The sequence below is a fragment of the Spea bombifrons genome, chromosome 1 (assembly GCF_027358695.1).
Source record: "Spea bombifrons isolate aSpeBom1 chromosome 1, aSpeBom1.2.pri, whole genome shotgun sequence".
NCBI classification, from domain to species: Eukaryota; Metazoa; Chordata; class Amphibia; order Anura; family Pelobatidae; genus Spea; species Spea bombifrons.
The window spans coordinates 88177173-88249261 of NC_071087.1; the positions used below are offsets into that span (position 1 = coordinate 88177173).

The 72089-nt window shown below is 38.2% G+C and overlaps 1 protein-coding gene and 1 long non-coding RNA gene across 3 annotated transcripts; one reads left to right on the top strand and one right to left on the bottom strand.

Moving 5' to 3' along the window:
• Positions 1-1860: 1860 nt before the first annotated feature.
• SUSD1 (sushi domain containing 1) lies at positions 1861-47648 on the top strand. Of its 2 annotated transcripts, XM_053465834.1 has the most exons (24): positions 1861-2288; positions 10130-10249; positions 12635-12790; positions 16765-16917; positions 17801-17953; positions 19468-19647; positions 20095-20274; positions 20984-21163; positions 21337-21516; positions 21915-22094; positions 23099-23196; positions 24247-24436; positions 25092-25186; positions 26789-26975; positions 28087-28169; positions 28928-29108; positions 29840-29925; positions 30425-30614; positions 32197-32290; positions 33425-33680; positions 37080-37119; positions 38613-38706; positions 45592-45639; positions 47174-47648. In XM_053465834.1, the coding sequence occupies exons 1-23, from the start codon at positions 2210-2212 to the stop codon at positions 45632-45634; spliced, it is 3198 nt and encodes a 1065-aa protein (XP_053321809.1). In that variant the 5' UTR covers positions 1861-2209; the 3' UTR covers positions 45635-45639; positions 47174-47648. The 2 variants fall into 2 exon arrangements, with proteins under 2 accessions (XP_053321809.1, XP_053321810.1); XM_053465835.1 differs by lacking the exon at positions 20984-21163.
• LOC128494987 (uncharacterized) lies at positions 19228-33564 on the bottom strand. The gene is made up of 3 exons (XR_008354216.1): positions 33432-33564; positions 21535-21581; positions 19228-19639 (listed from the first exon to the last, which is right to left on the bottom strand). It is a non-coding gene; the product is annotated as an uncharacterized LOC128494987 (long non-coding RNA).
• Positions 47649-72089: the final 24441 nt, after the last annotated feature.

The window sequence follows — 72089 nt, forward strand, 5'->3', positions numbered from 1 at the left end:
GTCATTTTATCTATTATTACCACAGGTGTGAGGTCGACCCATCACTGAGATTCATTTGGTTCCCATATATTCTTGCTTATGGGAACGTGAATGTTCACAATTGTGATACATGTTAGTAGACTCACTGGAAAACCATTTTTAAATATTTGGTTTGTACACACAATGAAGTATAGTAGCTATTTTTTGTTGTTTATATAGTAATTATTTCATAACATTTATCTGGACCACTTATCTGTTAAAAATATTGTTAAGGTTATGGTAAAGCGCTTCAGAGCTCTACCACAGGGGTCAATCAAGGCTAACCCAAGACTACATTTGCAAGCATAACTATCCTTTTAATTTAGTTGGCTAATTTCATAGTGTTATGCCCCCAGGCCCCTATATGGCTAATGTATTTTGCAGTTTTTAGGTAATACCAGACTATAATTTCAAGCAGGTTGGACATATTGTAAGTAATTTAGTATAAGAACTTTAACCCGGGTATTAAAAAGCTATTTGTAAATTCTTTGAAGGCTTACGGTTGCCCAATGCTGTTTTCTAGTGTTGTATCATTGTTAAGCTGACACTTTTTATAATATCATGTGAAAAAGTACTACTCTCATAATAGCTAACACAAAGGCCCTATGAGATTCTCTTGTCTCGTCAGCCGAAACACAGGCTTTATCAGACCCCACCACCTGCTCTGCGTAAGAGTGCTTAACTGACCCGGGGGCAGGAATAGTCGGGAAGCGTGAGCAAGGCACAGCATATACGCATGTCTGGGGGGGAGAGATATGTCCCAATGTGACCGCACAGATCCTGGAGACGTAGGCATAAGATTATTCAAACATATACATAAATATTGCTTCATTCCATCTGAAGAAGCGACCTCGCAGGTCCTGAATGCTTGTATAAGTTTGTACGATGACCCGGTAAAACGCATCAACTCCAGCTAAATACTCCATACTGCGAACTATGAAATGCAAAAATTGTCTTTAATACAAAACGCCGCTAATGAAACAGATCCAGTTCTGCCTTAGCAACAGTTTGATACGTCTCTCCACAGCTATGTTATGGACAGGGCACCAGTAGATTCCACAGGCCTGTGAAATATAGCATTATTAAAATAAAGCTGTTTCAATTCTTAACAAATTTTACCAAACTCTGGTATAATCTGTTACATAAAGTCTTTTCAAAGTGATTTAAACTTTTATTACGTGTGTCTTGACTTAGTATACACCATTTAGGGTCCATCTTGTATAGCATTTACTTAGTATACTAGTAAATAAATACTATCGATATTAGCGCATCTAATATACTCCTTAATTTAAACACAACATGAGTGGCTGGTCATTGTTGCTAAGTTACAAATGTTTGTAAAATTAAAAGGGGTTCTGTTGTAACACAAACTCCTGCCCCGCTCGGCAAGCTGAGGGGCTCCTTTTCGTGTATATATATATATATCGATTGAAAACACCTTATGTACATGGATGGTACCACAGACCTCATTCACAACAGGATAGGGCCCCGTTTCAAGAAGCCAAGTTCTGCACCAAAAAGCCCGGGACGCCCCCTAAGGCCTTATGGTTAAATGTTTAAATAATAATATTCCCAGCGGATTCCATGGTAGGTCTAATAAAACTCTGAAATGCATCAACATCCTAACTTTTTAAAACATTCCCTTTTTTATTTTAAGGCTAGACTTATTTTTATAGTTCGGCTGTGTTTTATATATATATATATAATATATATAGTTTTCAGATATTGCCACAGCAGGTCACGTGCTTTTTTTCACTTCTAAACAACAAACTGTTGAGCACCAAGGTTTTGAAACAAAATGCTTGTGTAAGGAGTGCTATCTCACCCCACACTAAGCTCCTCTTTGAAATGACTCGATGATAACAGGGATATCCTGCGTGTGGACGACGTTACATGTGGCTTGTTGAATTCTCTGGGTTGGAAGTGTCTGGGCCGTGCCAGCCGATGAAGTTTCACGACTGAAGGAATGATTCACATCGGCTTTCTTTCACATACTGTGTGTGCTTCATCCTGCCCTACATTTGTATGAATGAGCTGCCCACAGGAAAAGGGACGTATCGCATCTGATAAAAATAGGGGCTTTCTGCCCTCGTCTGTTCATAAAAGTGTTGAGAGGAGAAAGGTGACATTGCCGAAGAAGCCAAGGAGCCGAGTCCAGAGAGGAGCGAACAGAGGAGACATTTGAAACACAATGACAAGTTCTTGGAGAAAGCTGGTCCTTTCGCTCAACATGTCTCTGTTGTTTCTGTTCTGTGCTCAAGGTGTAGAAGGTACGTTTCAAAACATTCAGTAGAATTTATTATATTGTAATAAAAAAATGTAATGGTTCATATAGTTTCCTACAGGTTTTATATATATATATATATATATATATATATATATACATTCAGCATGGAAATAATTATACTAGGGGTACCAGCTGTGAAGCAGGGGTCAGCAAAAGCAGGTGTGCCATTCATTCTGGAAAAATAATGTTCTCTGAACTTTCTAAATATTCAGACCCACAGCAGTGTATTCACTACACCGGGAGTTTGTAACATAGTTGAACCGATTTAAGAATGCTTTACGAAGGGCAAACTCCAGCAAGTTTCCCCAACAAGAAGAGTTTAGTTGGAACTTTATATCAAGTTGATGTAGTGAGATATCTTGAAAGCAAAAGCAAAATGAGTAATTGCAGCTCAACACTTTTTATGCGAGAAACAAACATGCAGAGATTGTCCGTTTATAATGCATAATGAAGTCAGTGAGTTGAAACGTGTATAACTTCTGCAAACTCACCAGAAAATTCCAACTTCATTAAATAAATCCATTAATTAAAGATTGTATTGTGGTGATGTGCTAATGGGGGTAAATACATGGTTCTAATAGTAATACAATATCTTACGGTTAACATTACATGTCAGGAGGTAAATTGTCACCTGAATTCAAGAACAAAGTTTTACTGTGAGATAGCAGTGGGAAAAAAACAGGGTACTCAGGTAGCATTAAATCAAAATAAAGTAAGGAGTCATCCCAAGGGATCAATGATTATGACATCAGAGGTGCTCCCCCTCTTAATTTCCAATAAAAATATAAACAAATAACACAAAGAGAAATTATTCTTATATAAATATATTTATTGTTTTAAAGAGACCAGACAAGTCCCATCAACCTTTGCCAACATGATGATGAGAGTCATGAGCTTTCTAGCCCTCAAGAGCAGGCACGCCAGATGGTATTCTTGCAGACATATGTACTTTGTACTTTTATTTTGTTTCTTTAGCATAATTATGTAATTTTGCCACATAGACATAATACATTTATAAAGGAGTTGGGGGTTTTAAGAAACGACTTTGATTTTGTTACTTCTACTACCTCGTTGGTTTGTCATATATGGGTATTTTATTTGGAATTATTGGTTGGTTTTGTAATTTTTAAAATATATTTACTATTATATCATGTTGTAGGATTTGCAGTTTGCCTCAAATTAAGTACCTTCCCTACACAAAGTGTAAACTGTTTGTATGGATGTCACCCAAATCTAACAAACTAACCATCTAACAAAACTTTGTCTCAAACCTCAGCTCTCAAAGGGTTAAATAATGCACCACATATCTGTTTGTTTATATATATATATATATACTGTAAATATATATATACTATATATATATATATATATATATATACATACATATACTGTAAATATATATATATATTATGCTTGATGGCTGATCCCTCTGACATTAATTATTGACATTAGGTTAAGGAGTATTGTATTAAATAATCAGGGCCTAAACAATTGGTGCTTTTGACAAATTTCATTATTTTCTGTGGCTTTGAGAACAAGACTTAAAAAAAAATCATGTTAATGTCAGTAATTATCATTTTTTGAAATTAATGAAATTAGTGGGAATAACATAAAGAATAATAAGGAGTATTCATGCATAACAATGCAATTATTAAAAGGCAGGAAGGAAAATGTAATTACAGCAAGTAATCATAGTTTACTAATACTTGTTGAATGTGAAGCAAAAGAAGGAATTAACTCTTTTAGGGCCAGATTGCTAAACAAAATATTACTTAACTTACTGAGAGCCTAGAAGCCACCAAATAATACGCAGGTGTCATAAGGCACATAGTGGTGATGTCATGTTGAAATTTAACATGAAAAGTTGTTCTTAAAGCTACAGTACTATGCTGAATATGCTGGCAGTATATTATTACAATATTAAAATACCCAATTTGGTAGATTGAACTGTCTAGGTCTCGTTTTTTCAACGTTAATATCACATACAAGAAGGCAAGGTGATGGCCCAGGTATCAAAAGGGGTGCAAAATAAAGAAGGGAGGCACTTTCCAAGCTGTTGTGAATAGATTTCTACAGGATATAGAACATTTGCTTATTTTTTACTTGAAAGGGGACATAATCAGCGATACAATTTTTAACTTATTTCTGACTCTTTTTTCACATATAAAATAGATAGGCAATAAAGCCTCCAGCAGTTAGTGGAGCCTTTAAAGAGTCATCATAGTCCGATGATAGTACGGTACATAGAGATGCATAAGCTTTGAAGACCTCAGAGGTCCCTTGAATAGCAAACTTCTACAGTTTTGTTTTTTTCTACCACTTTAAGAATGCTGTTTCTACATTTTGTATTGTCTATACTTTTCCCATTATAGAGACCACATCCATATAAAAATAGCAAAAATTACATATCAACCAATACAGATAAAATACTTAATTCAATACCCCCTTAAAGTGAGTTAATATTTTTAGAACACACAGCTTTTATCACAATTATTCCCAAAATCACAACTTGTTCCTTGTTTTTTTTTTCTTTTCATGAATTGCTATTGTTTCACAGTGATCTAACTTCCTTTCATTATTTTGTGGGCAAAAGCTATGAAGCTTAAGAATCTTTACTCTAATTTACCCTATTTCAGTGCAAAGTATAAATAACGCATTGAATGGTGTAGAAAAAGTTATACTGGTTCTAATTTTGAATGGAGGTTTTATCACCAGGGCAATCAATGATTGATTGGTTGCTATGGTGATAAGAGCAATTTGAAACTGTACCAGAGGCATCACTTTTGTATATTAAATAAATCTGTCCTCTGTATAGTGATGAGCCTTTATATTAAGACACATCTCACTGTGGGAGGTTTACAAGTTTTATATATATATATATTTCATTAGCTGAATATTTCATACATTATTACTTTTTTACTATTGTAAGCAGTCAACTTTTTTTTCCAGTTTGTACAGATTAACAAAAGCCTAATGGTTTTCCATTTTTTTAGATAATTACAAAAAATGGCTATTTTTGTGAAAGTTAATAAAAACATGTCACATCCATGTCAGTACATGGAAGGGACACGGTGCAGTGTTATTATGTCCTTGTAATTACCGGTATGTCCTTGTACAGTGCCCATATTGGAGAACCGCTGCCTGTGACATTTCCAAAGACAGCTTTCAGTTGGGACATAAAGCCAACGGTCATTACTGCACCAGCAAATCAGGGGATGTTGGGAGCTATGGATTTCACCCCGTACTGTCATGCCCACCAGTCACTCAAAAGCCTTTCTGTGTTGCGCCAGACCACAATATAATATCAGGTTAGGTTGGGTTAAATTTGATGAGCTATATAACCCTCACAATTAATAAATATTTGAGTAAACAAAATGCCGAAATACAGATTACAGAGTCCTTGCCTTCTTTTAATCTTTTATATGTTTAAGAAATAAATGCAGAAAACTGCAGTAAAGAAAGAGACTTCTCCTACACTGTGAAACATTTTACATGTAAACCATCTTCTATATAAATATATATATACAGTATATATACTAACAATTAGCCCATAAAACAATAGATTAGAAAGGTTTATTTTACATGCCATTGACAGCTGTCACCACTCCATCAACATCTAGTGTATCTAGACTCCCATTGTCTTTGACTGTTGTAGGATGTATACATTTGCGTAAGAAGACATAATGTGTAATCTGTAAGAAAACAGATGATTTTATTTGACACGGGTTGTTGTTCCTGTAATTGTTAGAAGTGAAAATGTAGGTGTGTTCTATGCCAAAACTATTCTCATCGTATTCTTTGCTGGCCGTGTGTGCCACCATCATCTTGAGGATCCAGGGACCTGTTCAGCCCTATCCGAAAGTACTTACATCATTAAGGGGAGGTGGAGGCAGCCAGAAGGCCCAGCGTGATAGAATGGCAATATCGGGACTGTCCTGCACAAAGCAGGGCAGTTGGGAGGCATGCTCCAGCTCTTACTTTATTACAATTTTAATTTAACCCCCATTCTACTTAGTACAGGATGGAGGCGAGTGGAACATAGGTGGATTCTATACACTCAATAAGCTATTTATTACATAAGGTTTTAGATTTTCATAGCTAGAAGAGACTGACGAACTTGATGGGCCGAATGGTTCTTCTCTGCCATCAGATTTTGTTTCTATAATGTAGGTGCATGCTTCTAGTGCAAACAACATGAGGTGGATCATACTGTAGTTGATAGAGTACAAGGAGGGCCTGTAAAGACAAACTTTTTTAAATTTATGGTGAACCTGTCTATTTTTTCTTAGGTGGTGCATTTTGTATTCTGAAATAATATATATTATATAATATGTAATGATATTCTGATCTCTTTAATTTTTTGCAAAATAGTTTATATATAGGAGACAAATTCATTTTCTGTATTCAACGAGCTTGGGAACTATCATCCAGCACTGATATACCCTTAAAGCATGCAGAAATATGAGAACATTTGGCATAGTGTTTTGGGTATTTGTAGTATTGTGACGCCTATCTAGACTTTTCCCCCCGAGCTAAATATTTCCAATCCTTCAATGGTAGAACCTTTTGTAAAATGAAAGAAATCCATTGTAGTACATAGTATTAGGATGCAGGGGTCATGAAATAGTCCTATTGCTGTCATATAGAATCAGGCTCAACTGACAGGTTTTTAAGCTGTGATTCCCATCTTCTTCTGATTACATTTCTCGTTTTGACTTCCTTTTTTCTTCTTTTCACATATGTGTTCATCTGGCAGCTCTTCTCTGGTAAACAATGCCATCATCACCCTCTCTATATAATGCTCTTCCTCTTTCTTGTACTTCCTCAACTTTGATGCACTGTGTTCCCTTGGAAGAATGTTCAATGATAAAGAATTCTTATTTAATGTGCCAATGACAAGTCAACGCGTTTTAACTACCAAGTCTCAGTTGGGCTGACAGCCGCAGAGCTAGGGAAACCTTACATCCTCCTATAACATTAACAAAAAATTAGTAAGTGATGTAGAATTACGTTTCCTTTTATTTCAACCAGGTCATGATTCTGGAGTTTAAATTACCAACTTTGTCATTTGGAGGAGGTGAACGCTATATATATAGATATATATATATATATATATATATATATATTTTTTAATTATTATTTTGCTTCTGGGAAAAGTAAAGTTTAAAAATATCTAAATGATTGAAGAAACCAGCCACTTATTTGGTAGGCAATATTAATCAATTCTAGGGAAGACCTCATTTACGCCGCATTTGATCATGGTAATTCACGTTTTTATTTTTTCTATTAATATTATTAATAATAGTGAATAATAGTAAAGATTACACATGGCGGGAGGAGAGTTCTTTGCAGATACACTTTTTATATGTACAATGCTTACATACTGTATTCATATCACAAAACATTGTAAATCTGATGGATCTGATACCCTATTTATTTTTCGATTGTGTGTATATACTGCACTATTACTGTATTATTAATAATACTTTTTATTGTTGTTGCTTCTTTCCAAATGTATTACTGGGGAAAGTCCAGTAAGGTCATTAACTCATTCTCCAGGAACCGACATCCAACTGGTTTCTCATTCACATTAATCGGTGTTTTCTCGTTATCCTGGGGAGCTGAAAAGAAGACGGAAGCTTGTTAGGATATGAAAGGAAGGCCTAAATATACCAGAGATTGAATTAAAAAAAACAATGACCATCATGCTGATGTAATTACGCTAGTATTGTTACTTTATAAGGTAGCAGAGGAAGCTGAACCTAAGGTTTAATGGTCTTAGTGCTTTGTAGCCAGGTGTCTCAAGCAAAAAGCTTCATAGCAGATGTGATTTTTTTGTTTAGTCATAGTTTATAAATGGCCATGTAAATTACTCACTGATAACAATAAAACATGATGTAGAATTCATTATGAAATGAGAAGTCATGTGCTTTTTGAATGACGGCTTCATTGGCAGAAATCTATACATTCCCCAAAGCAATGTCTGTTCCCGGCTAAGTAAGTCTCGTCCTTTTGCGTATGAATAAAATATACACATTGCATTGGTGGTTTTTATACACAACGTCAAATCCGGACCCAAGGTCTTACCATACCAGTGAAAATAAAAGTCTAAATGTGTTTTGACTCTTGACTGATGCGTAACCAGATTAAGAGCAGCTATTGTAGAACTACAGCCCCCCACAATTTTAATTTAGCGTTGTCAGAAAAGGGGTCTATCAAAACTAGAGAGCTCTCTTCTGGCAACTCATGAGTTAGATGGATTGGTATATACTACTACAGATTGTTTTCTTATGCAGGAATATGTAGTTATTGTTAGTTAATAGGTACCATTATGGATAGGCCTTCTATAGCCGTTTCTCTTATTAGGAACCGATCTAAGTCTTCAGAATGCATAAAAAACTATTGTGAAAAAAGAAAGTTCATCTTCAAAAAATATGAGCAAAAATTAAGAATAAAATAATAATTTAGTAGTTTTTACAGGTTTGCAGCAGACTACTTGGAAAAAATGTTTGTATACCATAAATTGAGAAATTTTGCAGCGGCTGCATTTCGGGGCTGGGCTGGCCACAGGGCTCACCGGCAAGTGTCTGGAGGATCACAGGTCCTGGGCATGTTTTTGAAAAGCAGAAACCGTATAGTTAAATTAAGCTGTGAGTGATGTGATTTGAAAGCCAGGGCCTATGTTGAGTACTAGTCAGGAAATTGATACAGCTGCTTGGTTAAAAGACACCCATATCTTCTTGACACCTACAATACACTAAAAAACATGAGATATGGGTAGTGTTGTAAGAAATTAATTTACTGATCATCTAGAATAATGTTATTTATACTTTAATAAGCTTCTCGGGGATATCTTTGCTACACATCAGTGGCACAAAATGACTAGGCTCCCATGCAATCCATGTTGAAGGTCTCCTCTCCAAGTGCATATCATGGCCTTTTTGGAACATACCATTTGCATATATACACTTTTATTAAATTAATATTTTTTGGCAAAAGTGCCAACGTTATACTAAAACTAGCCAGTATCTGAAATTCATATCTATTGGTCAAACTGAAAATATTTTTACAATTACGAGAAAATAATTCAATAAGATAGTTCCTGAAGATTTCATTCATAGGCAAAAAATATTTAAATTAAGTAAATGCATGTTTTAAATAAATGTATATTTTACTTTTTCACACATGAGAATCTTGCGGTGTTTAGGCATTTTTGATTATTTGTGGTTCTGAACCCATCTACACTGTTTGTTGACACTACTTATCAGGAATAATTTGATGTTATGCCCCAGCAATGTTCACAAACTGATGTTTGCAATCTTGGCTTGGAGCAGATGGCTTTTCCTGTATGTAACACTGTCCCCGAAATTATAGCCATTAATAACTGATATTGTTCCCGCTGAGAACAGAAGCGTTTCCTTACAAAGGAGTCTGCTTTTCTGATTAGGTACAAGAGGAAGAGGTTGTGTTTTCAAAATAAATTACATTTTTACTGGTAAAATGCTTAACCACGTTAGGAAGAAAGCCAATGTACATATACAGAAAGACACCAAGATTTATGGATACGTACTTGCTAATTTATACGTAAGCAAAAAAGGTCTGATTTAAAATAACATTTTCTCGCCACGTGTAATTAAAAATGTGCAAATTATGCCATTTTGTGAAATATGAACACTGATTCTTTCCATTAAATTATTGTCATTATTTTCCAAAACAAATATATTTTACTCTTTTTTGTTTTCAGAACGGCTCGATTGGAGCCAATGGTGACAAATTGACAATGGTTTGTCTGATCTGTATTGTAATTATCTGTTTGTTTTATAGCTACATCAATAGAGACGTGTAAATCGTGCCACGTGAATGCTACATGTGTAGAGAAAGATAACAAATATACCTGCATGTGTAACTTTGGACTGATTGGAAATGGGAGGACGCTTTGTTTGGGTAAGTGAATTATGGTCCAATCTCTTGTACTAAAAGTAATGAATGCTTAACCAACATCTATCTCCATCTCTGTGATGCTAAACAAAATAATAAATCAGTTTAATTTAAAGTGTGTTTGTGTTTGTGTTTGTTATAAATGATGTGCAGCATAGATTGGAATAGTTTAGTATTATAAAAAGTACTATGTTTTATCACTCTCTTATTTTCTATGTGAATATTAACTAGTCGTGCAGCTTGTGTCTGCTTCCTCTTTGCCAAATATTTGGTTTCCTTTCGTGGTTTTGCTGCTATCCAGAATCAAAAGTTAGGCGATAGAATTACATATGTAACTATATAGAGGCTAGCATATAAACCAGTCATAAAATTGACATTTTTTCCTCTCTTTTGCTCAGTCTTCCATCTGTTCGTTTTCTCTCTCATCTCCCTCTTTTCATTTCTTCTCTCTACTTTACCTCTCTTTCTTCTCCCCTTTCTCCTCTCTCTCCACCTCTATCTTTTGCCTTTCTCTCCCCCTTTTCTCTATCTCTCTCTTTCTTCTCTCTCTCTTCATCTTTCTCTTTGTATCTTCCTTTTCCTCCCTTCTCTCCCACTTTTTCCCTCTCCCTTTTGTGCGGCAGTTGTAGACAGTGTATATATGATTAAGCCTACAGTTCACATATACTACTGCTGTAAAAAACACACACTTCCTTTATATTTGCAAGGCCACTCGAGTTCTTCCACACCCGACTGGTCAAATCATGTCTTTATAGACCTTGCTTTGTGCACAAGGGGCACAGTCATGCTGGAACAGGAAAGGGCCTTCCCCAAACTGGTGCCACAAAATTGAATGTCTACAATTTTCTAAAATGCCTTTGCATGCCTCAACATTACCCCTTCACTGAAACTAAAAGGCCTAAGCCAAATGCTGAAAAACAGCCCCGTGGAATTATTCCTCCTCCATCAAACTTTACAGTAGGTATTATGCATTCCAGTAGGTAGGATTCTCCTTGAAGTCTAAATTGTCCATCAGACCTCCAGATAATGACGCACAATTCATCACTCCAGAGAACATGTTCCCACTGCTCCAGAGTCCAATGTCTGTATGCTTTACACCACTCCAGTGACACTTGGCATTGTGCATAGTGATCTTAAGCCTGCATGCAGCTGTTCCACCCATTTTGTGAATCTCCTGACGCACAGTGCTTGTGGTGATGTTGCTTTCAGAGGCACTTTGTTATTCTGTAGTATGTGATGCTACCGAGGACAGGCCATTTTCACACTTCACAATCTGCAGCGCTCAACAGCCCTGCTCTGTGAGTATGCGTGGTCTACCACTTCATGGCCGAGCTGTAGTTATTCCTACAAAATTACCGCTTACAGTGGACCGGGGAAGATCTAGTAGGACAGAAATTTCATGAACTGACTTGTGGCAAAGATGGCATTGTTTAAAGTCACTGAGCTATCCAGTATGACACGTTCTACTGTCTATGGAGATGGCTGCCTATGTGCTTTATTTTATACACCTGTTAGGAATGGATATGGCTTAAACACCTTAACTCAATAATTACAAGGAATGTCGACATACTGTTGGTTATATAGTGTACATGACATTGGTTTCAAAAGAAAGCCCTACTTGACCTGAAGAAACAATATATAGTTTAGGGGGTAAAATAAGTGGAAGACAGGAAACTTACTGTTCGAGAGACAAGGAGAAAGTGCTGAAAACACTCTTGTCCTCAGTTATTAAAAAAAACAACTTTGTCCTTAAGGAACAACCAGAGTACATTAGCACCTCATACTTTGGGCTGCGTAGGCCTTTGAATCAGACCTGTAGGCCACTTCATCACTGATGGTGCTCCAAGATACATTTGGCCTCGTTTTCCTGTTACTCAAGAACATTTCATCAATTGTTAAGATTACCCTTGAACATTTACTTTCCCATACGAAAACATGTGTTTCTATAAGAAAAGGACATGTCATTGGCATTGATGAAATCGATTTCGCTGATGTGAATTTTTCGAAAACATCAAACACTTCACACATGGATATTTACTTAATTCCTTCTCTTTTCCTGGCATTGTTCCTGACTACTATTTGCTGAAGCATGTTTCCCTGCTAGATTAAAACGGAAAAAAGAAAATAAATGTATAAATTATCAAAGGCAGCAGCAGCCAATTCACTTTAATGAGCTCTAAATGTTGCTGTATGGTGCTTTTCTCTAACGAGTAACTCACATTTTTTTTTATTACTTGTGTTCTATTAAAAATAAACTATCATAAAATTATTGTTCTAGTTTTTGCACAATGTAATGTTTGCAGACATATTTCTTGGTAGTGCCATTTTATAAATATTTTCTCTCTTAATGTAGTCTTGATTCTTAAAACGTGTTTTATCTTACATGAACAGATAAAGATGAATGCCAGATTGGAGCACATAGTATATGTGGGAATCATACTGCCTGCCATAATACACACGGAAGCTTCTACTGTATATGTCTGAAAGGATATCGGCCATCCAATAACAATGAGAATTTTATACCCAACGATGGCACGTTCTGTACAGGTGAGTAACACTAGAGTCTGGTACCAGATTTAGATCCAAAAATTTGGATTCTGCTAATTTACCGTGGTTTGACAGACTGGGCCACTCAGAGTATGCAATTTTAGGTAATCTATGTTTTTTCTTTTGTTCGCTATACATATATTCACCTATATTCACATTAGGCTTGTGTGAAATATGAGTGCTAGGAGCATGTGTTTCTGATCGTATGATATGATCTTCTTCAGAATGCTAGAATTTTACATGAATGATCCAGTAGGACTAGGACTATTGAAAATTGTCCATATAGGTTAGAACCTATACCCTAACTGATAATGTAAAGGCGAAACAAGCTCATGTCATGTCTCTTTCTCCTCCATCTTTCCATCGTCTTACTACCAAATTATCACATTTTCTTTTGAAATACATAGAAGCTGCGATTTTTTTCTTAACTTTGGCCACAGATGTATTTAGTCGAAACAAACATCTAACAATGTTTGACCATGATAAACAATTTGAGCGTTCTCTCATTTTCAAGTATGTATATGTCCAATCTCGACAGTGATACATCTCCATTTATTACATTATTATTATCATCTTTTATTTATAAAGGTGGGAAATATTTCCGCAGCACTCCTTATATGTATTCAAGGGGAATGACAAAACTAGAATTGGCAGACTAAACTGAAACCCTCTTTGGGGGAAGAGGGCCCTGCTTGCAAGCTTACAATCATATAGGAAATTATAGCATTAGTGTAGCTATGTTGAAAATACATTTTATAATAAAGAGTTTTCGGGGAAATCAAGTAATAGGATAGTCCCAAAGAAGTATTTGAGAAAGAATTAAAATATATAATAAGATTTTAACATTTTTATTGTGTGTCAAAGTTACCGGACACTAAATATCCAAATATTTGAAATAAGAGATTAACGCTTACATTTAAATTGCTTATTTGCATACATCTAGAATTCTTTAACTTATAATGCTTCTTCTGAAATCTAAACTCCAGAATTATACCTTTTAGATCCTAAATTATCCATATTATCGCATTTCCCTATGCTGGCGGATGCTCTCAGTATCCGAAACAGTATCAGCAGCTTGGTTATTAAAAACAATAGGCCGTCAGCGGGATGGAACTAAATAAACATGCCCTTATTTTTATAAAGCAATTTAATATAGGCACATGCTCTGAATCCCTCACATTTTATCTCCTCCTTACCACATTATCATTTCCCCCTTTGTCAATGAGTGACAGTCCATAAACATATTCCTTAATTTCCAGGAAGGAAGACAAAGAAGACAAGCACCCCCACCATCTTTGGGAAATGCTGAGAAGTTATGCATTTTTAAAAGCTTTTCTTTTTAAAGTGAAATAATCAGTTTTTAAAATATAATTTATTGGCTATCATTTTGTGATTATTAAAACAATAATGCAGGAAGATTTTAAAGGAGCAACAATTAAAGTAGGCCTGTTAATTAAAAAAGAAATCCTGGCTTTATGTCAGGTTGAAATAATTTTTTATTATAATTTATAATTATTTATTATCAAAGAAAAGTAGGACCATGCCCTGCTCTTGCTTTAAAATGGGATGCCCATTTACTTCAAATTCAAAAACATGACAGGAGGTAGAAGAAAAAAGGTAAAACCCTCGGTCCACCTTCTAGTGCTTAATCGTGGGACCATAGGTAATCACCTAGTGGGATATTTAGAAGGCTACAAAATTACAACATTACACAAGGAACAGTGCTCCTATAAATAAACCCTTTATTCCAACAAAAACGTCACAGAACTTTATAATCGAATGTTTACAAGACATGTCTGAGCAGATACACCTAGTTTTCTGAAAGTTGACTTCTATGAGAAGCTCCCTCTCGTTTATTGCAAAAGCTTTATTTAACAAAAAATAAGATTTTATGTTTTAAAATAATGCAAATAGAAAAGATAACATTTCTGTCATTTAGTTTTAGTGTAGTAAAAAAATAAGCAGTAAAAGGATGGTTATTCCACAAAGATGATATTTTCCAGAAAAGACTCCTAAATAATGTGGATATTTCAGAGACAGTGAAAAGGGTCATTCTGTTTCAATACATTGATGTGTCTTCGTGGGTGCTACTACATCCTCAAAACTATGTACACTATTCCAGATGATCACAGGTGTTTTTGTACCCGCCTTTATAGAAGTATAAAGTTCCCTAATCGGGCTTTATTTTTCTCCTTGGGTTTGTAATAAACATGTTGAACAGGGCTTGCAAGTAAAATCATTCATTACTATCACTGTTTTAAAGCATATCCATATATATATCCAATTGACTAATATATCATGTCATGCCTTAGGCGTCAACTTAATAGCATACCAAGACATTCCATTTATTTCATTATTCAAATAAATATTCATACAGGCACGGTCCTTGCAATATTTAATCATCTGTAGAGAATAAAATAACTACTATGGAGCCGTTTCTGATTATATACTACACTGTCTGTTTCTTAGAAATAAAATCATATACTTTGTGAATTGCATATTGCTATTTTGGATACATAGATTCATAATTGTGCCAGAACATTTTCAATAACGAAGGACAATATTCTCTTCTAAATATGCAAATCCTATTTGTTTAGAAGAATGGCAATGCAGTTTTACTTTTTGTTTCATATTGACAGTTCCACACATTGATTTGTGGATCCAGTCTGGAGTCTTCTGGGTCTAATCCTGAAAGCTTCTTGAATGCCAGTTTCACATAATCTACTACTATGACCCCTGTTTTTCCCTAGGATCACTGTTGAATGACTATTCTTGTTCCTAATTAGCATAGTATTTTTGTGACCATTGAGCATTTCAGTGGAGCAATCCAAATAGCGTAATACAGTGATTTATGGAGGTTGGGAAGCTCAGAGGGCAGGCTAACAGGAACTTTCTTTCCTCTGATTTGGTTGTGTTGGAAGTATGCAAGACTAGACATGTACGAGAGCAGGTGAGAGCAGGAGAGCGACATGGTTATCTGGCTACTCCTAAAAAGCATTAATTTGGCCTGGAAATGGGAGGATACTTGGGTGGGAAGACCAGTGATAGCTAAACAATGTTCCCCTGCTCCAGAGAAAGAGAAGACCGACCTGGAGACCCAGGGAAGCAGCACTTCACCCAGAGAATCCAGGAGAAACCTGGAGAGTTGCCAGATATGATCATATCATGGCATACTGCATTAGGTCGTGAGAAAAAAGATACAGAATATATAATGAGATTCCCTACCTCAAGGTGCATGACTTTACATCGAACAACACAATGCTGATACATATCTTTGAATTAGCAGACCCTATTAGATATAGTAGACTCTAACAATAAGGTTAGATGTGAATTGCTCTCAAGTTTGGACAATAGCATTACATCTGTTTTGCAAGGTATTTCAAAGTAGTATTGAGTTAATTTTTTTCAAATCCCATTATATATTCGGTATTCATAGTGAAATGATTTCAACATCCCATATTCTCTATTTTTCTTCAATAGATATGGTAAATTGGAAGGACTCCTCTAAGTAGTAGTTTAACTGCGAGTAAAAACCCTTGATCTTGAGCTGGCTTAAATACAGGACTAGACAGATACCAGAAGCATGTAGCTGTAGTTTTGTTTCATTTTAACATTCTGCTGCTGGCACATCTTGTGCTTGGTTTAAGATGGTGGCTAGCAGAGAGCTTGTGGTGTTTCACAAACGCTACAAGAGGGGAAAGATAAATATGAATAAGAGTAAGGACATTTTTAAAGTAAAAAAAAGCGGGTGTTATGGCTGTAGGAGGCCAGAAGGTGAGGGGACCAAAAGGGAAGGAATCTGGGTTTGAAAATGTTAACATTTGACCAAAGTGAAATAACGCCTCAGCAATACATATTTAGCACTTAACACAGGAACAGAAATCATTTTTGTAGTTCAACTCCATCAGCAGTCGTTGCAACTCCATCATTAGCTTGATGTATTTTATTTCACATATCTTTATTGCCTTTTACAGATATTGATGAATGTGGTGTATCAAATGTATGTGGACATAACAGCAAGTGTAAAAATACCCCAGGAAGTTATGAGTGTTACTGTGTAGAGGGATATCGGCCAATGAACGGCATGGAACCTTTTCAAGAAAGTAATGAAAAATCCTTTTGCACAGGTGAGTGAATGGGAATATGCCTGTGTGGATAGAGCTATTATAATGAACAATATTCAATTTAGGAAATAACACAGTATCCTATTGCTGAAATAAGTTAGGGTATCCAATAACTAAAGTGCATTATATCATTTGGTTAGCGTAAAATTGTTATTTTTTTTAGTAACTACGACATTTCTATTATCAATTGGGAGGAGGATAGATTGCATACTTCCTCAAGCAGGACGTTTTTAAAATGATTGTTTACATTAGAATAAATAGAGAGATAGTCTGACAGAACGGGGAAGAAAATTCCAGAGAATAGGTACAAGACAAGTTAAAATCCGGCGATGAGTGTGAGGAGAGATGCCAGTTGTAGGCGCAATGAAGAGGGTTTTTACTAAAGTATTTGAAGAGAAAGAGAGAGATCTGTCTTGCGGTGGGGGGAATAGAGATGATAAAGCCTGTGAAAGTAAGGGTCAGGATCTTAAAAGTAATTCTAAAGGGTATGAGGAGCCAGTGACTGGCACATCGGGGCAGCAGATGAAGAATAGGATAAGATTAGTTTGGCAAAAGTGTTTAATGGAAAGACGAATATCATCTTGTTGTTTTTTCTTGATTCATAACACAGGTGATATTAATGTTAATAAATTAATTGAGGCATATCATAGATATCAAAAGAATACCAAAGACGCTGTTTAGGTTAAGAATGTAAGTTCAATACAGGTGGTTTTCTGCTAAGTAGTGATGTTTTGTTCTAACCTCAAAGTTTGGCATATCTGATAGAAGGTGACCTCTTGTGTTACTTTTCCTCTTTTATCTAAAAGCAGCTACTGCTTAAAACAAATAGAATTCTAGGTCAAATATAAAGCAACATATGTATTTTTTTTTTTTTTCCTTTTTTCAGATGTTGATGAGTGTAGTGTACCGGACATCTGTGGACACAACAGCCGTTGTAAAAATATTCCTGGGAGCTATGAGTGTTACTGTGCAGAGGGCTATAGCGTGATGAATGGCACAGAACCCTTTCAGGCAAATGGAAATACGTCTTTGTGTCTAGGTAAAAAGGATGTAATACAAAAAATTGTCATTGTGATCCATTTGCACTACCGTATTTGCTCGATTATAAGACGAGGTTTTTTTCAGAGCAAATGCTCTGAAAAATACCCCTCGTCTTCTAATCGGGGTCGTCTTCTAATCAGACCTCAAATAGACCCTATTGAGCATCTGTGGGGCATCCTCAAACGGAAGGTGGGGGAGCGCAAGGTCTCTAACATCCACCAGCTCTGTGATGTCGTCATGGAGGAGTGGAAGAGGATTCCAGTGGCAATCTGTGAAGATCTGGTGAACTCCATGCTCAAGAGGGTTAAGGGTCACCATGATTCACAAAGTTTGACTCTATCCAGCTCCATACAGGGTGGAGAAAAATGTACTCTTGCTCTTATTTTTTCCGAGATGTGAATCCCCTAAAAGTACAAATATTATGTGTATTTTTCACTTACACAACAATGGACTGTGGCATAATGCCTGTCCTCTCCCATTCTGAAATATATTTAGTTGCTGAAACACTGTTTGGAAGTCAAATACCATGCAAGTGTTTCCAGGTTTTCATGTTGATCATAGAAAGATCATTGGGATAAAAGAGCTTATAAAGTGATTAGCGATTGCCTTCTTCCTTCAGCCAGTGTGGCTGCAACACCCCCCACAAAAACCTGGAGAGCAATCACAAGCACTGTACTTCTCAAGATAATAATAAAGAAATATATAAGAAATAATAAAGACTCCAATGATGCCACCATGCCATCATAAGAGGAACTATCCAGTTCCAAGTAAATGTCAAAATAAAAGCAAATTTAAAATAAAATGTAAAAAATAATGTCAAATAGGTGCCTAAACACATCATGCTCTTCCCGCTCGAAATATAGGTTAAAAAAATGTCTTACCCTTAACGTACAAAAATAAGAAAAAATAATGTAGAATTTAGGGGAACATTTTACGCCCTTATGAAATAGCAATGCGCTACTTGTACATATTGCCCTGTAACTTGCATAAAAAGCAAAACAACATAAAAACACTGGGGACACACTCAGGACAAATACTAGAATCTACTTAGCAATATTCATATTTCATGAGCTTTTGTAGATGAGTAAAATCTTTTTCAAATAAAAGTCAGTTTCTCAGCATTATTATTTTTTTTTACAATACATTATATGATAAGATCAAATTAATGGTATCAAAAAAAAGCCTTTTTTTTTCCTGAAAAAACCCCAATATATAATTTGTGTATAGTAAACAAGAAAAATTACAGCGCCGATGTGTTAAACACAAACACCACAGAAAAGTTGATGAAGGGTACAAAATTTGAAAAACAGTCTCAAAGGGGGTTGATCCACAGCTATTAAAAGAATACAAAACAGATAAAATCAAACGGCATGAATTTGAACCTCTGATAAAATGTTCATTATAGTAACTGGGTTAACTTGCTATAAATGCCGACATCTTATACTCTGTATTAAAACACATAGCCTGTAATTAATATGTAAATATACTAACAGTAAGATTTTGTCTTTTAAGCTGTTGACTGTGGGCCACCACCAGTTACTCCAAATTCCATTGTGGACCCATTCATGAACAGCACTGCGGGAAGTATGGTAACATATAGGTGTGCGCAAGGATTCATCGCTGCCGGAGGTCAGAACACATCTTTCTGCACAGCCGAAGGAAGGTGGGCTGGAGACTCTCTCATCTGCAAAGGTAGAAAAACTGTTCCGTGAGAACGTTGTTGAAAATATCTATATGTGCAGTATGTATCTATCTTTCTATCTATCTCTCTATCTCTCTGTCTCTATCGATGTCTCTAGAGATAGAGATATCTCTATCGATATCTCTATCGATAGAGATATCTCTATCGATTTCTCTATCGATAGAGATATCTCTATCGATAGAGATATCTATCGAGATAGAGATATCTATTGAGATATATATATCTATAGAGAGATATATATATAGATATAAAATCTACATTGGGCCACATGGTCTAAATGATGATGAACTAGAGATAAGATGAAACATGTCTTGGGGCATAGTGTGTGCTGTGTGAAAACGAGCTTTCAATGTTGCATTTACCAGTAGTACCCTACTTATGTGGTTAAAACCTGCTGCTTAATGTTTGTATCGCTGTTCCGGTGCTTGCATTTCCAGCTGTTGACTGTGGACTGCCATACACCATGCCCAACGCTGTGATTTACTCATCCCTAAGCACCACATTTGGAAGTAAAGTGATGTACAAGTGTGCCAAAGGATTTGTCTCAGAAGGCGGTAATGACACTTCAACCTGCACAGAATCAGGGAGGTGGGAAGGTGCAACGTTGATGTGCAAAGGTGAGATGGAGGGCATAATGAGATAAAATGCTGATAATGTTAACTTTTTTTGCATCCAATTACCCAAGTTGTTCTGCATTCTTTATGGAATTCATTGTACTGATATATCATTATTCTTTACTAAGGCGAGCAGATGTCCCTGTTTTATGGGACAGTCCTCTTATGGAGACTTCTGTCTAGCCAATTTATTTATAACATCAGTGATACTATATGATGTATATATTTGACAAAAAATAGTGAGAGTGGTATGTATGGCTGAGAATGGTGTGTATTTGTGTGGCTGAGAGTGGTGCATGTGTGGTACATTACACACATAATACATACATGTTCAACCAACCTGTTTTTTGAAGGACAGTTGAGAAAATTGATATTATCCCATGAAAAACAGGGTGGTTGGGAGGTATATATATATATATATATATATATATATATATATATATATATATATATATATATTTACTGCGTCCACCCTCCCTGGCCAGCCCTGCAAGCAATGACATTGATTGAGTTATGTGCTTTTGCAGCACAGACCTCTATCAGAGCTCTGATGTGGCCACCTCCAAACTCACGTCCCACAATGTAGCAGGACGGGTAGGATAGGCAACCTTTTAGCTGCGTGTTCAGTTGGGTTGAGCTTTCAAATGAAATACAATTAATAGTACTTTTTAATTTGAGCTGTAATATTCTGTATATATTGTGACTGTTATAGTTGTAGATTGCGGACCCCCACCCACCATCCTACATGCCTCTTCAAGTTTACAAAAGAACACAACTTATGGAAGCACACTCATTTTTCAGTGCTGGAACGGTTATGTTATGGATTCTGGAGACGGCACTGCCACTTGTAATGAAGATGGGCGTTGGGTGGGAGCTGACCTCATTTGCAGAGGTAATCATAATATATACTATTTCTATCGCACTAGCTCATTTTAGAGAACAACATAATTATTCATCATTAAGTTGGCACTATTCATACATATTATATTATTCTAAACTAACAATACGATGTACCCTGACCTCATTAATAGGATTATTAACTGTGTTCTATTTTTCTCCTTTCAGAAATACATTGTGGGAACCCACCTTCAATTCCCAATGCTATAGTTGTTTGGAACGGAACTGCAAACCTGGGGAGTGAGCTGCAGTATGAATGTATGACAGGTTTCCATGAAAGGGGCAACAGGAATGTGGCTAAATGCACCGTCAATGAAACATGGGAAAATATTAACTTCACATGCACAGGTAATGTCCATATCATACCTCCAAAGCAGGAGGTGACTGAAGTCTTCTGCTATCCATCCACAGCCCTAAAAGACACAATAACGTTCATAGGAAGAGCAGACAGAAAATGGGTTTCTAAGTGAAATGCACATACACGTTAAAACACATACATTACATTCTTGTAAATGCCTTAGTTACAGAAAACTCACTAGATCATATAGTCACATACAGTCTTGATACAGCCCTGCCTCTAACCATACCTCTAAAGACCCATGCAACAAAAGTGTCAAAAAATCTCCTTGTTTAACCTCTTAAAATGTCCCTTTGTAGCACTTTGGGACTTTTGAGTCAAAATGTATTTTGTTCTTCTTAATTAACATTATATATGATTAAATAACTATATTTTCTCTATATTGGAGAGGTTGACTGTGGAATGCCTTCAATAATGGAAAATGCTGAAATGCTTTGGAACAACCGCTCCACTCTGGGAAGTTTTGTCAACTATCTGTGCAGGCCTGGATTCAAAGAGAATGGGGGGAAGAATATCTCTCTCTGCATGGCAGATGGTGTTTGGGAAAAACTGAATCTGACATGCACAGGTACGGTATTGGGAAATTTGGCTATAGCGTCTACTAGTACTTAGGATGACTTAAGCTAAGCTTCCCTATAAAAGGTATTATGCCATCACATGGCCGTGCATTAAGTGCCTAAACACATAAAACATATGTGTGTGGCCCATCAACTGAGGTTTGACCAGCGCTCCTATTGTTTAAAGATACTAAGGAAGCTGATCCTGGTTATAAACGTAACAACATAAATATAACAAAACTGTTGTGTATACATATGATGTGGGTAACTATCAGCATTTCTGCTCAGTAAATACAATATCGGCCATGAACGTATTATTTATATGGTCAGACTTCAATAGACCAATGGGGTTTCACATTGCTATCTTTACAATCAGATTTGGCATCTGAATATTTGAAGGCATTTTACCTTTGCCGGTGCACAATGATGCCTGGTTTGATTTAGCTTATGGTTCTCTAGTGGATTTTCCTGGTGCTCAACCCAGATCTGTAAGTTTTCCCAAATCTTCTGTAGTCTGTGGGCTACCATCCTATATCATTACTACATACGGATACATAAGTAGTTTGCAATTGATAGATTTATTTAAGATAAAAGTAGTGATAATGACAGTGCTCTTTTACATTCTTCATACATTTTGTCTTGAAGGAAACAGTTTAGCTGCATTATAGCAGGTAGACTACCTTATTTCATTTAGGTTGCATAACAAAATTGCTCTACAGAATCAGATGTAATGTAATGTAAAATATGGCTAACACAAAAGCATTTACCACTCCATGGGCGTCTAGTGCGCAAGAAAATAAATAAGGGCAGGTGTAGCATCATCTAAAATGCATATTTATGTTTTTGCTAGGAAAAGTATAAAAAAAATGAATGGACCATAGAGATAGATTAATGGGTGGAGACCACTTACATGTACAATTTGATTAAGTCTACATTAATAAATATGTTATAAAGAATGTAAATTCATATTCTATAACCACTGTTTAATTCTGCTTCATGGTGTTTCCCAATACAGTGAAAGAAGGCTTAATAAGCAACATTTCCATTTCCAATGACTCTTGTATACGATGGGAAAAGAGCAATGAAATAATGAATTGGACCGTATTGTATAAGGTAAATAAAACGCATGTCAGTTAAGCATTCTTGGGCATATTTAAGAGTCCATTGTTTTTTGGCTGCAAAAAATACTAAAAAAGGTTTTTTCGCGGGAAAAATGAGTACCACAAGGCCAGATGAATAAAGGGAAATAGGCATACCTTGGAACAACCCAGGCTAAACGGAGCCTTTCCTCTTCTCGGACAATGGCTTCATAAGGGGCAGGGCTAACTGACTAGTGTGGGTGTGGTTAGTTTGCATGGGGAAAGGTTAGGGGTGGGGCTAGCTAGATATTCTTGAGTATGTGAAGAGTAGGAGGGATAGCGGGCGGGGAGTGGTGTGGGTAAAGCTTGGAGAAAGAGGACCTGGAGACCAGGGGAACCTGGATAGCTTTACCATGGAGACTCCGGGGCAAACCCAGAGAGTTCCCAGGCATGGAAATATGTTCTAAGAACATAAGAGAGGTAATGCAAATGTTTTTTTTTAAATAGCTTAACAACTGTTCAACAGGTTTTAAGATATGTTATATCGGTTTAATCTCAATACAAGAGAATTCATGAATAACTAGTGACAGCTTGCATTAGTGAAGGGGGACTTCTTCAAAAAAGCAACCATGTCCACACTCGTGGACAAGTTCATACCCCATTGACTTCAGTGGAGTTTGAGCATCATTTTGAATCCAACATGTGAATCAAGTTTTGTAAATTTGGCCCATAGACTATCGCAGGTTAGTGTTAATATGTTTGACAGATTTAGTTAAATAAATTGTGATATATTGCTTTTATAATTATTTGACCGTGATATATATACGGCATATATATATATATCTATATATATATATTTCGGTATGACTGTGTGAGGTCATAGGTCATAAGATTATTTAAGCCTAGTTGCCTAACCTAGTATGGTCTTCCAGTGGTTGATTTTACAAAGCATGGTTCTCGACAAGTTATTTTGATAGAAATGGTAATATATGGTTAATATATAGCACCATGTTCCTTACTGAATATGTAACATAACAAATGTTTAAAAAGGTAACTATGTTTCTTTTATTATGTCCAAAAAAAGTTCAGTATCTACGGAGTGGAGCAGGATCAAAGGGATATAGTGAGCATGATGTCCTTCAACTATTCTACAGATTACCAGTCCCCAACTGTGTGTTTAGACCTTCTTCCAGGAAACAACTACAATGTCACAATTACAGCCTTTTCATCTGATGTCCTACTGACAAAATTAAGTGTAAAGGTGCATACAGCTAGTAGGTAACCTTTCTTTTCTGATAGTCTTTAAACATGTTGCTTTCAGATATCACAGCAGAAGAAAAAGCAGGGGAAAGGAATATAAAAATACCCAATGAGAAACAGACAAGGCAGATATTTTTCTGTTATAATGTTCTGATGTTCCTTTTAAATACAGACCAGTCTAGCATTCAATCTGGGCTGGTCAGCAATATGTAAAAACTAAATCTGTCCTTGAACATATGGCTGATGTTGTCACCCTACCTATGGCAGCACCTTCAGCCACCTGTCCACTACCGCCATCTTCTCTACACGGTGTTGGGATATCATATCCGGAGCTCTGTGTCTTAAAGGAGCACAGCGCCTTTTAATTTAGTCTATGGAGAGTGTGCCTTCTTTAAGAGATCTCCCCTGCCACAGACCTATTGAGCAGCAGCACACCAGGGGGCCTGACCACCCATTAGGGTAATTTGCCCTCTGGTTTTGTACTGCCTCCCCTTGGACCTGCCACCCTAGGCTGGCATAGGTCACTGCCTGTATTGTAGAAGAAACTTGCCAGGGTTAGCCTTTTATAATACGTAATAAAGCTGGGGAGTTCAAACTGCACCTTTATTGAACAAACCCATCTATTTGACATCTACTTAAATGCACTTTTTTTACTTGTGTGTCTTGCAGTGAAAGGAAAGCCTGGAAATATCATGGTATTCAATGAAACATGTTTGCAGTGGACTAAAAGTTCAAGGAAAGCTGGGTTTAGTGAAACATACACAGTAAGTGCATCCCCATGGACTGGCCACAATATCAGCGTCTTACATTTGTTTGGTCAACCAAAGCCAAAGCAAATCGATGCAAAGATCCGATTGATGAATAGATACCACAGTACAAGAAAGAAAAAAAAAACATTGGCTTTACAGATAATATTGTTATTAGATAACCATATGACTTATTTGTGGTAAGGCAGTCAGTTTAAAACCATCTTGGTACTTTTTCTCACACCCTTTTAATGGAACTAAAAAATAACCACAAAGGACATTTTTTTTATAGAAAGCCCCATAATCTACCAAACCTATGATTGTACAGACACATATATAACATGGTGGGGGCTATTTGGCATTTTTTAGGCTTGAGTTTTCAGTTTATGACAAACCTACTGTTTGTCAACTTCAATAATATAAACTACATACTCCTAATAAAAACTCATGAAGTGAACAAAACTATAATAAGGTTTATTTAATTGTAGTGAATAATCAAAATAAAATATAGTAAAGCAAAGCAACCAAAGTGAACATTGCTTTACTATACACAATTAGCTAATGTAGCCATAAGAGCACAAGGTGACCATTGGAGTGGCAGTGGTTTAGCTGTGCCAGCCGATTCACTTTAAATCACATATACCCGCAGTGAACGTACTTCAGGGTTACGCACTCGTCTGGCCAATATCACAAAGCAGTGGGTGGCAAATGCTTTTCTTTAGCTCTATGCAGATTCAAATGACGGCATCAGAAGCAGGTTTTCGGGGCTTGTTACCCTTTTATCTCCATAAAACACATTAGACGTTTCCAAACTTAGTGGTAGTAAAACTATGTAACATATTTTGTATTCTCTGTCTAGGACAAAGTAATATACAGTACTTACTGTGATAGCATGTTTTCCAATATACAACTCATGTTTAGATGGTAATGTTAACAATCTTTGTGTGAAAGTCGGTGCTATTAGTCATAGACGCTACATTCTGCATTCCAACCTCAAGAATACCTGTTTCATCCAGGCATCATGCGAGCTGAACAATCTGTGATTCATACTTGTGGAATCTGATCTGTCAGATTTAATAGGTTATATGGTTATTTAACTAGCGATAAAAAAAAGAATTCCCATGAAACTATTTGGCAGGTTCTCTTTACTGCAGGAATTAAATATTTCCTTTGCTCATAGCAAAGTTTATCCTACAGAAGTCCTGCAGACCATGAAAGCTTCTACGGCCTACGTAGAGAGATAGAATTTGACAACATATGACAAGTGTTCAGCCCTTCTAGTTTGACACTTATACCTGTAAAGACTTCAACCTTAATCTCGTCTTAGATTCTGGATATCCATATGAATATCCCATGCCTGTTTAAATTCACTTTCTGTAACCTCTACAACTTCTCTTGGGGTGCTGCTCCTCTTCTCCACCGCCATCTACTGTATTTGATGGAGTTTATGGACAGTGCTATTAAAAGGCATATGCTGCAAACTACATAACTGCTTGAAGCCAGCAGTGGAGTAATGAATTCTGCCAGGATCCAAACCCGATCATAAATATGTGCTGGGTATCTTTATCCTGGCCAATTGTAAACAGAGCAGTAGCATTAATTACTCGATGTTCTTCATAGGTATTGATTCGTGGTAAGATGTGGTCATCCGGAAACCTGCTTCAGGACATAATATTTAACTTCAGTACAGACAAAATGATCCTGGTGCTGTGTCTCGAGCTTCCACCAGCAGCAGAATATTTCGTATATGTCACAGGGTTATCCACAGACTTTTCTAGCCACGTTCATGTCAATAGCTCAGTAGCTGGTGAGTATAGCTGCATGTTTCTTGGCATAGGCACTAAAGTAATCCCTTTGTTTCGTCTTTACGCGTGTTCCATGTATTCCATGAAAGGCAGCAATGTTACACACACTGGGAACCTAACTAGCCTTGGGTTGGAGGAAACAGAGGGGTAATGGTTTGGAACCAAGCTGGAGGTCAGTAGATCCAAACACCATTCCCTGCACTAGGAGATCTGAAGAGTTATTTCAGTGGCCTGGCACCAAGTAGCCTGCTTTGCCCTGTGAGGGAGATCAGTGGAGTTCCCAGATATGGGTATGGAGCATGATCAGCTAGAGTTCATTATCGAAAGGCTTTATGAAAGGTTTTTGGTTGTCTACATGACAGGACAATTTGCCATTTATTGCCTCCTTAATAGTGTATAGCATTCAGATTACGTTATTTCCTAAATTTGGTGGTCATATGCAAAAAAAAATTGCTTTTTTATGCCACCACATGCTCTTGGTAATTGATGAATAGCTCTAATAGTACATCATGGTGGCAATCCTACAAGATCTAGCAGTTTAAAGCAGCATAACTAAACATATTTGAACAGCATCAGTTTTAAAGGTCTTCACGTTGGGTTACCATGTCTGCCATATTTTCTGGATTCATATACATTTCACAAACTGCTCACTAGTCTTTATAATGTGCTACCCTGTAGTATATGTGATATATCCTGCAATATGCAGGGTTGCACTTTACATGCGCTGATAAGCAACATGTAAAATATATACCTGTACTGGGGAAAAAAAAGACTGATGTGGTCATTGTTTTATAAAGTTGCAGTTACACCCAAAAATAAGCGGATGGTGGGCAGTGAGCACCCTGTGCTCTTGGACACATTTGCTTACATTTTTGTAGCTGTCAATCACAACTAAAAGTCAACAAGATATAGTTTTTGAACTCCTGCAGAATGTTATCTTTGTACCTGTCTGTTCTACTACATTTCAAATAATTTATTTCTTCCCTTTCTTTGTGGGGAACTGGCATTGATACAGGTTCATTAATTGCGTGTTTGTAAGGGAAGATCAAATTTTAGATAAACGTGAAATGAGCTGGATTTCCATTAATCTTGTTTAATCTTTTGTCCTTTTAGAAAATGCAAACTCAACCACACAATTTAACGAAACTTGTTTGAGTTGGAACAAACGTGCAGATGGCTTGCGAGAGTTATACAAAGTAAGTATTTGCTGTTGCTTTTTTACATGCACATTGTCCATTCTAATTAGGGTGTTTCAAACAGAGAGAAAACACAGAAAAAAAACCCTCCTGCCAAGCAAACATGACGAGGTGGCATTTTTGCTGTACACACACAAAATGTATAGGTTTTATGTATGCCAGTGGGATACCGATACCTTTTCAAAATATATGTATGGCCACCCAATAAAGCTTTGTGCATTGATCTATAATTCTGTGCAGGATCTACCAAAAATCAGTTCCGGTCACTACAGCTCTGTACATGCCAACATTGTTTCTATTGTGTATAAGCATCGTTTAGCCAATGCAGCCAATCGAGCCTCTAGTTTCCTTTGGTCTGTTATTAACTTTTTAATTGAAGTTATTATTATTATTATCTTTTATTTATATAACGCCAACAGTTTACGCAGCGCTTAATATAATACATATATTCAAGGGGTATGACAAGACCAGTATTGACAGACAAACCGGTACGTTAGGTGGAGAGAGCCCTGCTCGCAAGTGGTGGTCATCCCATTTTTAGGGATCAGTGAAGCAAACTGCATGTGCTTCACTGTACCTGTCTCTCTTTAATTCAGTATTTTTCATTTATTTTTATTTACTTACTGAGAGGCCTCCTAATGTTCTGGGACTATGATGTAGTACTGGTGCACATGCCCTACCAGCATGTATTTATGGGCTACAGTGAGTAGTATACTGTACTTCAATATGTCACATTTGTTTCACTTTTGCTCCATAAGCTTCAGCTACAAGGAGGAAGATGGTATCCAATGGAATTGCTTCCTGAATTGCCTTTTAACATAAGCGCAGACCAAAATATATCTTCTGTGTGTTTGGATCAACCCAGAGACACACAACCCACTGTACATGTGACGGAAACTCCAAATAATCACAACACACAGCTAACTACTGCATCGTGTGGTATGTAAGAAGTCTGAATTGTAACTATAGGGCTATAAAGCTGCAGACCATATATGAGCTCAATGTGTTTGGACTACATGTAAGGCTTCGAAGTGCTAATGTATTGCATCATTGAGCTCACAGGTTTGGGGGCCAACAGTTAAACTGTCCAATGATATATGCTCCCATATATGCCCCCACCCTTATAAATCTATTCACTGGTTCCAGTAGTCGGACTGGTCAACAAGTTTGAGCATAACGTCATCTTCACTAAGGTCACTATATAATTGAGTCTTCACTCATCTTGCCTTGCTCAGATTGACTTGATTTTTTGCTCAGATTGACTTGATTTAATAGTCAACTTAACTAAACCAAAATGTATCTGAATATATTTCTATAGCAACTCAACCCAACATGTCTTACATTAATCAAATTATGCATTTTAACATGTACATGTGAAAAGCCTTAAATAAACGCCTCTTAAATTAGAGGATTTATGTTAGAGTCCTTAAAGAACCATGGAAAGTTCTACCAAGATGGATACTCTATTGCTTCTGAATTCTTACCAATAGTCTATTCAAAAAGAAAAGTGCAGAGAGAACTGTATGAAACCTTTCCAGTTAGTGGAAGTTTTAAGTCAGTAAAAGATAAGCTGCATGTAGGGGTATGAAAAAGACAAATAAAGAGGGCAAGTGTGGCCTCTTTTTCTTGTCCCCAATGCTCATATGACACAACGTCATTTTTGTTTTCAGGTGGGGGACACTTTAGAGAGCTGACTGTACTCAATGAAACATGCTTGTGTTGGAGGAGACAATCAAGAACCAAAGAGATATACACGGTAAGCAGGACTGCTTAGGATCCCAGCAGAGCTTTTTTCACCCTAGAATATTCAGAAAAAAATATGATATGATTATTAATACAAAGCAAAACTACAAAGTAAAACCAGAGCTTTTCTTGTTTACAGTCCCAATCTGGAGCAATACGCAGATACATGTCATTGGTTTCAAGTGATGTCAGTGGCTTAATAAATGTGGTCCAGCACAGACAAAAAATGCGTTCTTTATGCAGAGGGGAGGTTGATGGAAATTTTATGTAACGTAACAAAAAAAGTAGAACAAGGTGAAAACTAAAGTGCTAGGTTTAGTATATTTAGAGATGACTCTGGCATTGAAAGGGTTCTATGTGTGGGCCCAATCCATGACTCTGAAGATAAGAACTTGCAGTCCCCAGATGAGATGCTTCATTTGCTCAGATATTGTTATGAGTCTTACCACTTTAAGGCATGTCTGGATGAGATGACAAAATACTTAGAAGACAGTTGTGTTCTCATTTTCCAGCTTGTTATCAATGGATACAGATGGTACCAGATGGATTTCAGACACAGACTTGTGTTTAATGTTACCACACAAGAGGAGGTCCCTCTACTCTGCTTAGAACTGCACCCAGCCACAAACTACACGGTGACCATTATCTCAGTGTTATACCAACAACACCCTGCCCAGGTCAACATAACTACCAGCATAGCAGGTATGGCTTGTGTCCCTTCATTTGGAGAACAATACCTCAATGAATGTTACAATTGTGATATCTAGTATTTATCAATAGTGGAGTTTATTCACTTAATAGTGGGTTGCACTTGTATTGCTGAAAGATGTTTTCCTCCCAACACTGTGAATTTTACAAAAATGTGTAGTATTACCTTCTGCACACTAGATGGCAGTGTACATACAGGCATTAAACCACTGCCGAGAGCCCATTTCCCAAATACTGTATGTTCTAGTATTATGGTTTGAAAGACAGAGCTTTATATTATGTATTGCGGTTTTATATATTGCAGTTTTAAATATGTCTCATCCATTATGTTATAAAAGGCAGTTAGAGGGCAGCATGACTTTCATTTTGGGACTTTCGGGACACATACTATTCACAACTGCACAAACCCTACCTTAAGGACAGATAGGTTGACACACCCGACGTGCTTACACACATATTGAACAACAATAATCAAACTCTTTACTTATTTTGAATGCTTTCTTCTGGCTAATGGCTAGTCTGACTTGTCTGTAATAAAATGCTGTTCTACATTTGCATACTTTTTTTTAATTAGACTTATTTCCCTAAGCAATCAAAAGAATTTAACAAATCGAGTAATATTTTAGACTACCGTGTCTTTAATTAAATGGCTCCTAATGCAATTGTATTAACTTTTAGTCTATCACATATTTTTCACATACCCAAGTACACGTTGTGAGACGATATATGTAGGCGCTTACTTACTATGCAGACAAAGACAATACAGGCATCTTGCACTTAGCGTGAGCTGCCATGTGAGATTCGTTGGATTAGTAAGGTTGCATGACGTTACCCAGTTGAGTTCCCACCACCCCTGAGCTTAGTGTCAAAAGAACACTAGGGAGCCACGTGACCTTCAAACTCACACAGTGAGTTGACCACACTTGCTATTTTAAGGTGCTAGATTAATTCATTTCAGCCATTTGCATTAAGTATCCTGTATTTTACTTGTTTATTGCTGACATGTCTTACAGAATGTTTCTTCATTTACAACTCAGGAGCGTACATACTTCAGACTAGGACACTTCTGTCCTGAATTTTTTTAAATGAATTTGTTTACATTCAGTCGTGGTTTCATAAGGCCCTGTCAGCTCAACCATACATACTGTATATATATGTATATATAAAATCTAAATGACTGTAAATGTCACTACCTTATATTCAGCCCACTGCAGTCACAGTTTTTAGCACAGCTAAGGTAACTAATTACAACTACCTATAGGGGCACCCTGCGGACATGGAGTCCAGTTTGATGCATGCATTTGTAATTGTTTACGGTCAGGACTAGTGATCACTCACACTCTTTCCATCCCAGTTCAACTGGCTGATGTGCTTTGGGGTAAATCTGCTGCCAACCTTCAGTGTTTATTCACAAATCACTCTATAATAGTGAAATAGTGGGTAAAGAAGTGAGGTGTTTCAGTGCCAATAAACAACTATTTTGGCAAAGTGTTAACATCTTTGAGGATACAGCATATTTTATTTTTAATGATAATTTCCTTTTGCTAAATCTAATGTATAATCTCTTTTTTTATAGTGCCCCCACTTCCCAAAGCAATGTTCAAGGTAGTACAAGGTCAGTTACCACGAGTGAGCTTTCATCGGGTTGATGAGAAACACGGACTCATCAGGTGAGCCATTCTTTTTCTCAGGTTAATCAGTAACTAGTTATCTTTGTTTGACCTTTCCACGCTAAGATTTTGTTGGCAAGTTTCTTGAGGCCGATTTGACAACCCCGTGCTCTTGTCATTGACATAACTCCTAGTTGAATATCACAAATTGCACTTTTCCTTCTGGAAAAGGAGAACTTTCTGAGCAGAAGATATGTTAACAAACAAATCAATTCATTTCAAGTGACTCCTAAATGTATTATGAACATTACGAACCCTGACAAGCTTCTCCTGCAACAAGACGGAAGCTGACTAGTATTTGCATTGTACATGCTCAGCACTTCTTGTAAAATAAACTTTTCAGGTGTGGTCCTTCATAATGTATAATTAGGTCAGGGAATGCAAATGTCAAATTTTCCAGCAAAATAAAGTCGATTAAAGTCGAAGAGTTTGTGAGGATTGCTCTATCCTTTACATGGAATGCTATTTGTGTGGAACACAAACAGCACTGCGAATAATGGAACTGGGAAAGTCTTTATAACTCGCCAATACACTACCATTCAAAGGTTACCACTTAGATGTTTTCATGGTGGTGCTAACATTAACAAAATCTACACTGATCCCACCGACGTTAGGGGCCCCCCCCACAGACGTCAGTGTGCAGTCCTGGCCACGTCGCGCAAGGAAAGGCTCCGGGTAGCCAGAGCCCAGAAGTTCCCAGGTATGATTATGTATACCAGGTGGACTGTTTAATGGGAAAACATTCCGCAATTAAATCTTCAGGCATTCTGGTTGTGTAACTTTTGTACATTAAGTGATTAAGATAAACACTTGGGACCACAGAGGTCATATTATCAGGCATTGCTGCAAGAATTTGTGCCATCAAGCCTGTCCCTGTCACAGTTCCTCTGACACAACTCGCCAACCTAATAGGCCCCAATTACCACCTCATTAGCACTTTTCTAGTAAATATTTTCAATATTTTTATGTATTATTCATATTAAATGTTGGACTATACCTATCTAAAAATGGTAACAAAAGAAAGCTCTATCTGTCCTTGAAAAAAAAAAAAATTTGTGTGGGTGCATAAAAAAAACATAAAAATATTGCAGAAATATTCACTTTTTTTTTGTTGTTGTTTTTTTTAATAATCAGTTCCTACCAGGTCTTTGTGATCCATTTGGTTTCCCTGTGCTCCTTTTCATGCGAGTCTTTGGAGGCTGTTACATATTTCACTAATAAATCCAAGACCCTTGGATACATCACTGCAGAATTCTTTCCTCGTGACATTTCAGACCATCTGGAGTTCTCAGTTGGGGATAGAAAATACTATGGCGAATTTTACAACGCTCCTTTAGCAAGAGGGGAAGACTATTGCATCATACTAAGGATTATAAGCAAGTGGGACAAGGTATGTGACAGGTCTTAGAGAAAAAATAAACTAATAATAAACTAGCATGTATGTGTTCTTAAAATTGGTAGTGAACCAGCTAAGTGAAATAGATTATTATAATCATTAAATAGTTTTCATGAAGCAGCATAATATATCTGTCTCCGAATCAGCCTATCTGTCTGTCTATCGTGCTCTGTTGTGATGGTTTCAGTGTAAGTCTATAATAATATATATATATATATAATATATAAAACTGTTCTTTTGGGAGACTCACCTATTCAGTTTTGCTGCGGCAGCACCTTCTTGAGGGTGTTTGAAATGTTACTTTTTTCCCTCCATTATCCTCCATCACTTATGTGTCATAGTCTCATAACACTATACTCTCGTACAAAAAAGTTTTAACAACTCAGCTGAGAACAGACAGCCACTTAATAGCTTAGACTCCTGTGCATCCCAACTCACAAGTTTTAACTCACTTCTGCCATTATATTTGAAAAAGGAGGTTTCAACTGGACAGCCCTTGAATACAGAGATAAATCCTAGGTGCTGAATTCCCCTCTTGATGTTCTGAGAAATGCTAGGCCAAAGGCCGTGTGAACAGCAGAGAACAGGCCAGGTGGGAAATTGTCCGCCTGGGCTGCTTTAATCCTAGGCCTCTACCCGAGACTCTTTGTATTCTACTTGCAATTCCATATGTATAAACCAGACTATATAAAGTAAAATCCCCGTTGTGCTCCCTTTATTGGTTTTCTATGCATTCCTTTGGAAAATGTGTGTTGGATGAAACTGGATAGTACAGATTCAGTGTGTCTTGGGTTACTTTACTGTACCCTGGGCTTAATTCAGTCACCCATTCCCTGTATGTGCAAATTTGAGCTGTCATTCAGCATTCAGTGCATACTTGAGTATGAAAGTTGAGTGCGGTGTTGAGGTACGCATGTGTTGGAGAATTGTACACTGTCAAGATGTTGTTATTTTCTCCTCCCCTATATGGTATGCCTGTCCTATTCTGTTCCCTTGTTTCTCTCTTTCCTTTCTTTCTGTTGTCTCCTCTCTTTTTCCCCTCTCATCTCCTTTCTCTCCCCCTTTCCTTTGTTTTACTCTTCTCCCCTCTTTCTCTCCTTCCTGTTCTCTCTTTTTTCCTCTTCCTTGTCTTCTCTCTCTTCTCCCCTTTGTCTATTTTCTTCTTATCTTTATTCACTCTTTTCTCTTTCTCCTATGTACATATTTTCCATTATTTCAAATGACTAAAGAGGGACACTTTTGTTTTACCGAGTGTGTCATTACCAAGACTTTTTTATGTGACTTTGTGACCTACTGGTAGCCTCTTCAATAGTTTCTGGAGTTTCAGGGCTGTAGAAAACTACATTTATACCCAACATCCTGAGCTCCTAGAAAAGAGCGACATAATGTAAGGAAAGAGAGGTAGATGGATATTGATCCAAAGGGACTATCCCTCCTAAACTTTGGTATTTGGCAGATATGCATGAAGAAACCTTTTGGGGCTCCTGAGACCCTGTATGCATGGTTTGCAGCACTAATGAATTTAACGTGCAGGTTAGGAGAATATATAACCATTAAAAGCTCTCTGCCAGTCTCCATTGCATCACAAGACTTTCATTAAGGCTTGACTTGTGATATTCTTATGATTATGACCGATCCAGCTAAGATCACATGCCTACATGTCAAGATTTTCCCTTTATGACACGAGGCACAAACCAAAGGGAGTCGCCTGATTCTTTTTATCTCTACTGCAACAATCATGTTTAATGCTTATGAAGACAAGCCCTAAGGCTATTCATGTACTAAGCAAACTGTGTTATCCCCCCTGAGTTCCCTTCATTAAAATGCACTTTGCTTGGAAAATAAAAGTGATTAACAAAGTTAACAACACATAAGGTTGTAAAAGTAAAATAGTAACAGGAAAAATTCATATCGAAGGGACTTAATTTTCAACATCTTGTCACAGATAAAGGAAAAAATATAAAACCAGATTGGAAACACACTCGGGCTAAGAAATCCATGTACCCATGAGACCAAACATAAAGTAGGTCATACCCACATTGTATCCAGCACATAAAAAACATAACATATTACTACTCTAAGAAGAACATGAAGAATATCACAAAAATCTCAGTGGTAGCCCAAAGATGACAAGGCTTATGCAGCCACATAAATTATCCCTACATAGATATTTAATGTTTGGTTTGAAGCACACATACTCACTAGCACGCACTTACATATACACATCCATGCTCACACACCCTTACACATACATGCTTATACACAAACATTTACACATCCATGCTCTCACACCCTTACACATACATGCTTACACACAAACATTTACACATCCATGCTCTCACACCCTTACACATAAATGCTCACACACCCTTACACGTACATGCTCACACACACACAGTTACACATCCATGCTCTCACACCCTTACACATAAATGTTCACACACCCTTACACATCCATGCACACGCACCCATATACACATCCATGCTCACACATACACATCCATGCACTTTTCCTCCTTCCTCTACTCACCCCCCCACACACACACAGCTCAACAGAGTCACATGACCTCACGTTACATGACTATGCTCTGCCCCTACCTCTCTGGGCCAGGAACAGAGTGTGGTCATGTGGTGAGTGGCACTCGGGGTGGAATGCCACCCCCCACATACGCCACTGGTGCTGAGCGCCGAGATATGGCATCATAACCCGATGCTCGGAATTATTTTGGGGCTGTTGGAGGGAGATCTATGATCTCCCCAGCTGGCCCGTAGCCCCGAATGGAGACTCAGGGGCTAAAATATGCTTTATTTTAGAGTCTCTATTAAGGGCTATGAAGTTGAGACTCTGGGCTTCAACCCCAGTAGCCCCTTTAGTGTGGCATCTCCCTTGCAAATGCATTTTCCCTTTGCCAGCCTTTTTCCCATACAGGAGATGTGTCAAGGCAAACTCACCTCCTTGCATTTGATATACTTCCAATTGGTGGTGAGAAACCACCTATAAGGAGTTTTATGCGACACTGGAGTGTCCCTTTAATCTTGTCGTTAGAGAACCAGCTGTGTGGACAAATGGGCTGTATGTTGGCATTCTGCATCTCTAGTGGATATGCAATATATTGTCTGAATAGCTTGTAATTTTTCTGTTTCTTGTAATTTGCATTACAAATGAAGTAATGAATTTTAAAACGAAGCTGTTTGTGATATAAATCTTATAACTAAATCACATAAATGCCAAACGTGTTGCAGATGCCAGGGAAAATTTATTCAGCAACTTCCTAGACATTTTTCAAGGTTTTGTAGGAAAATAAAATCTGTCCTTGGAATGGACATAATGCTTGTAGAATTTATGTTTGTTTCAATTATCCTGAAATATATATTTATCTTTTCCTGTTTTAGATGAAAACACAGTCATGTATGGTCGTGGCGGAAATAAGAGGTAGGTATTTGACAACCCAAAATAATATCAAATAATAATAAATATTATTATTAATATAAAACTATATATGGAAATGCTGCAAATGTGTTCACCCTGAGACAGTAACCCTTTCATAGACCATCACATAGATTCCATTGCAGTAACCTGCTAATAGTGGCAAACGGTTGTAGTAATGGTTCTTATGAAAACCATGTCACCTGTGTTCATGCAGGGAACTGTGATTTACTGGTGAGAAAAGCACAAATTGAGATGCTAAAATGTCACTATTTTTAAAATAAGCATAGATGGGAACTTCCTCAGGCAGGTTAACCCTTTCTCTTTTGGGGAGTGGCTTCCTTGAAGAGGCGGAGTAAACATGCATGGGGGTGGGGCTGGCCCCAAATAGCCTGGGTGGGGCATGGGCATTGACGACACTTGGCCCCGGTAACTGTAAACTCCCAGAAAGCATTTCACAGTTTGTGTTGGGAATTTAGCACTTCTTATATTTGCATTATAAAAATAAACTGATTTATTTGTATGTCTTGTATTTGCATAGTAATACAGACCAGCATGGATTAGGCAAATTAATAATTGAAAGTGTAAACAAACCTAGAGAGATTATCATTGTTTCCAGAAAGCTCTATAGAGTTTAAATGCAATCAAATCATCATTTATTATTAATTCAAAGAAGTGCCAATGCTAACAGAGGAGATGCTATTACATCTGTGTCCCATAGAGCCTTTGCTGTCAAATTAAGTGAATAGTGGTTGTTTGGCCGATCTTATTTTTTGGACGAGTTGTTAAAAAACATTATCTCATAAAAATCACCAATTTTGTGCCAAACTATTCTGAAGATCGTTTTCGGATTTCAGCTGACCAGGCATTGTATCATAATAGGATATAGGACCTTTTAACCATATGTAAAGTCTAGTAATCTTTAAAAATAGATAGTATACTTTAAGTTTCACTATTGATAGTTTCTGATGATGACATACGTTTACAAAACTGCCGCTGAGATCACTCCGAGTTAAAGATATATATATTATATATCAATTAACTACATGGATTTTTTTTCTACTAACCTCAGATGATGTCCCCACATTTGTCTGCAAAGTTCTATGAATTAAAAAACATGCTTTATATTGTATCATATATATTATATATATATATATATATATATATATATATGTATCTGGTAATCATATTTGACTATAGGCATCTTTCTCCAAAGTAAACAATCTTTATAGCTGGAATTTTCCATTCCTTTAATTGTTATATCATCCGCCTCTGAACCCTTTCCAGTTCCATGATGTCTTCTTTATGAACCAGTGAACCATGTTACTATGTTTGACGGTCAGTTCTGTTCAGAACTGATAGATTCAAAAATCCATGCAACCAATGAATCATATTTTTGTGTATTTTCTGTATTATGTTCTAATGTGTAATGTGTAGCCACATCATGCAGAATTACACTTATAGCCATAAATATTGAAAAGCTGTTTCATTTCTTTTAGATTTGCCTCCTCCTAGGCATCACGTGACAGTGGTCTTACTAGCTTCGATCGCATTTGTCTGTTTTCTTGCATTTATGACATATACAATGACACGGTATGTAAACTATTACAAATAGACATTTACCATGTTTCTGTTTCTCAAATATGTTTATTTAATGAGAACCACCAGCCAAACCTGTCTGCTCATTTTTATTGTTGTTGAGTTCTTTTCGTATAATCTATGATCTGCTTGGTAATATTCTAATCATCCATAGGCTTGCGTAATGGATTGGGACTTATTTCATTAAAAAAAGGTTTCTCTGTGTCATGCAAGTGACTCAGTGGAAGTATTTTTGTTCAATTTTACTATTGTAGTGGGAAAATATCCATCAGAGTATCCACCCAATGCCATCTGTAAGGGAATTCTGGAACACAAGGACTATTCTCTGAATACGAGAACTCACTGGTTTTGACTAGCCTTCCTAAATCATGCGCCTTAATTCGAATATTTTAATGGAATATTAAAAAAAAATCATTTATTTGCCCAGCAGCTGTAACTATTTGTTGTAACCTACCCCCTTATTATAGTGGGGGTTAAGCTATGTTGCTTGCTTGGTGAACAGCCTTATCTCTCAATGTTGGTACAGCGCCTACTGGTTCTGTCTTTGAACGTGTTCTGTCTCCACATGAAGGCGAATGAAGGTGTAACTGGTAGTGGCTGTGTGACTTTCCTACCTTCGTGTCCAAGCAGTGGAGCAGACAGGACCGGCAAAAGCTCAGGTTAGACGGATACACGAAGACACGGAGATTTGAATCAATGTGGGTTTATTTGACCCAAGTCAAACACAAACAATGATACTGAAACCTTGGTGTTGTCTGTTAATATCTTTCCTAAAGCTATCTGCTGGTCAAAAAACTGATGCCTTACGTGCCCGAGTGATGAATGTCCAGTCACACAGAAAGCAGATCCCTCACACAAGGGTTGCAGGAAGTGACATGGACCCAGGCTCCTGAAAACACGCCCAACTTTATTAACAAGAACAGAGGCGTGCAGCATACGAATTCTGGCCAGCAGGTGGCAGCAAAACAACAATACATATAAACAACATGGTGATGGAAGAAGTGACAATATGGTGGACATTAAATAAATACAGTCCAGAGGACAGCACACTCCCCGTCTGAAATTCCCGAGGGAATTTCACTATGACTAATGTCCAAAAAAAAAAAAAATATATATGGAACAAACCTGTAACAAACATGTTAGAATATAACAGGAAACATTACAACATAGTCCTGTTTCAAACTTGAAATGGAGAAGATCCACAAAATTCAAGTTCAGTTCTGTTCATCCTGCAGATAGGCAACCGCTGCTATGGCTTCCGTGGAGGCGTCTGAGAACACGTGGAGTTCTTTCTTTATGCTAGAGGTAGATGAGGTTTTGACATAGCATCTCGGGATGTGGATCTCATCCAACGCACAGAAACATTGTTTCCAGGCTTCCCATTTTTGCTCTTTATCAGAAGGAAGTGGGGTATCCCAATCCTTGACGGTTTCAGAAAGCTGTCTCAGTAGGGATCTACCTTGTATGGTGATGGGCGCTACAAATCCCAGCGGATCAAATAGGCTGTTCACCACTGATAGGACACCACGTTTTGTGAATGGCTTGTCCGCACAACTTATTTGAAAACCGAAGGAGTCGGCCGAGAGATCCCACCTGAGGCCCAAGCTCCTCTGCACAGGTGGACTGTCCAGTCCCAGGTTAATGTCCTTGAATCCAGGTGCATGATCACCTGACTCGAAGGCTCTCATTACGGCCAGGCTGTTTGAAGCAATTTTGTGTAATCTAAGTTTAGCTTGGTACAACATTTTTTGAGTCCTCTTGAGCAGACTGATAGCCGCTTCTTCAGTCGGTAGTGATTTGAGTCCGTCATCTACGTAGAAGTCTTTTTCTACAAAGTCTCTTGCATCTGCACCATACTCAGACTCTCCTTCTAACGCAGTTCTCCGAAGGCCGTAAGTTGCTACGGCAGGTGAAGGGCTGTTTCCAAATACATGCACCCTCATTCGATACTCCACCATCTTTGCGTTGGTGTCATTGTCCTTGTACCACAGAAACCTGAGGAAATTACGGTGCTCCTCTCTGACTACGAAACAGTGGAACATCTGTTCAATGTCGGCAGTGATGGCAACAGGCTCTTTCCTGAACCTCATCAGCACTCCTACTAAGTTATTTGTCAGATTGGGACCTGTGAGAAGAACATCATTTAGAGATACACCTTGATGTTTGGCGCTTGAATCGAAAACAACCCTAATTTGATTAGGTTTCCGTGGATGATACACTCCGAATGAAGGCAAGTACCAGCACTCTTCGTTCTTCCTTAAGGATGGAGCTCTTTCTGCATGGTTGTTACGGAATATTTTATCCATAAAGGCGACAATGTGTTTTCTCATTTCAGGCTTGCTGTTCATGGTACGCTGAAGAGAGTTAAATCTAGACAGAGCTTGTTCCAGATTGTTAGGGAGTCTTAGCCTGGTATCTCGGAAGGGTAATGGAGAAACCCAGTGATTGGTTTCATCTTTAAAGGACTCTCTGTCCATTATCTTGACAAATTCTCTGTCCTCTACTGACAAGGCTACTTTATCGTCGTTCTTGGTTGTGTGAAAGACTGATCTCCCCAAGTCTTCGGCAAAGAAGGGAGAAATGATGTCAGGTTGCTGTATGAGGTCTGGAGACTTCTCTTTAACTTCATAGTGATAAGGACACGGCTTAATGCTAGTTGCGCGTCCATCTACACGCACGTAAGTCTTGAAGGAGTCAATTCCTGGTTGATCTAAGCATACGTTCCCTATGACTACCCATCCCAAGTCCAGTCTCTGGGCGTATGGCGCATAGTCGGGACCATTACATTGTTGACGCACCTTGTGTACCCTTAGATTGTCTCTGCCGAGCAGGAGTAGAATCTCGGCGTTGATGTCCATAGGTGGGATAAGGCTGGCTATGTGCCTTAGGTGTGGTTGGTGAAATGCAGCTTCTGGGGTAGGAATCTCATCCCTATGGTTGGGTATTTGGTCGCATTCGATCAGCGTCGGTAGGGGTATTTCGGTATCCCCATTGATAGGAGAAGCAATGAATCCTTGTGCCCTTCTGCCGCTAGTCTCTATGCGGCCCGAGCAGGTGTTTAAGGTGTAGGGTTCTGATGGTCCTTTGATTCCAAAGGCTTCAAAGAATTTAGGTCCCGCTAGGGACCGGTTACTTTGGTCGTCGATGATGGCATACATTCTTACTGCCTTTTCTGGTTGTCCATCTGGGTAAACCTCGATTAGGCATAGTCGGGCACAACATTTCTCTCTCTGACTCTCCCCACATACTTCCAAGCATGAGCAGGAAACAGCTGTGGTGGTGTTGGCGTGATTCTGGGGCTCCCCGCCATGACTTGGAGCGGGACTAATGGCGACTGCAGCCAGGGAGTCTCTGGCGAGTGGGGTTGGATGCATAGCTGAGGTATGTCTTTCGCTATGACACTCTTCACACTTGATGGCAGATTTACAGTCCTTAGCCATGTGCTCCACTGAAGCGCAGCATCTGAAACATACCCCAAGCTCGGTGAGGACTTTCTTGCGCTCCTGTATGGTTTTGGATCTAAACCCTCTGCATTTGTTCAATGAGTGTGGTTTTTTATGAATGGGACATTTACGATTGAAGGACTTGTCTCCTAATGAGGTAGTGTACTGTTTTCCCGTGGGTACTGCAGGTGATGGTAGGTTAGTCTTTCTAACGCTCACGCTGCTCTTAAAGTCTCTGTGTTTATGCATGACACTTTCATACCCTGATGATGACATCGCTGAGGCTATAGTGTTGGACCCCAGGAAGTCAAGGCTGGGGTCATTCCTCATCTGGGACTGTTCATCGATGAACCTACAGAAATGAATAAATGGGGGAAAGGTGACGTCATGTGCTCTTTTGTACCTTGAGACTGACGCTGCCCACTTCTCTTGCAGACTGTATGGTAGCTTCACAACAATTGGGTTCACTCCATGTGCTGTATCCAGGTAGCACAGCCCAGTCAAACGAGGGTCTCTTTTGGCTAGCTCCAGTTCCATGAGTAAATCACTTAAGTCCTGAAGCTTATGGGCTTCCTTGAGATTGATCTTTGGGATGTTTTGCAGTCTCTGGAATAGGGCCTTCTCTATCGCTTCTGCACTACCAAAGGTACGTTCAAGTCTCTGCCAGGCGGCAGCGAGACCTGCTTCTGCTTGTCCCACATAGACAGTTCTGAGGCTCTTGATACGATTTGTAGAGCCTGGGCCCAACCATTTGATCATGAGATCAAGTTCTTGCTCTACGGTTAGGTTGAGGTTGGCAATGGCGGCTTTGAAGGTTGCTTTCCAGGCTCTATAGCTCTCTGCACGGTCATCGAACTTTGAAAGACTGGTGTTGATTAGCTCTCTGCTCACCATAAACCTGGCGAACTCAGACATATCTGATTTCTCACTACTTGTCGCCATGACAACTTGTGATGCCCCTGGGGCGTATGGGCTGCTTGGCGTGAAAGGGTGAGATGCTACCGGGTAGAATGATGTTGCTGCAGGGTTGAGCTGTGGTTTAGCCTCTGTAAATTCTGATGACTGCTGCTTGAGCTGTGGAGGTAGGCCAGAAAACACCTGATAGCCATCTTGCTGTAATAACTGTCCTTGAGAGGGCACATCCGGGTGACGGTTATTAGCTTGCTCGGGTGCTGTGGGTGGCACTAGCACCGTAGGTAAAGCTGGTTCGGAGGTTTCAGTGTTGTCGGCTTGTACAGTACTGGAAATAGGGGGTGGCACGGGTAACTGTTTCAGCACATAGTCACTGGTGCGATCGACTGGATCGTCCATTTCCTGTGGTAGTGAGCAGACTGGATCAAGACCTTGGCTCAATGCTTGCTCAAGTATTCTTACTTCGGCTAACGCAATTTCCTCATCCATCTCTGATTCAAAAATCTTTATCCGAGCCTCTGCTTCTGCTTCTACCCTCTTGGCCTCTGCTTCTGCCCCAGCCCTCTTGGCCTCTGCTTCTGCCTTTGCAAGAGCTGTTTTCTCAATGAAGGTACGTCTCGCCTTGGATTGTTCTGCATTTATGCGGGCCTCTAGTATTCTGTCACTCATGGCTGAGCTTCTAGAGCGCGATGATCTGTATGACCGAGAGGAATGTTTAGATGAATTTGATCTGTGTGATCTAGTTTCCTGCATATGAGAGATATGGAGTTCCGCTTTATCTTTAACATCCTGCACCATGGCGTCTCTTTCTCTGTCTACTAATTCTGCCTTGCTCAGTTCTGATGAGGCTTCATCGATATTAGAGTCTTTTAGAAAGGTTATATACCTTGTAGATAGTCCCTTGTATCTTTCATAAGCTGTGTTCAGCCGTCCAACGGCGACTTGTAACCTGGCAGCACCACCTGAGGAGGATTTAAGTCCTGACATGAGGGAGGAAACCCGTTCCCATTGCTCTTCCAGGTTATCACATAGCTCATCTTTCATGGTGTGATAGTTTTCAATGACCTTTATCGTCGGTTTAAGAGAGCGTTTCGGTCGTGCGTCTTGGTCTGCTGGAAGCGTGGGTTCTGCTTCCTGCTCTTCATAATTATCATTATCAGGTTGCATTTGCTTTGTTTTATCACTTGGGAACTCAGCAAGGTCCTTTTCGGCCATTTTGATTTAAGGTGCGCTATCTCTTTAAGAAAATAAACTTTTGAATTGGGGGCTGAAAATCGCTGCACGGTTCCTATAGGGAACCTGATAAGCTTCCTAAGGTGTTTTGAGTGAATTGCTGGGTTTTTGGAGTTGTGGAGGACTTCCAGGCGAGGGAGTAGATACTGCGGACGCACGTTAATTCCCCTAGGCTTGTCCAGACATGTTCAGTGGCTGGGCAGATTTGCTGCACGTGAGCCTGTTGCTAGGGAGATTCCTGAGTGTGGTACTGGTCACTAAGGCAGTTTTTTGACTGTTCTGTCTCCACATGAAGGCGAATGAAGGTGTAACTGGTAGTGGCTGTGTGACTTTCCTACCTTCGTGTCCAAGCAGTGGAGCAGACAGGACCGGCAAAAGCTCAGGTTAGACGGATACACGAAGACACGGAGATTTGAATCAATGTGGGTTTATTTGACCCAAGTCAAACACAAACAATGATACTGAAACCTTGGTGTTGTCTGTTAATATCTTTCCTAAAGCTATCTGCTGGTCAAAAAACTGATGCCTTACGTGCCCGAGTGATGAATGTCCAGTCACACAGAAAGCAGATCCCTCACACAAGGGTTGCAGGAAGTGACATGGACCCAGGCTCCTGAAAACACGCCCAACTTTATTAACAAGAACAGAGGCGTGCAGCATACGAATTCTGGCCAGCAGGTGGCAGCAAAACAACAATACATATAAACAACATGGTGATGGAAGAAGTGACAATATGGTGGACATTAAATAAATACAGTCCAGAGGACAGCACAGAACGTCTCGTCCTCTATTATTCCCATGCTCACGGTGTGAACTTAAATCTGTAGTACTGTATCCAAAGCAACAAAATGAGGGAATTCAATGGGGTTTTATCATTTTAAACAGACCTAAATCTAAAGATAGACTTAGATAGACTTAGATAGACTTTTACTCATATATATATATGCTGCGGCTCAGAGGTTTGGGGTCCTGGAAAAAAGGGGATTTCTAGCTGTGTAACATAATTGCAAAATGGTTTTCTAATGATCAGTTGGCCTTTTAAACTTAAACTTGGATTAGTTTAGCTGCAATAGTCATTTACAACATTAACAACATCCACACTGTATTTCTGGACAAAATTTGTTTTTCTTTAAAAAAAAAAAACAAGGGCATTTCTAAGTGACCGCAAACTTTTGAACAGTAGTGTAAATATGCCACATTTGCATGTAAAATGCTAGATATCGGTACGGAATGAGTAGTTTATTTATTCTTTATCACATTACAGTGTCTGTCTTCATTTCTTTTCTTACAGATGCTGCAAAAGATACGAATTAGTAAAACGAGTTAATATCTAAACCCTGTAAGTCCAATAATGGAATGTTTTAATTTGCTGTTTAAAAGGCGTATTGTCAATTTGTGGTAAACATAGAATTACATTAAACTAGTTCATTACCACTTAGACTTAACATCAGTCTCTGCTGAGCGAATGAATGAATGTCCACAATTAAAAGCCTCTTCTCACTTACTTACTGACTAAGCATAGAAACACGCTAAATATGAGCTACATTTTAAATGTTATGCCCAGGAAATACCAGGCTGCGCTATTTTCCAGTATAAGAAGGGCCATTTTTGAGAATTCAGAGTTTAAACTGCTAAATTCAGAAAAAGTATGGTTGCACTTTGGAAATATAATGCCTCCATGTTTCTTTTTTGTTGCTTCTTAAGGAATACACCCTAAAAAGTCCCTAAAAAGGATTCTTCAAACTTTTTTTTAGAAGCAGGCAATTGACATGGTGCCTTCACTTTCTTAAGCAGTTTTCTTTTGTTATCTAATATTATGTTGACGAACATTTTTGGAGATTTTGATCATGGTATAGATATTGGTAATCCTCACACTACTTTTTTTTGTAAATAGTTAACTATGAAAGTCATGCATGAAAATATTATTGATTCATTACATGTGTCATCACTGTTAAAACAAAATGTAAGGAAAATACTATGTCGAAATAAATATAAACACGGGTCAGATTCAGTTCTGTTGCACACAGTGCATATATCATTTAGGTTTCAAATGGCTTACTGGAAGTCAAGCTTTTAAGAGCTTTTGGGATTTTTCCAAGTAGCGCTATTTACATTAAACACAGAATGCTGAGATCTATGAATACCCTATTATGATATTGAAACGTTGTGTCCAATAAAGTTCATTACTCAGTGAAATTGTATTTGCTTCCTTTGGCCAATATACAACAGATTCATTTGTGAGCAGAAAGATTACTATTTTTGTTACTGATATCATTCCTATTAGAATTAATTGTGTTCTCTAGTACGCTAAACCATAACTACCACGGGGCAATAGCAGCAGCTGCCCCAGGTGTTGTAAGGTGAGGGCCACGCTGCAGTTTATGATGTCATCATATAACGTTTATAAGACGTCATCATGTAACCTCGATTATAAGACTAGGTTTTTTTCAGGAAAAAAAGGACCTTGTCTTATAATCGAGGTCGTCTTTTCTTCAGACATACCCCCTGGCGACGACCAATAGAGTCGCTCTTACGGGCCTATAACTCCTGATGCTGAAACTTGGCGTGGGGAGACCATTGGCTTTGGTGCCAGGAGTTAAAGGTCCATAAGAGCGACTCTGTTGGTCTCCACTGGCATCAACCAATGATGCTCTTCTTGATGCAATTTCAGGAATCACGCCACTGCTAAAGAATGGAATGAAGGCTTCTTTATTCATTTAAATGTAATCATTAGAATAAAATACTCCAGAAAGTTGTTTTTTTTTTTGCAATATGATGACCATAATAAAAAAACAGTATTTTTGTTATTAGTATGGATATCAGAAGCATAGTAAAAAGGCACTAACTACTTATTTCTTATAATTTTCTTGCAGCTTCCTTTATGAACATTTCTCCACTGCATGTGGTCCGGTGCAACATACATTCAATTCCACCATCAGTATTCCGAATTCTAAAAAACAGACAATATTTCTGATGTCCAAGCCATGTCAAGCAAGGCAATTACAATAAGATGCTCGAGTGGCAACAAGAAGGGTTAAAACCATATGTGTATTGTCGTAAAAGCTGTTAACTTAATTGTATGTGGAGCCATCTGTATGTCTACTCATTGTGAAAATACTTAAACTTCTGATCCCAAACGTCTTTTTTGCACTGTACTAAGTGAATTACTTTTGGTTGAAGGCTTATGGGACATTTTGAATAGGCCTACTAATCCATTTTTTTCACTTTACTTGTAGATTAAGTAATGTTTATTTATCTGTGCCTTATTTATTTTATTTTAAGATCCTACGTTGCCATTGTTTGCTTATTTCTGTTTCACAATTAAACAGATTTTTATAAATTTCTAAATATTGGTTTGTCCTTTGGTCCCATATGAATTTATTATGTCAATATGTAGGTACTGTATATGTTCCAATCTGCGTGTAGTTGAAATGTAGGCCTTTGGTTATTTGCTCTCTTGTTTGGCAGGAATGAACTTGGCATTTTACATCTACATATCCTCTGTGTGTGTCTAGGATTCTTATTGTAACATGTGCCCTGTAGTGGCACAATTGAGCTGAAATGTGTTTCTGCGATACCAACCGGATTTAGGTAACAAGTTGTAGCACAATTGTGAACAATATTTGAGTTGGGACAGGGCTATCAGCAGGACTTTTACCCTATTGGCTTGATTTCTAAACCAATGTCCTGGACATTGTCGGCAATTAGGCAAGCACACTGCATACTTCATGGTCAAATAGCCTTTGTGCCTGTACAAAAGGACCCGGTTTTCATGTGCTGGAGATTGGAATGGTCAATGTTTCTGAAAAATACTTCAGCTAAGTGTCTGAGGTATATTTTTCATACCCAATAATGTAATATGGGAGTGAAAGTAACCCAGTAACCTGAAGGACAATGCTGCGACCAAGCTGCTAAACAAATTGGCTTAACAATGAAGCATACACTCGTTCAAAAGTTTGGGGTCACTTAGCTTTTTTCATGGAAAACAAATACGTTTCTAGCTGTAACATAATTGAAAAAGGGTTTTAAACTTAAATTTGGATTATTGAACACAACGTGCCATTGGAACCCAGGAGTGATGGGAGTGATAAAGGGCCTCTGTACGCCTATGAAGATACTGTGTTTAAAAAAAAAAAAAAGTTGTTTTCCAGTGACAATAATCATAACATCAATTACGTCTACACTGCATTTATGATCCATTTCATGTTATTTAAATAGCTGACATTTGCTCTTCTTTAAAAACCAAGAACATTTCTAAGTGACCCCAAACATACAGTACATTAGGGGGTTTAGGTAGCTATTGTTATTCTTTGTGTGTAACTCAAGGTAACTCAGAATATATGCCTCGTAGATAAAGAGGCTTAATTAAATAGCTAAGATACAGTATCAGTATGGGAAACTGTTGTGTGTTATCACATAAAACGTGACATTTTCTACCACCGATAAAATACACACATGACATTGGCTTTAGTCATTGCCTTGCCACTGTATCTGGCATAGTATAGGGACATTATGTGTCAAAGATAAGTTTTATATTTATTTAATAGATTACTAACCAATCCTCTTAGTATAATTCAACTGGACAATATGGAGTCTGGGTTAGAGGACGTCTGCAGCTCTGCGGTAAACTGGATTAATGGATAGCTTAAACAAGCTACTTTGGTTAATGTTAAAGATGTTCTACCAGATAACGAGGTTTAGATAAAAACCCAAAATAAATCTGTATATTGTATTTATCTTTGTGACACGAGACAAATCAGTTTAACCATCTGAAATTATAGGGCAACAAATTCAAACACATTTGTGTAATGTGCATATGATGGGTGAAGTGCCCCTTTAAGCCAACAAGTGTATAACACAAAAGGAAAACTAATGAACTGCTTAGAATCACTTTGCTTACACAGCATGCTTTGGTATATTTAGTTTAATTGAAATGTGTTTTTATTAGGCTCATACAAATGTTCACCTTTTATAACGTGTAGTAAAATGGTGATGTGGCAGCTCACTCTTGTTGCTAGTAGAAATGAATTGACTGGTTTAGATGTCAGTTATTTGGACATTTCATATAATTTTAAGTTATAATGTAAAATGTTTGGAATGTTCACGTGTCAGAAATGTCCCTTCTGGGCCTTAAATGCGATCATCCTATTCCCAGTTTGAAATTCTGCTCACAGGTACACACAGAGCCTTAGTTACACCTGGGAATGCTTAATGCCAATGAGCTGTACCTGAGCAGATGGCAGTGATGTGTCTGCAGAGGTAATACAGGTTTGAAACTCAGACTGGATACAGCATACCACGTGACTATCGTCCTTCATGTCCTACTGGAGAGAAAAGTATCCTTATTTGACCCACGCATTTGGTGGGACTCCTGTGGTCTCTGCGTTAGCCAGATCTGACACACACTGACCACAATCAAGCCACCCGGCACAGATTTTCTTCCAAAAGGTCACCCTCTTGCTGAATGGGAAGTGTAGAGGAAGGGTGCTGCTGGCCTAAGAAATTAAGAAAAGATTTAGACTTGGTGTCTGTCCCTTTTCACTGATAATATGTTAGTTGGCAACCAGGTGCCTCTGTGTATTCTTTTACCTGCAACTTTGATGCCGTAAGTACCTATCCACTGTTTATTCCTAGCATGACTACAGTGTTAGTCGGGCCATGGTTACTACTGTACTTGTTACATGACAACACTCCAGCCATCTGCCGGCTCCTGTTAGCAGGTGGGACTGTGTGGCTAGACATAAGAAAGTCTAGTGCAGGGAGTATTCAAAAAAGCAGCCAATAGTCCAAAAGTCAATAAAGCTTCATGTTTTCATGATAAGTCTGGCTCAAATGTGTGATCTACAAAAGTATAACCCCCATCTAAATGTGCCTGTGTAATCATAATTTCCCCCCCTAGCCCACCCATTATAGCTGTCCCCTAATGTTGCAACTCCAATGAATACTGAAAAGGTAATGTATATTTAAAGCATAAATACAGCAAAATACGATTCCTTTAAATGAAAAGTCAACCCACACTAAATAGTACAATTAGTAATAGTATTTAAAAAATAGTAATAGTAATTAGTAATACTAATGTTTCCGGGATTTTATGTATTCATATAAATCAAATAGAGCCCCTTGTCTAATATGTGATAAACAAGCTGACCTAAGACTCAAATATTTTAATAGTTCATCACAAAGATTCTACTCTAGTGAATCATTATTGGTGGCAACCACATAAATAACTAAATTATAATAATAACTGTAGAAAATGTCAGGAGGCAAAGATATAACAAGCATTCTATCCTTTTATACAAGAGATTTTCACTATGATATACTGATGAGAAATGGTCCCTTCTGGACACGCAGGTATCATTAAATCAGAGTAGAATATGACAGAACCTCAGACTGTGACCCAGGGAATCTCTGCATTCATCCCAAGATTAGTGTAAAAATGCTTAAATCTTATGAGCGCCAATGTAAGCCTTTCCTTTGCATGAGTCTTCCAACCTGTTTCACAGACATACAAGTCCTTAGATACCTAGTGAATGCATTTGGGGTCTATTTTGTCCTGACTGGCAAGGTGTGTTCATTGAACTGGTAGAACCAGATGGAGGTGAGATGTACATACTGAAATATACAGTCCTCCAACACATTAATAAGGTTTTGGTAGCAGTATAAACTGCTTTGTGTGCCCACTATGTAGGAGGTGAGAGTAGGTTCTCACCCTATTGAGAGTGTGCCTTAACATGGCAGGTGAGCTTAATCATGCTTTGGCCAATTCATATAATAAAACCTCTCATTTATATTATGTTTATATATTTGTTGCCAACTTTATTAGCGCAGACCGTTTTTGTTTTTGTATACACTGTTTTTGCAGCAAGCTCACACCTGTTTGATAGGCCTCATACACATTTGTATTATCTGGGGCTAGCTTAGCCCACCCTGTTTGCATATATATATATATATCTTGCACTCAGCCTTTGCCAAATAAATCCAAACAATTGCTCTGGTGCTGTTCGGCAAATGAAGAAAGAAGACAGAAGGAAAAGAAGAGGCAAGAGAATAAATGGCATTTAGGCATCTGGCATTTAGGGGGGTTAAAAGGCATATTATGGGGCAGAGTGGCATATAGGGAGTTATAAGGCATTTCAGGAGGCAGAGTGGCATATAGAGGGTTAAAAGGCATTTCAGGAGGCAGAGTGGCATTAAGAGGGTTAAAAGGCCTTTCACAGAGCACTATGCCTCCAGAAATGCCTTATGCTCCCCATTTAACAGTCCCTCCCCCTCCCTCCTCCAAACTTACCGGTTAGCAGCGGGGGTTGCCTGCGCCCATCGCGCAGACCTTTCCCGGCTGTCAGAGTTCCCCGGCCGCCCGGTGCGGGGAACTCTGATCTCTGACAGCTGGTGAAGGTCTGCGCGGTGGACGCAGACAACCCCCGCTGCTAAACGCACCTCCTCCTGGCTGCAGCGGAAGTTGTCTACGTAGAGCTCGACACGCTGCCCAGACTAGAAGCACCGGTAAGTTGGGGCTGCCTTTCACTAAGTCCTTCTTTTGCCCTGATGTGACCCTATACTGTTATGTTTATCTGTGTTGCTAATGCCACTACATGTACACAAATATATAATGTCCTTCTTACCTGTAAACACTATTCATATTTGTCAAGTCTCAGGAGGAACCTCTTTGGTTGTCATTTGCCTCTTGCTTCTTGTACCTCTTTATAAATCAAGACCACACCTTGAATATGCTGTGTAATTTTGGGCACCTATTCTAAAGAAGGATATCATAGCACTAGAAAGGGTGCCGAGGCGGGCTACAAAATTAATAAAAGGAATGGAGCACTATAGTTATGAAGAAAGGTTAACAAATGTAAATTTAAATGATAGCATTATATAAATATATTCGGGGCCAATACAAACCATTGTGTGGAAATGCATAGGGCATGTGGTCATGCATTTATATTGGAAGAAAGGAGATTTAGACTAAAGCAGAGGAAAGGGTTTTTTACAGTAAGGACAATAAGGATGTGGAATTCTCTGCCTGCAGAGGTAGTTTTATCTGAGTCTGTACAGTGAGAATGAGTAAATGGATGTGTAAATTTGTGTAAGTGTGTGTATGTATGTATGCCAGAGTGTATGCTGCAAGAGGCAAAGGAGGCACAGACAATCTGTTTGAGGGCAATGATGCCACAGACCAGCTGTTTGTGGGCAAAAATGGCACTCGCAAGCTGTTTGGGAGCAATTGTAGCACTGTGGGAAGTATTGCTTGGTGAAGTTGGGGGCCATGGGGCAATTTTCACACCTAGGCCGCGTGGTTTCTAGTTACGCACTTGTTTGTGGTGCTCCTAAATGTTGGCAAAATAGACAGTTGCTTTAACTTTAATTAGGGGATTGTGATTTTTACTTTAATTAGAACATAAATATACTTGGTAATAACTAGATTTGCGTATTTGTTTTCGGATGGATGCTTTTTCATGAATGGTACCGTTTTGTCCATTTGTCTGAATAATGAACAATGCAACATTGGACAAAAGAAATGGAAAAAAAAGAATGTGCGCAATACGAAAATCTTTGATCATTCATTCAGTCGCCGCGGCTGACATTTTAAGAACACTAGAATAATCTTGCCATTTTGCCAATCAGCTCACTCCAGTCACATCATGCTGAGGCCATTCTCCAATGGCTGTGCGGCATCTTTCAAAGGAAAAAAAAGCAGACTAGTAATAAAGAGAGCATATATAAGAGCAGAGCAGGCAGGGGATCCATTCATGTCACTGTGACTACTTTATGTGACACTGCTGTGCTGCATCTGAGTGTTTCACAGAGTGAGATTGTTCTGTGTGAGATTTGGGGCGCCAATAATAATAAGATTATTGAATCAGTCCACTACTATCCATAACACTATAACTCTAAGATAATTTTGACCCTCTTTCTTACATTCATTTCGAATTTCCACATTTCAATGAATTCTGTTGAATACCAAGAAAATGTTATCCCTGAAAACGAACATGAAAATGAACACAACTTTCTGCCGATGGCTAAATCTAGTAATAACTGTTAAAAATCAAATAATGCATGCTGAGGGAATTTTCTTTGTATGTCATTTTCATAATAGGTGTGTTAAAGTTTTATACAGGAAAAAATCTTAAACTTGTTAAACATTTATTCCAGTCCCGAGAACATTTACTACTTTGCAAAACAAAGTTTAATCCCTGTTATACATTCCACTCCTGAAGGACACATCTTTTTGTTCATTTATTACTATGCAGCTTATAGAAGCATTTTTATGTACTTGGCATAGACGGGCTTCTTAAAAGCTCTTTGGACGAAAATCTAGATATGTTTTATTGCAGTAAATGAATGTGTCCTACAAAGGTTATAGAAGAAAACATCACAGTTTGGGAGGGTTTTTAGGCATTGGGTATTCTGAACCCTCTTTATCTGGATTATATTGAGGGTGATGCAGTAGCACAACATCCCTTGAAGTCTATGAAATAATGATGAGAGCAACAAGTTAATTATTATTACATACATCTGGCATGCAGCATGGTAAGGGTTAATTGAAAGCAACAACTGTGAAGGATTTGAGGGTAAAACGCAGGAAAATCTGCAATAGCAGAAGATAGCGTAGTAATTAATCAATTCACATCATTGTCCAGTATTTGCAGAGCTGGTGGCAACTTCACTTTTGAGTCATAATTACATACTTCCTTTCACAGTCACCTTGTTAAAAAAAAGTACCTATAAGTCAAAGAGAAAACGTATCATTTATCTTATGATATTATTTATTTTCATTATTTACTAAACGTTCTGTATAAAAAGTGCAAATAATATACAGGAACATACACACTGCAATGTAACTTTTGGGAAGTCAGGAGAGCCTGCCCATATGGTACATGAGATTGCTTGCTACAGGAACGTCTGACTGAAAGGTCATAGGGCGTTACTGTATAGAACACTGTATTTAAAATAAAAAAATATTTTTCTGTGTGAACAAAATAGAATATACTTAACACACATATGGCAGAGACATGAGAATGTGGGCACATGATGCTTTTTGATTTCTTATTTGCTGTTACATTTGCTTACGACTTTGCACATCTAGTGGTGAAACTGTCTGGGTCAGTTCTACACTAGGCTATGTATAAAGTAGCAGCAACTTAACTAAACCTAATCTAACAAACAAAGGCTAACTCAGAACCATTTAGTCACACATATCTGTTATATTAACCACTCCTCTAAGTAGAAGGTAAATTCTCATTCACTGGATAGGACAGGTTCCTCTTCCAAAAAAGATATACCATATCTCCCAGCAGAGACTTGGGTCCAAAAGAAGGGCTATCTCCCCAGACACTAGAAGGTATGATATACCTGCATGTAATCTGCTCTAGTCATCATATTTTGTCTGGGCAGTGTAGATCTATCTTTAGATCTATCTTTATCATGGTGTGGCGCCAAGCCGTGACCCTCTCCATGTTATTCATTCAGTGGGAGGATAGTTTCCAGAACACTTCACTAACAACCTTCATTCAGGAAGATTTTTCCCATTTTTTTACCAAATTTTTTACTCAACGCCCTCCTTTTCTTGGTACTCCAGGTGTTCCTGTTATTGGCACCTAGAGCTGTTTTTGGTCTGGAATTAATGTAGACCAGTTATTGTTTTACACTGTTTTTTATTAACATGAAGTAAAATCTCTTCCCACATGAGTTAACGTGGCTGCTTTATGTCTCATATATTTTTTTCCATGGATACTGCGTTTATTGGACCCTTTTAAAATGCACCCTGCTGGAGTAAAATGTTTTTTTTTTTGCATTCCCATTACATCACAGATACGGAAGGACATAAAAAATTGCCTTTTTTATGATCGTACCAGGCCAGTTCCCTGAAATGCCACTTGGTTACAATCATTCTAACTTAATAAGGCAACTAGATGCCTACGAATCTTTGAAATGTTATGCTCTTTTCATTGAAGTAAAGTTGGTTTTATATCCTCCAGAGACCGAATTAGTAGAACTATTCATCTGTTTACTTGGACACACAGAGTTTTATTTGTATAATGAAGACATTTCCCATACCCTTGTGGATTAAAAAAAGTCCTTAATTTATTAGGGTAAACTTTTTTATTGAAGATTACAATGGCAAAATGTCATTAACCTATCTATAATAAAAACCCAGGCATGCTGGGTAATAATGGTCATAGTGACTAACAATTACAACCATACATACTAATATTAATGTTGGTTTTGCTGGGTGGCTACCGCCGTAACTCCCCGCACGGTAGCCACAATATTACCCTCCATGGTCCCGATCCATGGAGAGTGCTGGACTCCGCTAGTGCCACACAAGTTAGCTGTACCTCAGACAGCAAACTCCTGCACTGATGTCAAACCTCAAGGACCTGCGCCACAGCCATTTTGATTAACCTGAAAGAGAAAAAAAGGGGGTAAAAACCAATTCCTTGTGGCAAATTCTCCAAAGAGTGCTGGCACCTTCCCAGTGCTTCTTTTTATGGTCTAGCATGACTTCCCTTACAAGCTCCACCCTCATGCCATACTCACCAACATTTTCTTCCTGGATCCCGGGACAAAGGGGGCGGGGCCACGCACTATATGTGACCCTGCAGCGTTGAGCTCTAGGCTACCTAGTACAGATACAGGGTAGTTTGACATTCATTGACAAGCATTTAGACTGTGAATGTTAGACATACACAGCTGAAATGCAATGATGCATGTGCACAGTGTAATGCACTGAGCATAGGCAGTATTGTTATGCCAGGGCAGACCCAAATTTGATGGATCCAGTCCTGGGAAATTCAGGACTGTTGGCAGTTAGGTCATGTGCTACTCAAGACTTTAGCCCAAATGTACCTAAAGAACCCAAACCTATTGTATATTCTGCATGATAAAACCTTTTCTATACTCAGTAAAGCAGTCTGATCAATGGTTACCGCCAGGGCTGTTATTGAATATGTAACTGCCCCCATGATAACGAGGATTCTTATCTAGTATAATAATCTAAACCCTGTGCTCTGTATATCATTACTGTTTGACTACCAGGGATTTTCTAGAATCTGCAATATGTAACTTTCACTCCTATGACTGAGGACCCTTACCAAGTCTTAATGTATAAATTCTGTACTAGGTATAGTTTCATGTCTTTCCCATGCTCAGTCGTGTAGCCCTTTCATCAATGCTTAATCCCAGGGCTTTTCTAATCTCATAATATATGTTTCTAAAAATGCATATGTTTAACATTTTCAGGAATGTGGCTCTGTTTCATGCAGTAGGGGTTGTAGCACTGACAGTTACGTGCACCACATATACATAAGCTGTGTGTGTTAAACAGAACCCCGTTGTGAAATAACTATTTAATTGGTTGTAACTAATATATTAGTTTCAATATTGGTGGGTAGTCACTGCACAACCCGCCAAGTGTCGAGGCATATTCATGTTTATCTTATTTTAGTATAGGGAAGGAAAAAGGGATGAATTGTTAAAGGACAGGAGGACAGAAAGGTCAATGAAAAAGCAAAGAATGTAAAGAGGTCAGTTGGTAGGGGTGAGGAAATATTATGGACTCAAAACTGCCAGAACCTTCGAAGGAATTATTGGGATAAACATTAACAAGCAAAAAATATTTAGGAAAATAATAGATTATAAGATACAAGAAACCATTTGGTGGACACATTTTCCCTCTTAGCAGCTCTGACAATTTTCATTGTCTCACTCTAGTTATTTTAAAAATATACACCAAATGAAATAATAAAAGTAATGAAAACCAAATATTTTTCTTAAAAGCAAAATCCCCACTTGAAAATGTGTTCAACCTATGTTGCTGTAAATAAATGTATATTGCAAAGTTTCAGGTGTACAAATCAGGACACCTGTGCTGGGATTTTTTGTAAGAGGTAGGTCCTCCTGGGAGGGGTCAAGGAAGTGTGGGGGCCCCATCCACCTTTCAGGAAGGGTCAACTCGTGAAAGCCGCAAGGTAGCCACATGGGAGCTGCAATGGAGGTCTGTGCTGAAACAGCCAGATCTCCATTGATTAAACAGCTTCTTGGGCTGGTCAAGGGAGATTAGTTGATCTACCCAACTGGCCCATGATCCCCACTGCACACAAAATTGGGACAGTGGGGGAGCTACCTCGCACATGCACATCATAAGCCAATCAAGGCATGCATAAAATGGGTTTAAAGTCCATAATTATTATAATGCTTAGTTTTTTTTTACCTGCTTTTGTGTCCTATAACACCCATGACCCTCATCTGGCTGGGGGTCATAGAACCTGTAGTCCAGAAGCGCTCATCTGTCCTTTTGTGTATTTATGTGTTTGCTTCTTTTTTCCCTCATTGGAGCTGGCAGCCCCACTACACACAGACGAGGTACTTTAAGGGGAACCGAAATACAATGTCAATTAGTTTGGGATACATGATTGGTACACTGATTCCACAAGTGTATGGTACACAGATGGTTAAGCATCAAGTTTTCTTAGCTGAACTAGTGTTATATTAATTAACAGTGTTGATGGAGCCAAATGTTTCACCTGCCTTCACCAGAGCATGAATTTACTGTAGGATTAACCACAGCAATATCCTAGGGCTCAAAAGTTCGCATTAACTAAACTATATCTTCTAGTTTATTCTGGGAATACAATTCCAGAGAGGATTAGCTGCTAGTCTCCAAGTGTAAGATACCCATCGTTGAATGAGAAACACTTTTGTCTTATTGGGTGTAGAGTCTGACAGCCGTTCTGAAGGTGCCCCTATCGACAGGGTAGCCTTGCCCACCATAATACATAATTTAAATATATATATATATATGGTATATATAGATAAATAGTCTCAGCACTCTGAGCTCGATGATATCATGTCATATGACTTCACATGCCAAGAAGGAGATTGAGCGTGCAAGGTCTGTGCCTCGGTCAGTGCATTGTGAGCCGGCTGGAGGGAGATTGCTGATCTTGAGGGTGCATTTTAGACGTGGTTTTTGTTCAATGTGACTTATTTATCCCTATTGCCAATATAGCAGCCAGAGCCAGACGAGAGATTAATATAAAATGTATTCACATTTATTTAAAGTCCCTCGCTTGATACCACGCCATATGCTTGGGTCTCATAGTTTTCCAGTGTCCAGCTTTGTGTATCCAGCCCGCAGCTGCACACTACAGGACAGGATCTGCCGCACAAGACAGAAAGTATGTGATATTACTGGACCTGATAGCATCTAACAATTATATCATCCATCAAGTTAGATACCAAAGTGGGGATCTAAATGGATAGTGGGGTGCTAAGAGATTAAAAAAACACGTCATTGTTTTCTGTCTCAGGTGTTTATATTGCTTTCAAAGATGTACTGCACGTTAAGAAGTACCGTATTTGTGTCTAGATTTTGTGGTTATTATGCATGCAGCGGTGATGTGAGGGTCCTGTGATGGTATCTGCTCCAGAGCCCTCAAATCTGCAAACTCAAAGTAAACTTAAGGAATGCGCCATTTTGAAACGTTTTGGGGTCTTTTGTGAACTTTTGTTATCTTGTTGGTTGTCTTCTTGCTTCCCTTTTATATTTTTCTTGCTGTTCATTTATGACCTCAAGACAGCATCAACTGAAACTGTTTTAACTGTGTCTTAGATGAGAGATTGTGTAACCAAACAGAACTTTATTTTAAACGCTGCTACTTTGTACAGATGCTGTGATTATATCTGATTAGCAGATACACTGAGGGTGATAATGTTCATGGCAACTTCTCATTCTCTCTGTGATTGCCATCAGGATGAACTCTAAAGTCCTCACATCCAAGTAAACCAAAACCATATTAGCATCCCTGGGAACTTCTGGTCTCCGGCTACCCAGAGACTTCCCTTGACATCAGCGGGCGGTTCCGTGACATCGGTGGACGTTTCCGCTGATGCCGGGGGCGTTCCCACTGATGTCAGTTGGAGTTCCCGCTAACGTTGGGAGGCGTTCCTGCAGTGGGAAACAACCCCCTTTAAAGGGAAAATGGGCGGGGAGCGGGGCATGTCAAGACCCCGCTCACGTGACACGGAAGATTCAGTGCTCACCCGACAATCTCTGGTTCAAACCTGGAGAGTTCCCAGGTAGTTATCATTTGGGATATACTCCCCAGAAACATACAATACTTATTCTGCTTCTTTTCTCAATCTTAAGAGTTAATGTTTAATCAAACCATTTTAGTTCATGACATCAGGAACAGATTTACTTAAACTCTGCAAATCATGCGCTGTAAAGCACCCCGCTCTGCTTCCTTTGACCAGTTTTGGGTAAAAGCATGCCTTAAAAATACTCTACATGTTTACCATGTTTATAATCAAGCTGTCATGTAAAAATAAACCATGATGAATTATAACAAAAAAAAAGTATTTCTGCCAGCCCTGCTGCATCTGCATGCAAAATACGATGTAGGACAAAGAAAATCAGCAGAATAAGTACAAGAAAATAAAGTGCCATAATTTCAATTAATTAAATACAAGAAAACTATGTGGATGGATGATACCAGCATACTAAGATAACAGTAAAACAGAATAATAATAAAAAACACTAAAAAGTTTTCTGAACACAATTTCACACATGGTCATGGAGCGGTCAGCAACAGCCATGGCGACACAGGAACGAACTTAACCAATGACTTGGTCCTAAAAAAACATTTTTTTGTGATGTACCTGGTATGTCAGTGCGAAGGGGTTAAAATGACATAGCAAATGAAAACATTCCCTTTAATGCTATACCCTCCGACAGATGTTAAGAGTTCAAAATAATCAATTTTTTTGTTTTGCCATTACGTTTATAAGCCTTTAATTAGAGCATAGCAAATTGTGTCCAAAAACATTAATTATAGCAAGAGAAGCTCTAGTTAATCACATGGACCCATAATAAGTACATGCTTACAGTCTTTAATGGTCTGGTTGGGAAAGGATTACAGAAGGTATTTGCCAATTATACAGGATTACTGTTCCTTTTTTGTAAGTACTGGTATGATGACGGATGAAAACTAACTAAAACCTTAGTTCTAGATTATCTCTAATTGGCTACACGGGGCACAAGTTTGAGCATTTTTAAATTGATCAGAAAGTTGGGTAGATTTAGTAAAAGTCGCATTGTTAATTTAGTTAACGGGTTGACATGACTGGACTTCAGTTACATGCTACAAATTGTAAAGACGTGTTCATTTATATAAAAGTTGTTTGCTGGTTGATGTGGATGCATGCAACTTTGAATTTTTCAAGTTGAAGTTGCATTAATGCTGAAAGTCGAGTTTCACTATAATTTAATTGAATTAATTAAAATAAACTGTTGTTTTCAAGGACTGGATGACAACTCCCTCACCCTCTTTTCCCACCCTGGAGTAGTATGATGCGGCCAGGACTGCACACGCTGAAGTTGGTGGGCGGCCCCGCTGATGTTGATGGGCGGTCCCACTGATGGTGGGCGGGCCCACTGATGTGCAGCGGGAAACATCCCCATTTAAAGGAAAAAATGGGCGGGGAGCGGGGCGTGTCAAGACCCTGCTCCCGCGACCCGGAGGAGCAGCGCTCACCCGAAGAGTTCCCAGGTATGAGTATGAGTGAGCTGAAAGAAACGTAGTTATTGGGAAGCATGGAGCCCACACACTTCAGCCCTTGGTATACCTGGGATCTTTCTGGTTTTTCCAGGTGAAGTGCCATTTCTCCGGGTCACCACAAAAGAACTCCGGGTCGCAGGAGCAGCGTTACAGCGCTCTATTGCTTAATGCTAAAAGAGAATTCTCAACAACGTTGAGAAATTCTCAACGTTGGACGCCCCTGCTTTATTTGATAAAAGCAATTTTGGAAATTTTTTCAGCTGTTGAAAACTAGGCTGCATAGTTCACTTCAATATGATGGATAAATAAAATGAATTGTACTTTTTTATTTGTAATCTTTTTATTAATAATGTAAAACCACTGACCACTCAGTGAACATGCCATCTCCTAACATAAGAACAGCTGCCTTGCATTGGTGTTCCTTTTACAGTCATAGTCCTATCATTGGCATACGAATTGGACAGCTGGAAACAGAAAGCACCGAACAGCTGTACTGCTTTAAATGCATGAGAAGTCAATCAGTTCCCACGTACAATGCCATGTCTGTGCACCTATGCCAAGGATTCAAGTCCAGAATCTAACCAATTTCAATGTTTTAAAGGAGCAATCACGTCAATGTATTTTCTTTTTTCCATTAATTTTGGAATCAAACATTATTCGACCTACAAAGCCTGTCTGAACCAATAAACAAGAATCAACGGCTAAACGCTAGAGCAGAGATAACTAAATCGTCAGAAATATTCATGCAGATCCTGAAAACAAGAAGTTAATGCAAAGGATCTTAGCTTCCTTTAGGCAAAACAGCTATTTATATGTAACAAATATACACAAAAAATTGGCTATAGTAGCCTCACATTTCAAGTTAGAGCACAGCATATTACAACACTTTTCTATGATAAACCAAATATTACGGCTATATATTTATATTTTGCTGCAATTCATAACTATAATTCAGTTAAACAGAAGCCTATCACAGATTTGTAAAATACTCTGTAATGTATGATTAAAATAGCCGCAAAGTTACCTGTATCTGGCTTCCTTTAAAACAATATCCTCTCCTTTGCCTGCAGAGTCCTAGCCATGCATTTTTACAACCACAATCAGACCATTGTCGGAGAAAAAGGAAATTTCGCATCTGATATCAAGCATGTGGAAGCTGTTCATTATGTCCCTCCATATTTGTAGCTATATTAAACACACATTCTTCTGAGAGGTTACAAGCACTTATTTCAACAGTACAGTGCAGCCATTGTTTTAGGAAGCAGCACAGAACCATCGCTACTCGCTTACTAAGCAGCACTGTACACTGACACAAAGTGCCATTCATCGTACACTCTAATTAAAGAAGTTCACCATAAGGAAGTAGACGTCTGCAGTTCATTATTCTACTGTGCTTCAACATTTGGCAAAAAATCTCATTTTTGTCTTTCAAAAGTACAAATATGAAAACAGTTGTGTTTAATATCCAATACAGGCAAAGGACATACAATAAGTAGATATGTTAGAAACATTTTCTCTGCATATTAATAACATGCCATTCATTTTCCTGAGATCCAGCCACGCTTACATCATCAGGTGCCTGCTGGCCTTAAAGTGCCAGGGCCACCGGGTCATCCTCAATCCAGCCCTGCTAACACATAATTTGATTCAACTAGTATGTGATGAATAAAACACAGACAAATAGAGTCAGATGTTTAAAACCTAAATCAGAAAGTCTATTTTATGGCTAGGCATCTCCTTACCACTAGCATTGCCAAATGGATTTCACTCATGTACCAAAGAGCAATAAAAAATGTTTGCCACTAAAAGAGCCTGGCAACGTAAGAAGTATTATGCATATCTGGACAGTTTACTGTCCAATTGTAACTATACTATACCTATGCCCAGAACCCCAATACAAAATGCCCCTCTCAGAGAACCTCCTATGGCTGGGCCCCCAGTGCTAGTCACTTACAGGGACGGGATAGTCCCTGACAGAGGACAGGAGGCAGTTTTTCGCACCAGGGCCCTGTGGTTTCTAGTTACGCCCCTGTTCCGCTCAAATCCACAGAGTTCACATGTGTGCAAGAAGGCTGAAATTGGTCTTTATACCCCCTCCCCCCCAAAAAAAACAATTCTTCAGCACCAGTCCCTAATAGGATGTCTCTCGGACTTGGTTCTCCTTCTGTTTGTGAAAAGGCTTTATTAGAAGGCTTCATTTTTATTAGTAACCAATGACTAAGTGTGGAACTTTCTTTTTTTGCAGAGCAAACTTTATTATCAACATGACCCTTACAAAAAAATACTGCAGTTTTTCGGAAGTAATACTGCAGTTTTCTGGACATGAAAAAACTGCAATACTGCACTTTTACTGTAGTATTACTGCACATTTACTGCAGTTTTACGGCATGTGTACTTCACTGTAGTGTATTTTTGTACGGAAGTACAAATGCAATAAAGCTGCAGTACATTGAAGTACAACTGTAGGTTTGCAATATAAAAAAAAAGTGCAGTAAATGTGCAGTAATACTGCAGTAAATGTGCAGTAATACTGCAGTAAAAGTGCAGTAAATGTGCAGTAATACTGCAGTAAAAGTGCAGTATTGCAGTTTTTTCATGTCCAAAAAACTGCAGTATTACTTCAGAAAAAACTGCACTAATTTTTCGTAAGGGGATTCTCGAAAGAAAATAAAGAATAACATAATTCCCAGGATTAAATATAACACACTTTATTAGATGGCCCCAGAGAAGGCAGCTGGACTCCCCATAACATAATCCAGCAAGTTCCACCATCTCAGAGGAGCGGACCCCTCAAGTACAAGCTATTGAGTAGGGGCCAAAAAGGGCAATGTGGTAAGAGGGTGGTCTTTTAGAGACATAGGAAGCCCCCAGTACACTACTGGCATATTAATTCATTACAAACAAACCCCCAAAAAAGGGAAAGAATGAACCACACAATTTCTCTCACATAAAATGGGAAATTACCTGCGTTCCACTCTTTCATGGCCAGTCCCTGCGCATCCTGCCACTTCTCAGTCAGTTGTTGCAAAATGTTAAACTTTCTTAAATACCGGTAATACATTTTTTTAAAATTAATTAATTCATTCGTACAGCTGAATTGTCCTTCTAGAAATATTGATATCACCTTGACCTTCTAGAAGACAATTTTATTTGGATTTTTAACTTTCAAGGAAAAGTTGAAGGTTAGCTTTCAAGATAAAACTTTCTGAATAAAATCCAAAAATGTTAAGCATGTCAATGTATTAATTTTGTTTAACAAATCAAATAAATTAACCCCTCTGCGTGCTTTTAGACCCATTTCATTAACTAAAAGATAACTTTTTGTTAAATGATACAGTAAATCCCCTCTTTGTTTTTTAATGCTTATGAATTATATATTGTTTTTTCTCAAGGTGGAAAGGGCTTTTTTCACATACCCTATTATATTTCACATACCCTATTATATATATATATATATATATATATATATATACACACACAAACTGATATAAATAAGACCAAAGAAGCTGAAAAAACCCTAAAATACATCCCACACATGCATCAACTTTAAACTAATTCCAAATAATAAAAAAAACAGCTAAAATGTGCTGCAAGATCAGTACAGAAGCTGCATTCATCACACTGACCAAATAAACCCTCTGCAATAAAAACAAATCACATAATCTTAAGGGGTAAAATATAATATATCAGGTAGGGATGCTTTATAAATTTGTATTAATCAAAAAACTATATAAAGAAAGAAAACTGAAAACATCTAGTACTTTTCATAGAGAATATTTTGGGCATTTTGTAATCTCTGTTGGCTCCCATTGGATTTTGTAAGATATCCCATGCAATCATTATGGTGTTATTGTAATCCAAAAAGGATGAAGACTAAAAGTTAGTTTAATAAAACATACACCAGATACAACCAAGATTAGCTGAATGTTTAATATACATTTTCTTTTTTTTATTTGGAAGTAAATGTATGATCTTGTTTCCATATTATCAAGATGAGGCTTCTGAAATGTCTGCCTCCAATAATCTCCATTTGAACCCTATATTTGTCTCAAAACTTCACTGTTTCACAAAGTCTTTTGTGAGGACGATGATATCTATTTAAGAAAAAAAAATAACAGTCCACATTAGTGTAAAACAACCACACCTTATAAAAGCACAGTATTGGTCCTTGGCCGTTTAACATAATTATCACTTTTAATTTAATTCCTATAAAAGGTCCCGTTTATGAATATATCGTACTTAAAGGGCAGCAAAGTTTTAGATAAATCTAATAAAAGATAAAATACCAGGAAAGCCTTAGAAGCTTTGTGTATTTTCAGAGCATCATCTTTTTACCAATATTAGTAACCTTAAATATTAGACAAATGTTTAAGGTTGACAAAGGGTATGTATTTTCAGTTTATTATGTGTGATCCTACATAACATGATACTCACATGATAAGAGTTATAATAGCTCTTTTTGAAGATTGGCCTCTGTTTTTATCTTACTCTTTTCTGAATACCAAGTTGTTAGAATACATAGTTGTTAGGTATGAAAAAAACAGCCATCTTTATTAACACACAAAGCTATTTCTTAACGATACGATACTTTTTTATTCCAAAATCAGTAAGTCATGCGTCAAGAGCATTTTCATTCCATCATAAGAAATGTCATTTTTCAGAGAGATTAAGTCAATCTCTTTCAGGCAAATTCCTTAAAACCGGAACGTGGGGGTCAGCTGCAGACTCGTGCTAACCTCCCAGTGTGACCAAGGCCACCTGACTGCTCAGGCTCCTCATAAATCAATTCCCAAAACAGGGGAGGAAGAGGTCACAAAGCACAGAACAAAGCAAGAATTCAGTGCATACCCAGTGAATACCATTAGAAAACACCTATCTAAAACATAAATATAATGGATTCCGTCACACTATATGGCTAAATATTGCTTAGCCCGCCACTATGTCAAAGTACCCCAAGTTCTATCCAATTTTTCATGGCTATATTGCTTACCAATAGACAGCACTGCATTTAAACCCAGATGAGACTCTCAAGCAAGTTAAAGCCTTCTCGGGACACCATAAATGAGGTACTTGTGTGGCAGGAGGGGCTGCTCAACCATTAGGTTTGGTCAGAACCAGAAAAAGAAAATACGCAAAAATAAGGAAGCATAATAAGGTATATATTCCCAGGTTGCTGCTAGAATAATGAATATTAATAATAATGATTACCTTATTGGTCATTATTATTCTAGCAGCAACCCGCGCATATAAATGTTTATGCCTTTTATGCTTTTTAGGTTGTGCGCTCCCCTTTTTGGTATATATTTTGAACTGGAAGTTTTTTTTTTATATTTTGTTCAAGACGCATATGACAAATACATTCAAGAAAACCTTTACGTCCTGTGCTGGATAAATCTATATAGAAGTCCAAGCTTGAATTTTGTAGGAGCCTGAAATGACAACAGTAAAGATAACCAAAAATAACCAGTAGTAGCATTTTATGCAAATATGAAACAATGAGTAAGGAATCGCAAAATGGCATTCATTGTGTCTTTTCCTGTTTGGAATCTTTACACTTTTGTCAATTCAGAAGGGATTGTTTTTAGACATGCTTATATTGACGTAAGTTTATTGGATAATCCTACAATAATTTATGGACAGCTCCCCTAACTTGGAGCCCCCACCATGTTACTTTCATCTGCATTGGTCGAAATCTACTGAATTGCCTCTCTTAATTATACGTACACCTCTACTTTTTAAACACTAATTTTCATTCTCATACTTCCTCTATCCACCCTTACCAGCTACACACTTTTTACATTCTTACGCAATGCTCTCCAGTTGTGAATTATGTGCTGCATTCCACATCTAGACTGTTCTTGCAGTTATGTGTCCTGTAAGAACTTCTATTTTATGGCATTATTTAAATTCCAAACATATTTCTTTAGTCTTTTCATGTTTCATATCCTTAATTATCAGGTACCATGATAACCATGGCAGTTTTACTCCCTTCCCCTTTCTTAATTTCTCCCTGGTTTATCGTGGTATCGTTTATCGAGGAGACTCGGTACATTTTATGCGTATTGAAAACATAAAACTAAGGCAATTCACATATGTTTGGGTTTGCGGTGCTGTGTACTGAAGCATTTTCATTATGGTGTAGGGGTCTTCGGACCCTTAACCAGACTCTTCTGATATGTTCAATTATTGAAAATGTTTAACAGCTACTACAAAAATGTGACAGGTCAAACCAAACTCCACTGATTGACTTTACTCACCAGTAGTATTTGGCAATGACACCAATATACATGACAATCATCCGACCTTCTCGAAGGTGATCACAATGTATCAGTACGCTGTTATTTCTGGGAAATAAGACTTGCCTTTTTGGAAAACAAGAATTGCCTGTAGAAAACCAGACAGCTACAAATTTAGAAATGTTTACCTTTAAAAGATTAGTATATCTTCAAGAGAGTGTTATCAGTACTTGAAGTTGACCTACAGCCATTGTCATACCAGCAACCAACAAACATTTTACATCCTTCTCAACGTCCAACATGTAGGAACAAGAATAATTTCAGTTGGGGTCATGTCACAGATCATTCCAGCCTGCTATGCATTCTTGTAAAGCTGGCAATATTGTTGTGACCTACTTAATCACAAATTATCTAAGTGTCTTTCATACAATTAGTCACCTACTGATATCACACTGTTGGGAAATACCTTAACCACGTGTCAAGATTTGCAAGCAGAATGCTGTAGTTGTGGGGATAATTCCCACAGTAAAATATTTTGACATTCTTCACTTACTGAATGTAATGTTGACTGTTACAATTTCTTTAAGAAGATTGTATTGACTAAAGAGTATGTTGAGGAAATTACAACCCCTGCAGAGAACTCATCTGACATTCCAAGTAAGCTATTATGGCACTAGGTAAGGAAATATGCACAAAAAATGCCACATTTCTTGCACATTCCCAGTTACATGTAAAATACATAACAATGGAGCACAGTATACTGTGTATTAAAAAGTTACTTGACGTAATAAACAAAAATGATAGAAGGGGAGAAAATGGTAAGGTAAACATTCAGCTTATTAAGAAAGGGTTTCAAATGCACTGCTGTGTGTAGAGATGAGGCCATATGGATTGAGTTATAGTTCTATAATTAAAAAAAAGCTCACAAGTCTCTTCCACTTCTCCCCATTCTCCATACTTTATGTTTCTCTTCACACTATTCCCTCCAGAGTGTAGGCTTGTATTATAAGAAGCACTGTGTAAATTGTTACTATCCAAATAAAAGGTGATAATTACAATAATCATAAAAGAGCAGGGCCCTCTTCTCCTTCTGTAGTATGTCTTCGCGAGTTAATCTTATCGTCAATTTCGTATATGGTCAGTCTTAATGTTGTTAATTTTCACTCTCCCCCTGTTGCATAGAATCTGCTGTTGCTCTTTAACCTCTTTGCAGCTGATGACGTACCATTAGAAATGGTCCTACAGGACCCATTATGTACCTGGTACACCATCATCATCATTGGGCAGGCTACACAGAGCTCTCCATCTACTGAGGAAGAAGCTTTGTGAGGAGGTGGGGCTATCCACAGATGATGGCAGGCTATTTACATAAGGGGTGTGGTTAGTCAGGGGAGAGGTGTGCTCTCCACATAACCCCATATAACATTAAATGAGTAAGGATGGAAATTGGGCTGGAACTAGGGACGGCTAAATGCAGCTCATTAACCTTTACAATCGATGAGCAGACATTTTTTATTTAAATCCGAAATGATGGCATGGCTGTCCATTTAAAGCCAAGCAAACAACTGAGACCATATACTGCTGGAAACATTTTATTTATTAAAATAATCTTCCAATAGGGATCTAAAAACCTCTTGCTTTTCTGTTTATTTCAGATTTCAGATTATCACAGTTTTATTAATCTTGCAAAACTGCAATTAAACACTGTTAAAGTCCAAATAGCTTTCCACAGGTACATCAACATATTTTCCAGCTTTCACAATGGAAACATTTCCATGATCAGAATATAAAGACCTGAAAAAAATAGAACTCAGATACAGCAATATGTGGGCTCTGCAGAAAACCTAGCAATTTTTACTTCTTCTTATACATTGTTAAATACATGGGCCCACATTCACTCACATTCACTCACACTCATTCTCGTTCATTCTCTCTCATGCTCTCCAGACGTTTCTTAACCTTCTCTGCCGACCTGCTTCCTCATCTTCATCTTCTACCTTCAATCTGCTATCTTCGTTCGCATCTCCACAGAGAAAACTCGGTGGGAACTTTCGCCTAAATGTTTGCGCTTGTGGTGCTGCTGCGCTGCTGGTGTTATATAAGTAAATTTAATGTAATATGTAACGTGATTCAACTTCCTGACTAAACCATTTTAAAATGAGGCTTTTGCACACCAAAAAAGATTGACAATATATATTTAACAGTAAGCAGCTCAACTCCCTGGGCATAAATCAAAGTAATGAGTACTAAGTACTCAAACCTACGTACACATTTAACAAGCATAACTCCACACCGCAGCAAACACAGATTCTTAACTATTGCAAGTAATATCTAATAAGATCTAATAAGATCAAAGCAAACCTCTGTGCAGCCAATTAAGATCAAAGTCATAGACAAATGGCGTTCAGTTAACTCCTGTAAATGACATATTTGTTAAACCTTTAATTGCATACATTACAGGGTTAACCTGTATTTAATATTTCTTAAAAATAAAAATATATTATTTTTTACTTACAGTTGTTAACATTTGTGGAGATGGTAGTTAATGGCAAATTGCCATGTTATTTAAGACTCATGAGTATTAGTGCAAGACAATTAGGGAAGAAATCAACAGCAGTGAAATACTTCACTGTTTGTACACAACCCAGTGACATGTCCATAAGTAGTATGTGTCAGAAGAAGAGAGCATGAAGACAGACACAGGTGTAGGAATTGACAAGCTTTACGGATGGTATATTACTAAATGCCCTATAAGCACCAATGACTTGCACAAGATTTGCTGTGATGTCATATCATATCACAATAATAGCACAGCAAGAGGGATAGTTGATATAAAGCTATATGTGCCCTCGGAGGGTAGGAACTCCTAGAATGCAAGGGTCAATAATGAGTTGGGGAAATGGAAGATTAAATGAAGAGGAAGAGAGAAGGGTAGGTTAAAAGGAATAATGGGAGCCAATTGGGGAAAAAGGAGGAAGAATGGTGTGTGTTAACCCCTTGAGGTCCAATGTTCATATACTAACCTAGGTCATAACCACACAAGCCTTAACATCCCTGAGAAATGGTGGTATTTGCTTAAGGTTGCAGAGATGACATATACTGGAATCAGCACTTAAGGAATTAAAAAGAGATGATAACTGGATAAAAAGTTAAAATTTCAAGAATTTGGAAAGAGAAAGGCAGCGAATGAAAGAGGGAATAGGTAGTGACAAAGGCAGGGGTGTGCCTAAGATTAGTGATGACAGGATGCGGTATTTCTTTGTCACCTTTCTGTAACTATAACAAATGCACATACTAACACAGCAACTCTCTCTTACTCCTCATCGCTTCAATGATTACATATATATACACACACATTCTCCATCTTCTCCCTCACACCATTAACCCTACACTCATCGTTGACACTATATACCTACACTACATACCTACACACATATACATGCTGACTCCAAAAACTAACACGCACACTCATACTAACACCATACACTGACACACACACTTCCTAACACTATACATTAACATGCAAAAGAAAAAATGTCGGTGCGCTAAGCTAGTCACAGGCTCAAATAATATAAATGTGTAATACGAGGCCTAATAATTACCGTATTTGCTCGATTATAAGACGACCCTGATTATAAGACGACCCCCCAAAATCTGAATATTAACTTAGGAAAAAAAGAAAAAGCCTGAATATAAGACGACCCTAAAGGAAAAAAGTTTTACCAGTAAATGTTAATTCATGTAAACTATTTTTTTTAATAAAAGCTATGATTGAGAAAAATATTTTTTTTTGTTTTTATTTCTTGTATTTTCCAACCTGTCCCCCAGTTACGCACATCTGCCCCCAGGCTTGCCACACCAATATGGCACTGTGGCCCATGATATGCCTTTTGACCCCCTATGTGCCACTCTGGCTCCAGAAATGCCTTATACCCCTATATCCCATTCTGGCATTTAGGGGGTTAAAATGCATATTATGGGGCAGAGTGGCATATAGGGAGGTATAAGGCATTCCAGGAGGCAGAGTGCACTATTAAATGCCCCCTTAACGCCATTCTGCCTCCTGAAATGCCTTATACCTCCCTATATGCCACTCTGCCCCATAATATGCCTTTTAACCCCCTAAGTGCCAGAGTGGCATATAGGGGTATAAGGCATTCCAGAAATGCCCTACACACACACACACACACACACACACTTACTTACTTACTTACTTACTTACCGGTGCTTCCAATTTCCTGCTGTATTGCCGGGGCAGCGGGTTGACGTCTCATTCCGCGGCAGCCGGAAGGAGGTGGAGTTGGCAGCGGGGGTTTGTATGCGTCCGTCGCAAATACCTTCCCCGGCTGTCAGAGATGAGAGTTCCCCGCACCGGTGCGGGGAACTCTGATCTCTGACAGTCGGGGAAGGTATTTGCGACGGACGCATACAAACCCCCGCTGCCAACTTCACCTCCGGAAGCACCGGTAAGTGTGTGTGTGTGTGGGGGGGCGACGACACGAGGATCCAGGTCCCCTGCAGCGGAGCGGGGGATCTGGATCTTAGTCTCATAATCAGACCTCTATTTGAGGTCTGATTAGAAGACGACCCCGATTATAAGACGAGGGGTATTTTTCAGAGCATTTGCTCTGAAAAAAACCTCGTCTTATAATCGAGCAAATACGGTAATTAATTAATTAATAAGGTTTTGGTAGCAGTATAAACCGCTTTGTGTGTCCACTATGTAGGACGTGAGAGTAGGTTCTCACCCTATTGAGAGTGTGCCTTGACGTGGCGGGTGAGCTTAATTATGCTTTGGCCAATTCATATAACCAAAACGTCTCATTTATATTATGTTTATATATTTGTTGCCAACTTTATTAGGGTAGGAAGCGCAGACAGTTTTTGTTTTTTGTATACATTAACATGCACATACACATGCTGACATAAAATGCTCTCACACGCCAACACTAACACATGCACATTTTGACACCATAAATATACATACACTA

Excerpts from the sequence above, each read along its gene's own strand:
- SUSD1 (XM_053465834.1), top strand. The coding sequence starts at position 2,210 with ATGACAAGTTCTTGGAGAAAGCTGGTCCTTTCGCTCAACATGTCTCTG. Across the intron at positions 10,250-12,634 it reads TGGGAGGACGCTTTGTTTGG|ATAAAGATGAATGCCAGATT; the intron begins GTAAGTGAATTA and ends TTACATGAACAG. Across the intron at positions 32,291-33,424 it reads GAGAAACACGGACTCATCAG|TTCCTACCAGGTCTTTGTGA; the intron begins GTGAGCCATTCT and ends TTTAATAATCAG.